The sequence below is a fragment of the Papio anubis genome, chromosome 2 (genome assembly GCF_008728515.1).
Source record: "Papio anubis isolate 15944 chromosome 2, Panubis1.0, whole genome shotgun sequence".
NCBI lineage: Eukaryota > Metazoa > Chordata > Mammalia > Primates > Cercopithecidae > Papio > Papio anubis.
Window position 1 is genome coordinate 101,479,251 of NC_044977.1, and position 55,730 is coordinate 101,534,980.

Below are 55,730 nucleotides of genomic sequence, written 5' to 3' on the forward strand. Positions count from 1 at the left end.
AGTACAAGTAGCCCCAGCAAACTGAGGTAGTGCAATTGTCAAAGCTGTCGTGCATGGTGAACTAGGATGGCATATGGAGGGAAGGAATGCCCTGGTGGGTGGAATGTACCAGGCCTGTGTGAACTATCAAGTAGTCATCATAAAGACAATGGAATTGGATGGCCATTGCCTGGGAGCTACTAAAGCACTGGAGAAAGTGTCAGGTGTGAAAGCCAGAGGGCCTCCTAGGCAGCATATGGAGAGACTCAAATACTGCATCCAGGGAGCAGAAAAGGCTGGGTGGTCAGGGTAAACAAGGAGACCTGTATGCAGGCCATTGCAACAGCCTAGGCAAGGAATGTAGCTGGCTCGGCCCTGAATGCTAACAGCAGCACTGGGGAAAAGTGGTCGGATCCTGGCTACATTTTGAAGATGAAGCCAACATAATTTGCTATGGCATTTGTATTGGTTTCCATTGCTATTGTAACACAGGATGCAAAGTTACTGGTTTAAAACAACATAAATTTATTCCTTTACCATTTTGGAGGTAGGAAATCTGAAAATAGTCTTATGGGGCTAAAAGGGAGTAGCAGGACTAGTTCCTTCTCGAGGCTCTGAGGGGAGAATTCCTCCAACTGTTCTAGCTTCTAGAGGCCACCTGCATTCCTTAGCATGTGCCCACTTTCTCCATTTTCAAAGCACATCTCTCCAACCCTGCTTCGATCCTCACATCTCTTTTTTCTGACTATCATGCTTCTGCCTCCTGTGGTACAATTAGTCTGCCTGGATAACCCATCTCTATCTCAAAATCCTTAATTTAACCATATCTGCAAAGTCCCTTTTGCTGTGTAAGATAACAAACATATTCACAGGTTCCAGGGTTTGGATGTAGACAGCTTTAGGGAGACATTATTTAGCCCATACATGGTTGGAGATGGGGGTGCAAGAAAGGGAGGAGCCAAGAATGACCTGAATGCTTCGGGGCCTGAGCAATTGGGGAATGCGTGGCCACTAACCTAGATGGGGGAGACACAGGGCTCAGAGATTCACTCCATTCTTCTTTGGAAGCTGAGTCCTGCCACTTCCCCCCAAAGGCTTCTCTGTGTTAAACAATAATTTTCAGAAAAAGGTAAAATCATGACTCTTATACAGATGTAAAAATTAGCACATGTTGAAGAATTTACTTCACTTATATGATCTAAGAAAAGCAGGCAGGTGTTATAACCAGTTTAAAGGAAAGCTCAAAACAGCACAAATTTATATGGAGTAAAGGAATGTTAAGATAAATTGCAAATGGGATCAAAACTGAGTTTTCCACAGTGAGGAGGAAGTCATTTAAAATCACTACCAGACAGTACAGCATTTATATACCAGTTATAACTCTTACAAAGAGTTTCAAAATAGCTCAGACAATGTACAGACCTAGAATCTTATAACGCAGGAAGGTGTGCTACAGATGGTGCATTGTTTTCTATTGAAATACAAAGATTTTTTCCTACACTTGATTTTTCTGACAGAAGTACTCCATGTATAAGTCCTGGCAAGGACAGATTGAGTTTCTGGCAGGCAAGGAACAAGAAGGAGGGTTTGATGTCTCCAGGCAAGATCTAACAAAAGACTGGCAGAAAAAACAACAACAACAACAACAACAACACATTTTAACATGAACATTTGGTATTATACTCATTACAAAACTTTTTAACTAGTCTTTATTTATAGAGAAGGTGTTATGGACTCATAGTTTGTGACCACCCAAAGCTCATATGTTGAAACCCGAATGCCACCCACCCCCCAGCCCCTCCAAGTGATGGTATTAGGAGGTAGAGCCCTCAGGAACTAATTAGGTTTATATGAGGTCATGAAGGGTGGGGCCCCATGATGGGATTAGTGGCCTCATAAGAAGAGGAAGAGAGACCACAGCTCACTCCCTGCATGCACACAAAGACGAGGTTCTGTGAGCACACAGTGAGATGGTGGCCACTATTACCAGGAACTAAATCTGTCAGCACCTTGATCTTGCACTTCCCAGCCTCTAGAACTGTGAGAACTAAATGTCTGCTGTTTTAGCCACCCAGTCTATGGTATTTTGTTATGACAACTCTAGCAGACTAATGCAGAAGCTATTAATCTGTTTTTGGTCCAATCAACGTATAATCAGCCACTTGGTGACATTTAGCATTCTACTTAAGTGCGATTAAACCAGACTAAATGTAAACCAGCATAACTTATCTACCCTTCTGGCCATTATCACTTTGAAAACCAGAAAGCATTCTTTTTGTTCAGCCGTTCTACAGCATACACCAGCCCTTCGTTGTTTGTGGCTAAATTGGAAGTACAATGATTTATATAAATAAGGTAGGGGACAAAAAATAATTTTCCCTCTACCCTTCTTTTTCTTTTTTTTTTTGAGATGGAGTCTTGCTCTGTCGCCCAGGCTGGAGTGAGTGAAGTGGGGTGATCTTGGCTCACTGCAACCTTCACCTCCCACGTTCAAGCAATTCTCCTGCCTCAACCTCCTGAGTAGCTGGGATTACAGGCACCCGCCACCACACCTGGGTAGTTTTTGTATTTTTAGTACAGACAGGGTTTCGCCATGTTGGTCAGGCTAGTCTCGAACTCTTGACCTCAGGTGATCCACCTGCCTCAGCCTCCCAAAGTGCTGGGATTACAGGCATGAGTTACCGTGCCTGACCCCCTCTACCCTTCCTAGTTGGTGCGGGACCCTCTGTAACAACAGACAGATTAACAAGAGAAAAACAAAGAGAAATGTATTAACATGTATATTTTATATATATATGGAAAATACTCAGGGAAAGATTAATTCTCAAACAAGTGGCTTAGAATTTCAATTATGTAGCATCTTCAACAAGGAACAATACATTCTTAGAGAAGTGTCAAGACAAAAGAAAAAGACCTTGAGTCTCCCGGTGGAGAAAATTGTGGGAAAGCAAATATATGGGAAATTCGTGGTAGATAAGGGCTAGTCAGTGAAGTCTGTTATGTCCACTCCTCTGGTGCCACCTTCAGGCTGATGAGGGCCTAAAGTTGTCGTCGGTCTTTGTTCTTCCTGATAGAGGAGGAAGAACTCCTTTGTAAAGTTATATCCTGTTTTTAGGCAAATGGGGGGGGGAGGGGCAAAGAGCTTTTCTTGTGTCTGCCTCTTCTCAATTACCTTCAGTTCAAAATAATCCTTATGCCAGTGTAGCATATTTTAGGGTGGAGTATTCTGCTTCCCTTTAGTAGTACATTTGGCAATGCAGTCTCCTCTATGGTCTCTTTCCCTCCACCTCTTCTAATCCGATTAACATGCATGAGAGGGAGAAAGAGACAATAAGCAAACCCTCTGCTATTCAGCAACTTTGGCAGGGCAGGAAGATAAAATCCAGTAACAGATAGAAAATCTTTTCCAGTCTCCCGTACTCTTATTGGCAAAAGGAAAGTGTGTTGGGAGAAAACACTTTTTCTTTACCTATTTATGTTCAGAGTCTACAGATTAACCAACCACAGACAGATTAACAGGGAAAAAAGATGAAGTTTATTTATTCAAAGGAGTCTTCAGATAAATATGGCTGTCTAAACAGCCCAGAATAGGGGTTTATATACCCACTTAACAAGGAGAAAGGGAGGTGGAGAGAGGACTGCCATGGAAGAACAAATGGAAGGTATGAAGTTTCAGGTAACATTTGTTTAAGCAATTACTCATTATGGTGACAATGATTAGTCTCTTCTCTGGCTGTAAACTTCCTAGAGAGGGGATTTATGGCAGCGGTGTTTAGGAGGTCCTGCTTAAGTCAGCAAAGTTTAGGCACTTTTTGTTTATTTGTTTCTGCAGCTGCTGTTTGTTCAGATGTTTTTAGCTTAAAATGATCTTTATGCCACTGAAGTGCATTTCGGATCCCTGCAGGTGCAGAATCATTCTTCATGTAACGTGACTTTTCAGGGTCTCTTCCTGTCTCAGAGATTTTGGTCTAAGCTCCAGAAGGAAGAAAGATACATTCAAGTGCCACACACTCTGAAATGAAGTGGCAACTTGCAGAAAAATGGTGACTGAATTGGTTCTCACTTTTTAGTTTACCACCTGCCACCAGGCTATATTTGGGGAAGCTGGCATGGGCCCAGAGGCAGCCTGAGGTGGCTGATGGTCCATGATACCATCTCCAGAAGCCCTGCCCTAGCTCAGGTCATCACTTCTTATGTCTCACTATGACATCAATACCCCAACTCTTCCTCAAGCGTCTACTCTTTGTGTCTTCCCCCCAACACCCCCACCACCAAGTCGCAAAGCAGCAAAAGAGGTCTGTCTAAAATGCAGTCTGTTTACACTGTTAACCTGTTTAAACCACTCCAAGACTTCCCACTACTCTGGGATAAGATCAAAGTATTTGCCAAGGCTCACAGAGCTCCGTGTGATGCACCTACCCCACCAGTCCACCTCCATCCCCTACTGAGACTGACAGCACTCTCTCCTTCCCTCCCTTTCCTGTCCCCAGAATGCACAATGTTCTCTCTCACTTCAGGGTCTTAGCATCTGCTGTTTCCTCTGCTGGGCTGCTGGGGACATCTTAGCCTCCTCTCCTATCTCACCTATCTGTAACATTTACAGACGGAGGCAAGAGAATAAATGGATCCCTGGCCTCATCCCTCTTTTCCTCTCATCCCTGGTTCTGTTTCGCAACATGAAGTGCATATATGTGAACATCCCAGACTGCAGATCCAAGGTACGTCCATAAACTCCCCTCTCTTTGGCCACCCTCCCAGGCCTAAAGGTGTATGGTTTAGCATAATAGTCTGCCCTCAGTGGAAGAACCTAGAAAAGAGAACCACACAGGCCCTGGAAGTGAGGTGGAATGTTTGAATTGAGAATACTTGGTCCCAGGTACGTTGAGATGGAGAGAGATGTCTTAAAAGGATTTGCCCATGGGGGCTGCCTGGAGGGCCAATAGGAGCCCAGCTGATTTGCATAGATGTTCTCCTAGGACCAGGGGTTGAATGGGAGTTGTCAGGAGAAGGCTGGAAAGTACATCACCTGTGTCAGTAACTGCAGGGGGTATGGGGCATGGACATCCCCAAAGAACCTTCAAAACACCCATGATAGAAAGAGCCACCTGCAGACCAGGCACAGTGGCTCATGCCTGTAATCCCAGCACTTTGGGAGGCCGAGGCAGGTGGATCACAAGGTCAGGAGATCAAGACCATCCTGACTAACACGGTGAAACCCCGTCTCTACTAAAAATATAAAAAATTAGTTGGGCGTGGTGGCGGTCGCCTGTAGTCCCCGCTACTCGGGAGACTGAGGCAGGAGAATGCCGTGAACCCGGGAGGCAGAGCTTGCAGTGAGCCAAGATTGCACCACTGCACTCCAGTCTGGGCGACAGAGCAAGACTCCACCTCAAAAAATAATAATAATAAAAAGAGCCACCTGCCAACTCCAGGAGCAATGCGTTAGGGAAGTCCCAGGCATTCAATCTCTTTCCTGCCCTTTACCTGTCTCCCTGCCCCATCCCTTGAGTTTTGACCTGGAGAGGTCAAAAAAGCTGGAGTACAAGCTGGGCAGGCTGGGGAGATGGACAAGGTGGGTACATGGAAGGCTACCCTGGCTCAGCTTGGAAACCTGGTGAGGAAAGGAAGTGTAGCTGGCTTCCTCACTATTTCTTCCCCTACTCCTCATTCCTCTTTACCCACTCATGATGCCACTCCTGACTCATCTAGAGTTGGGTAAGGAGAAAGAGGAGAGATAGAGTGGCAGAAAAGTGTTGCTGATGCCCTCTGGGTGGGTCAGATGTCCAAATGCTGGCTCTTTCTCTTTTGGGGTGCTCTGGTGGGTGCACTGGAGACACCATCCCACAGGTGCACCATTCCCTGACAAGAACGACACAACCTCCAGCCAATTGCTTATGATGGCTTCCCCACCCACATAGGTCCTTGCCCTGCCAGCATCCGCTCGAGTGGGTTCACAGGAGACCTTGGCAGTTCTCTTCACTCTTGCACCCCAGTCAGCTCGAGGGACTCAGGCCAAGCTCTGCCAATGACTCTCTTGAAGACCCCTATCAGACTTGAGGGGAGGGGAAGAACAACCCTTTCCTTTAAGAAATCCTCGTCTATCTTCACTCTTAGTCCCATGCTTCTCTTTGTGTGGTCTTAATAGCTGTTATCCCATTGGAGAGTCACAATGACTCTGAGGAAAGGGAGGGTATTTGTATATGCAGTATATTGGAGATAAGGTCAAAAAGGACAAGGGCTTGGAGCCTGGGAACCTTGTCACAGCTTCAAGTTTAGGTTAGCCAGCAAATTAGTTTACTTTGATGGCAATCCATTTTCCCACCCAGGCAGTAAATTCCATAATAGCACAGACTGTCCTGTTTACCATACATCCCCAGCTCTTAGCAAAGAGCCCAGCATAGAGTGGGCACTCATAAATATTAATTAATGAATTATCTTTATCTATTGCAGCATAACAAACCACTCTAAAACTTAAATGGCTTAAAATAATGAAAATCATTTCTTTTGCTTACAGTTGGACAAACAGGAACAGCTCATTTCTGCTCAATGTGGTATCAGCTGGGACAACTCATCTTGAGACTGGAATATCTGCTTCCAAGAATATCCACAAGTTGATGCTGGCTGTTGGCTGGGAGCTCAGCCAATGCTGTGGCCTGGGGGCCTTGGCTCCCTCCCACATAATCTCTCCACAGCACACTTAGGCTTCCTCATAGCATGGTGGCTGGGTTCCAATGTCATCAGAGATGGAGGCTGTATTGACTTCTATGACCCAGCCTCAGAAGTCACAAAGTGTCCTGCCACTGAAGTGATAAGTCAGCCTGGATTCAAGGGGATGGCACAAAGACCTCTTTCTCTCAATTAAAAGAGTATCAAAGTCACATTATGTGCATAACATATGAGGTAGGAGATATTGGAGCGACCATCTTCGGAAAATTCATCTAATCTGTCCCATGGATAGGCAAACACTATCACTTCCTGGTGGACCCAGTATTTGAACTCAAGTTCTGCTCAGTACATTTTGTTCTAGGAGGAGGGGATATATGTCACACATTCTAGAAGGACTTCTCTCTAACCTGGAGAAGATAAAGCCTTGGAGTTTAGAGAGTTAATTGACAGTTATGAAGATAATTCACTTATTTGTGCTAACTGCCTCTTCAACTAAATGTAGGCTTCCTAAGAAACTTATGTTATATATATAATTTTATACATTTTTATATTAATATATTAGGTTGTCTATTAGGTATGTACATATACAATAATCTCCAGTGCTTAGCCCAGAGTCTAACACATAGCAGCTGCACAAAGAGTACAACGAAATCTTGTAGAATAAATTAAATACCTGCTTAGTCCCGCTAGGTGAAGTGTGGCTTGATGAGGTGCTGCCACCTTCCGGGAACTGAGGTATTGCCAGCCATTTCAAACGCAGCAGGTCTTTGGCACTAACTACGCACTCCTTGCCCCAAGCCACTCTCAGTTTACAAGACACTCTCCCAGTGGCTGATTTTTTATGTATGTATGTATTTATTTATTTATTTAATTTGAAACAGGGTCTCGCTCTGTCGCCCAGGGTGCAGTGCAGTAGTGCAATCTCAGCTCACTGCAGCCTTGATCTCCTGGGCTCAAGCAATCCTCACGCTTCAGCCTCCACAGTAGCTGGGACCACAGGCATGTGACACCAGGCCCAGCTATTTTTATTTATTTTGTAGAGATGGGGGTCTCGCTTTGTTGCCCAGGCTGGTCTCGAACTCCTGGGCTCAAGTGATCTTCAGTCTCCCAAAGTTCTGGGATTACAGGGGTGAGCCACCTTGCCCGGATCCCTAATGGCGGATTGATTTTTTCTTTTTAACAGGAATTCCGACGCCTGTGTTGATTCCTATTTGACCAATGAGAGCTCTGAGGACCAGCGCTGCTGAACGGAAGCATCCCGCCTGATATCTCTACGGCCTCACCCGGCTCTCCTCAGCCCCGCCGCCTGGCTGTGCCTCCTCACCATCACTGCTCTGCCTAAGTGCTCAGGGGAGGCCTTGCTGAACCAGCAGCCCATCCTGCCTGCTTATCTTACCTCAGTTCTGTGTAGCCCCAGACAGTGGTGCTGTCCTCCCCGCTCAAATATGGTCTTCCCTTAACCTCCTCCATGATCAACTCTTCCCCAGGTTTTCTCCCTCCCTCTCTGGCTGCTGCTTCTCTAAAGTCCGCCTTTCTCCCACATCTGACCCTAAGCCCGCTTCTCTTCACAGACCCCTGCGAATGCTGCTCCTCTCACAGCCTCAATCCCCATCTGCACACAAACACCTGCCAGCCCAGTCTTCTCTCTTGAGCTCCACATCTGATTGCCTGGTCCCCAGAAAGCTAGCACTGACTGGGACAGCCCGACATTTAATGCGTACCTTGTCCAAAGTCAGTCTGTGGTCTCCCCACACCCCCAACCACCCTGCCCCTTCTCCCACTCCCACTGCCCCTACTTATGCATCCCCCCACTCACTTATCCAGACAACCGGGTATCAGCCCAGAGTTTTCCCTTCCTCACCTCCAGGGTCACTAGATGGTTTCAGAAGTAACATCAAACAGTACACCAAGCAGTTTGGCATATTTTAGCTCTTTTAGGTTCTGTCGACTCTGACTCCTGGGCAGCCCTCAGATAGTCCCTCCTCTCCCTCATCTGCTACCATCAGATCCTCATCACATGGAACCTGGACTGCTGGGACAGATTCCGTGCCCTGTCTCCTCCCCTGTGGCCGGACTCTAACCGACTCTACACTCCAACTTGCCCCTGATTAAAACCCTTCAGAATGGAACCCAAACTCCATGCCTGCCATTCAGTTTTCACAACTTGGCTCCATGCTGTCCAAGACCACGCTCCACCTCTGCCCACACATCCTGCCTTCAAGGCACACTGCACACGTCACACCATCCAAGCCTCTGTGCCTTTGCCCACTCTCTTCGCTTTGCCCAGAACCTCCTTCCCTCATCTTCTCACGTCCAAAGTGTCTCATCCCCACTGTACAGACAAAGAAACAAATTCATTGTATTATTTTTATTTTTTTGAGACAGAGTCTTGCTCTTTCACCCAGGCTGGAGTGCATTGGTATGATCTCAGCTCACTGAAACCTCCACCTCCCCGGCTCAAGCGATTCTCCTGCCTCAGCCTCCCAAGTAGCTGGGATTACAGGTGCCCGCCACCATGCCCAGCTAATTTTTGTATTTTTCGTAGAGATAGGGTTTCACCATGTTGGCCAGGCTAGTCTCAAACTCTTGACCTCAGGTGATCTGCCCGCCTCTGCCTCTCAAAGTGCTGGGATTATAGGCATGAGCCACTGCACCTGGCCAGAAATACCTGGCCAGAAACACCTGGCCAGAAATACCTGGCCAGAAACACCTGGCCAGAAACAGGCTCAGAGAGCTGACACAGTTGCCCAAGGTTGTACAGCTGGGAAGTAGTGGAGCTGGGGTCCCAAAGGAAGACTGCCTGAAACCAGCTCTTTTCAATGCTCTGCAGGGTCCATACTTTATTCCAAGCCTTGGCTTCCGCATGTGTAAAAGGGGGAAATAAAAAAACAAAGGGGTCTTCCTGTTCCCACTTTGCCTGATCAGGATTTCTTCATTCTGAGATGCTCTGAAGTTCCCTGGTGACCTGGGGGCACAGAGCACAGCTGCCTCAGGCCCCTAGCCAGCCACTGAGTGGACAGTGCTCAGGTCAGACCCTCCTCAGGGACTGCCTGTGTGACCTGTGAGTGCTTTCCACTAAGAACACTATGACCAGTGGGCGGCGTGGCCTTCTGCCTGCCCTCAAGTTCTCCAGTTCCCAGTCTGTGTTCCTTATCTACTTCTGTGTAGCGAAATATCACAAAATTATCAGTTTAAAAGGATGTTTCCACTCGCAGTTCGGAAGCTCAGAGGTCCTATAGACATGGCTGGGTTCTCCGCTCAAGGTTTCCAAGGCTGAACCTGGGCTGAGTTCTCATCTGGAAACTGAAGAGAAGTCTTCCAGGCTCGTTCATGTGGAGGAAAGGATTCAATTCCCCGAGTTTCCAGGACTGAGGTTCCTGCTTTCTTGAGGCTGTTAGCCTTTCCTGGCTCCTTGCAGCCACCCACAGTCCTTCTCATGTGATCTCTACAAGTTCAAGTCAACAATGGTGCTGCAAATTCCCCTCATGCTTCAAATCTCTCTTCGCATTTCTCTTCTGCCACCAGCTTGGGAACTTTTGAGGGGCCATCTTTAGAAGTCTGATCAGACCCTCATTCATCAGGCATTTGCTATCTGCTCCACACCTAACCTGTACTCAGCAGTGCTGGGGGGCACAAATGAACAAAATTTGACTGCATGGCCTCTGGGACTCCTGTCTCAATACCCCTCTATTCATCCTGTGCTTAACCAGATTTTCCACCTACCTGTCCATACTTAGGCCATACCTGTTACCTAAATGCTGTTCCCCACTGTATTCATTGGCCAAAGCTGCTGTAACAAAATACCACAGACTGGATGGCTTTTAAACAGACATTTCTGTTCTCACAGTTCTGGAGGCTGAAAGTCCAAGATCAAGGTGTCAGCAGGGTTGGTTTCTGGTGAGGTCTCTCTCCCCGGCCTGCAGACAGCCGCCTTCTCACTGTGTTCCCACATTGCCCTCACTTTGTGCATGTACATCCCTGGTGTTTCTTCCTCTTCTTATAAGGACACCGATAGGCAACAGCCACACTTTTATGACTTCATTTAACCTTAATTACCTCTTTAAAGGGCCTATCTCCAAATAAAGTCACATTTCAAGGTAGTGGGGCTTCCACATATGAATTGGGGGAGGGGAAGAGAATTTAGTCCACAATACCTACCATCTCCACCCATCAAGTATCTCATCTGGGGGGCTCAGTTCACAGGCTGCCTTTTGCATAAAACCACCCTAGATGGAGTTTGTGTCTCACTGGGCTCCCCAACACCCAGTTGGTACTTCTGTTCCCACCATGTCAGTTTCCCACTAGACTGGGAGGTTCTAGGGAAGGCTCCACAGCTGACAAGCTGGTGTGTCCTGGGAATCCTCCAGCAGAGGTCTGCTCCCAGTAGGGCATCAATAAGTGTTGGGGAGGAACAGAGGAGCAGGGGATGCTAACAAGGTCAAGCAACAGGGCATCCAACTCCAGGAGAACTGACGAAGGCTGCCAACCACACATCTTCCTCGCGAAAAGTGTTCTGGGTCCCCAAGACTATGTGCTGCATGGCTGATGACAGTTCTGCAAGCCCAAGGACTAGGGGGCAGCCATCTCTCAGCCTTCTGCAGCCCCACCCAGGCAGAGTTGGACCAGGTCCTTAGAGAGACTTAGGCCTGTCTCATCCCCCATTACATCCCTCCTCACAACGTATCCCTGTGTGCTATATGTGCCATCCTGATCAAGGGCTCAGGAAACCTGAGTTCTAGTCCTTGATGTGCCTCTCGCTTATTGTGTCACTTTAACATTTCAACGTAACTTCTCTGAGCCTTTGTTTCCTCACCTGTAAAATGGGCACACAAATAACTTTCTCATAGGACTTCTGTGAGGATTGCATGAGGTCAAGCACATACAAAAGGAGCTCAGAACACTGGAACTGGATATTAAAGGAGTGGGGGTTTTAAACATTGGCAGTTCTGGGAAAGGTGTTCTAAGCCAAGGAAAGTAAACTAAATGTTAGTACTTTTACCTTCCCTGTGGCTGTTAACCATAAATAAATCCCTTTCCTTTGCTGGGCCTTAGGTTTTTCAATTGGAAAATAGGACTTTGGATTCAATCTTTCCCTGTCACTGAGATTTTTGACCTGGACAGGACTTTAAATACCATTGACTGTTAACTTATACATTTCACAGATGGGGAAAATGAAGAGGGGTTGTCAGGGCAGTAGCGGGGTTAGGAGTGAGGACTCCTGACTTCCAGGCCAGCGCTTGCCCCAGCACCTTTCGGCCTCTCCCAGTGTGCAGAGCCAGCCAGACCTGATACACGCTGACTACCTGCCTTAAACACCTCACTGGGATTAACCCTCCACATCTGTGCTGTCCAATATAGTCGCCACTCGCCACATTATATGGCGAGTGGCGCTTGAATTATAACAAGGGTAACAAAATGCAACATGCACAAATGGCTTCTTTAGTTTTATTTAATTCACTCAAATTTTAAAACTGATAATTAAGTTACTAGAAAATTTTAAGTGTGCTTGAACAACTTGAGAATCTACTTTTCAGCAATACAGTTTAGTAAATATAGATCACGTGGTTTTTCTCATTGTTGTTATTGTTGTTTGAGACAGGGTCTCGCTGTCACCCAGACTGGAGTATAGCGGTGCCATCTCGGCTCACTACAGCCTTGACCTCCCAGGCTCAAGTGATCCTCCCACCTCAGCCTCCTAAGGACCTGTGATTACAAGTGTGTGCCACCACTCCTGGCTAATTTTTGTAGAGACAGAGTTTTGCCACATTGTCCAGGCTGGTCTCAAACTCTGTGCTCAAGAGATCCACCAACCTAGACCTCACAAAGTGCTGGGATTACAAGCGTGCACCACCATGCCTGGCCAGATAAAGTGTTTCTGATGAAAATTTAGTTTCTGAAGTAAGATATACTATAAATGTAAAATATACACTGGATTTCAAAGATAATTCCAAATATCTTATTAATAATTTTACATTAATTTATGTGCAAATGATAATTTGGAAATCTAGGTCAAATAAAATATTAAAATTCATTTCATCTCTTTTTTTTTACTTTTTAAAATGTGGTTACTAGAAAATTTTAAATGACTTACATGGCTCTCTCTCACACTATTTGGCTTATATTATTTAGACAAATTGCATTATTTTTCTACCCAATAGCACTGGCCCAAATCTTCAAAGCAACCCCATGACATGGGTCTGTTATTATCACCCTCATCTCACAGACAGGGGAACCTAACGTAGCATATGCTGCCCATGCCCCATACTACCTTGCCCCACTTGGGGTCACCTGTAACTTCCATAGATAGTTCCTATAAGAACTTCCTACTTCAAATACTTGCATCTTCTCTCTGCCTGAGGAGCAAGCAAGAAGTACAGGGGAAGAGAAAATAGATAGCACTTCCTGAAACAGCACCCAGTCAATGGGAGGTGAGGGTTGGTAGAAAATACCCCACTGTCTTAGTCCATTTTCTGTTGCTTATAACAGAATACCTGAAACTGGGTCATTTATGAAGAAAAGAAATTCACTTCCGGCCGGGCACGGTGGCTCACCCCTGTAATCCCAGTACTTTGGGAGGGGGAGGCTGGTGGATCACTTGAGGCCAGGAGTTTGAGACCAGCCTGGCCAACATGGTGAAATCCCATCTCTACTGAAAAAAATAGAAAACTTAGCCAGGCATGGTGGACTGCACCTGTAATCCCAGCTACTTGGGAGGCTGAGGCAGGAGAATTGCTTGAACCTGGGAGGTGGAAGCTCAGAGGCTGCAGTGAGCCAAGATCATGCCACTGCACTCCAGCCTGGGTGACAGAGCGAGACTCAATAAAAGAAAAAAAGAAAAGAAAAGAGGAAGAAAAGAAAAGGCATTTGACAAAATTTGACTGCTTAAGCTGTCAATAAACTAGGAATAGAAGGAAGGTACATCCTAACTAGGAATAGAAGGAAGGAACATCAACATACTAATAGCTGTATATGAAGAGCCCACAGCTAACTTCATACTCATAAGTGAAAAACTGAAAACTTTTCCTCTAAATTCAGTAACAAGGCAGGTACGCTCCCTCTCACCACTTCTATATTGAGTAGACATAGTACCGAAGTCCTAGCCAGAACAATTAGGCAAGAAAAAGAATAAAAGTTAATCAAATCAGAAAAGTAAAACTGTCCCTATTTACAGATTCTTATATATAGAAAACTCTTAAAGACTCCATTTTAAAAACTGTTAGAACTAATGATAAAAACTCAGTAAAGTCGTGGGATACAAAATCAACATATGAAAATCAGTTGTGTTTCTATACTCTAACGATGGACTACCTGAAAAGGAAATTAGGAGATTAAGCCCCACTTGTTTACAGAGGCAACCCGCTTTCATCCCTTCCTTTACTCACTTCTCTACCCTCACTACATTCCTGGGATCCTCTCCCAGTTAAATCACTTGCACTCAAATGCTTGTCTCAGATTCCGCTCTTGGAAGAACCTAAATACAGACATTAAGGTACAGAGAGCTGAAAGACTCTCAGAGGTCAAATAAATAGTAAGAGACAGACTGGCAATTTGATCTGAGGCCATCTGACACCAGCTCCCACTCTCTCAAACACCATGCTCTGTTTCCTCTCACACGGTAGCCATGATATTGCCATGGCAGGAGGGTGGAGACTCTCCCCTCAACTCTGCTGACCCCAGAGCAAAAAAATCCCTTCTCTGGCTTCAGATGATTCTTCTCTGGTATCAAGAGGCTGAGCAGACCCCTCCCCTGCAGGCTTGGAACAGAGCCAGCCTGGCTGCCCAAGCTGTCCCCCCGGCACTAGTGCCTGCTTCCCAGCCAGCAGGAAGCCAGGACTGCCAGCCATTGCCAGGGTAGCCAGGAGTTGCACAGCTATTAAGTGTCACGGGTAGGATTCAGCCTCAAGCAGTCTGGCTCCTATCATTCTTGAATCCCATCTCTCCTGAAACTTGAAGTGAGTCAACTGCCAGCTACTTATCAGCTCCTTCATGATTTATGTGTGAATTTCTGCCCAAACCCAACTTCGATGGACCCCACTTGGAGGGAGGGGCTGGTAGGAGACGATACCTTGGACCCTAAGAACCAGTAGGCTCCGAAAGAGAGGATTGCGATAGCTGGAAGGGAACCACCCTTCCCTCACACACCCTCCGCAAGCACCTCTCTGCCTGTTGACAAAGATCAGCTGTTCAACCTCAGTATATTTATTCATTTCCAGCCTCATTCCCAAAATGATTTGAGAGAGCTTAAAGAAATAGAGGCACAGTATCTCCACTGTTAAAGTAAGTTAAAACGGAGCTCAGACCTGAAGTATCCCTGAGCAGGTAAAACAAGTTATGTCTCGTTAACCTTGCTTGATTTGCAGACATAATGCAAAACTGGAGCCCGCCCTTCCTTCCTTCCTTCCTTCCTTCTTTTCTTTTTTCTTTTCTTTTCTTTTTTTTTTTTTTTTTTGAGACAGGATCTCACTTTGCCACCTAGCCTGGAATGCAGTGGCACAATCACGGCTCACTGCAGCCTCCACCTCTCTGGCTTAAGCGATTCTCCCACTTCAGACTCCCTAGTAACTGGGACAACAAGTGCACGCCACCACACTCAGCTAATATTTTCTTTTATTTTTTGTAGAGACGAGGTCTTGTTATGTTGCCCAAGCTGGTCTCCAGCTCCTGGGCTCAAGTGATCCTCCCACCTCAGCCTCCCAAAGTGCTCAGATAACAGGTGTGAGTCACCATGCCAGCCCTTGAGCTATTTCTTGTAAATGCTTCTATTAAAGAAAAATAAAACTTAAGTGCAACTAATGAGAAGCAGCTAGCACAAATAATTATATAACCAGGGACTTTCCAATGGGATAGACCAAATAAGACAACTGTATAACTGTAATCAATCAAATATTATCTTTGCTTTATTTCTGTATCTGTCTTATAAAAAGCTCCCGCTTGTGTTCCCTCAGTAGAGCTCCCAAGCCACTTCTGGTTTGGGACTGCCTGGTTCAAAAATTGTTGTTTGCACACATAAACTCTTAAAAAATTTATTATGCCTCAGTTTACCTTCTTAATGCCACTAAAGATACTCCAGTAAATAATGCCTAGTTTACTACCTTGACAGCCTCATAATTAATACCATGATGATGTGATATCATTAGATCATTACACATAGAGTGACTAGCTTGTCCTGGCTTTGTTAGAACTCTTCCAGTTTTAAAACTGAAAGTCCCTTGTCTTGCAAAACTCCTCAGAGACAGACAACAAAAAGTTAATCACCCTCATTACAGAGAATTTGGACCATAAAGTCTACTTGCTAGTTTAAAAACTTAGCTCTGAGTTTCCTAGCAGCCAAGGCAAAGAGAAACACCATATGTTATAAAAATTGTTTATTTTATTGACAATTCTCCTTCCAGAAAAAATTATTTACTTATTTATTTTAACATCTATAACAGCACTATCTGGTAGAACTTTCTGCAATAATGGAAACATTCTGCACTATTCAATATAATAGTTTCAGGTCGGGCACGGTGGCTCATGCCTATAATCCCAGCACTTTGGGAGGCCGAGGCAGGCGGAACAGCTGAGGTCAGGAGTCTGAGACCAGCGTGGGCAACATGATGAAACCCCAACTCTACTAAAAATACAAAAATTAGCTGGGCACAGTGGCACACACCTGTAATCCCAGCTACTCGGGTGGCTAAGGCAGGAGAATCACTTGAACCCGGGAGGCAGAAGGTGCAGTGAGCCAAGATCGCGCCACTGCACTCCAGCCTGGGCAACAGAGCGAAACTCCGTCTCGAAAACAAACAAACAAACAAAATCAATATAATAGTTGCTAGCCACTTGTCTCTATGGAGCACTTCAAATATGGCTAGTGTAGTGAAATAACTGAGTTTTAATTTTATTTCATTTTAATGTACTTAAATTTAAATAGCCTCATTTGGCTAGTGGCGACTGTATTGGACAGCACAGCTGTACTAGATACAAAGAAACCAAGTGCTCAGGAAGAGCCTCTTTCCTAATACTGAGGCCTGAGGAATTTCTCCCATGGTTATCACAGGAGGTGAATACAGAAGTTAGTTCCACCTAGGGGCTTTTCTTTTTTGTGTTATATACAGTATAATAGCTGGCTCTTCTAAAGCATAGGCTATGTGCTAAGTGCTCTCAAGCGCCTTTTTTTTTTTTTTTTTTTTTTTTGAGACAGAGTCTCGCTCTATCACCGAGGCTGGAGTACAGGGGTGCGATCCCAGCTCACTGCATCTTCTGCCTCCCAGGTTCAATTTTCCTGCCTCAGCCTCCCAAGTAGTTGGGATTACAGGCGTGTGCCACCATGCCCAGCTATTTTTGTATATTTTTAGTAGAGACAGGGTTTCACCATGTTGGTCAGGCTGGTCTCAAACTCCTGACCTCAAGTGATCCACCAGCCTCAGCCTGCCAAAGTGTGCTGAGATTACAGGTGTGAGCCACCGTGCCTGGCTGGAGGCACTCTTTTCATATAATAATTCCTTCAATTCTCAAAACTAACCTAGAAAGTAGGAACTTTCAGCATCCACAGGGAGAAAGCTCCTCCTGGGAGAAATTCCGAGAGACCTAAGGCTGCACCTTCCCTGAAACACTGGTACATTGGTCTCCCTGCCCTTCCTGGAGAGAGCCAGGAGCCTGCGGGACAGGTAGAGGGCTAGAAAAGAGCAGGGGAAGAGACAAGAGGGAGGGAGACCAGGAAGAGGGGTTCCCAGATGTCCTCACCCCCGTCCCAGCTGCCACTGCAGGACTGACGTTGACTACATGGAAAAAGTGAGCAATGTCTGGCATCATCCCCTGGTACCAGAGGGCATTTGGGAAGTCAGAAGGAAGACCTCATGTGCCAGGCCACAGAATGCACCTGCATACCCACAGGCATGGAGCCTGGGCCAGGCCCACCTAGGACAAAACACCTCTTTCAGGTTTTCTGTGGATGGTCCCCTGATATCCTTCACCACACTGGTCTGACTGCCAGGATCTCTTGGGCCTGCTGGGCCCCTCAGACCCTGGTAAGCAAAGGAGGAGGCAGGTGTGACCCCCCTCCCCGCTGCCACTCCATCTGTGACTGGGAAGCTGATGACTCCAGGGTCAGAAATAACCCCACGGTCAGCTCCCTGCATGCCGCCCTTCCCCTCCCCTCCGTTCCCAGAAAGCCTGGGCCCTGAGTCAGAGGGAAGAGTCGAGAAGAGAGAAAGGACTCAGATAATCTGGGATGAAAACCACGGAGTCCTGCTGTGGAATTCATTCATTGGGAGGCCGAGGCAGGCAGATCACCTGAGGTCGGGAGTTCAAGACCAGCCTGGCCAACATGGTGAAACCCCATCTCTACTAAAAATACAAAAATTAACCGGATGTGGTGGCGCAAAGGAGGAGCTGGACCTGGCCAATCTCGGCCCAGTGAAGAGCTGTGCCTCGTCATTCAGATGTCTTCCCCCCAAATCCAGCTTTATCAGGGCCGTGTTAACCTGTCCTGTGGGGCACGGGGAGGAATGGATAAGAAAGAAGGAACTCTTTAGTGCAGAAGGGAATGGGGAAGAAAAAGAGCTGAGCTTCACACTCAGAGGTATTCAGGCTCAGAACAGAGGAGGAGAGGCCCAGCCTGCCCTCAGGAGACCTCCAGTCTCCTGGCACAGTGGGTGGAGACACGTCAGGAAGAGTCAGAGGCAGGACCAGAGTAGAGTGATGGGGGCTCACAAGACGGGGGCAAGCTGTCCAAGGTGTCAGATGCCCCTTCTTATTCACTCTCTCAAAATAGTCTGGGACACCCCCAACCCCACAACCCAGCTGAGTCACTGACCCCAATCCCCAGATCAGACTTTGGATGAATGAAGCTTCTCCCCCTCTGTTTCCCCTCCCCAGCCCAAAGGACATGTAATTGATTCCCCAGGATGGAAGAGTGACTTCCACAAGACCTAAAAATAACCAAACCACTTAATACTCTGAACATAGCCTCTCCCGCCCGCCCCCACCACGGCCCACCCACTAGCCAGCAAGATAAAGGCAGCTGCTGGGGCTGGCAGGGGACAGAGACCCGGAGCCAGGGCAGCAAGAAGGTGTCTGTTGGAGCCAGCAGAACAGAACCAATTTGAACAAGAACCTCGAGAGGAACGACGAACCCTGAGACCACAGCTGCTACAGACCCCAAACACCCCATCAGCCAAGAGAGACCCTCGGTGAGTAACCTACCTCTCTGTCCTTCCACAGCAGGGCTGGCGTTCACAGCTGGGATCCCCTGCCCTCCTGGAATGGACGTATTAGGGGTGGCTCTGAGTGGGGGAAGGAGATTGAGGGGCATGCATGGGAGGAGGTGAGTGGAAGTCTCAGATATAAAGAACCCACAAAGGAGGTAAAGACAGTGTGAGCCCCATGGGAGCTCTCAGAGTGGCTGCCACAGGCCTGAAGCTAGCAGAAAGGACAGGGTCCTGCCAGGCTGGCATGATCCAGTAAGGCCTGGAGTTGTGATTTTTAAAATACAGGTATGGAATGCCTCAGGCTTCGGGGCTTCCTCCCAGGGAAGCCTCAGGCAGGTCCAGGGTCTGGAGGAAGGAGGAACAGAAGAGAGGCAGGAGCAGGGGCCGTAGGTAGGCCTGAGTGTGCATTGCTAGAACAAGCCCCATGCCTAGTTGCTGTGGATGACACTCTCGGCATATCTGGCCCAGGGATAGCTCCCAGGGGCTGGCCGGAGCCCAGCTCCCTATGTATCATAGCCTAAAATCTGGGGTGGAATTTGGACTCTGCCTATGGTCTTGCCCAGTGGGAAAGCCCCCAGGGCAGATCTGGGGCGCTCAGGGGAGGGAGACCGGATCTGAAATTGCCCAGATGTAAAGACATATGGAGCCAGCTGGGCCGAGGAGGAGGTAACCTGAGGACAGCAGTGGGACCATCCTGAGAGGTTGGCCCAGCCCTAGGAGACCAAGGTTTAGGACAATTCTTGGGGTCACCCCACCTAAGTCTGGTCCCAGTTATGAATTCTGTCCTGACTCTACACTTGCCCCAGGAGTCTCAAGCCAGGCAAGGATGGTGGTGGGAAGGCCAGGAGTCAGGAGGCATGCTTCAGGCTTTGCTACTGCCTTGCTGAGCCCCCTTGGACAGCTCCTTTCCCCTCTTTGGCCCTCTGTTTCCCTATTTGAACAATAAGGGGTTTAGATTGAGTGATCTCTGAGGGTCCTTAGGCCTGACATCCCTGGACTCCATGATAATAACTGCCTGTGGCCTTAGCAGAGATTCTGGAAATTCCCGGGGGTGGGGGTGGGGTGAAGCTGATGGTCTGCCCATGCCATCTGCTCAGGTCACCCTGCTGGTGACAGGATGGAGTGGAGGTAGAGACAGGCACAGGTTTGCCTTGGGCAGGGGATCCTCGTTGGAGCTCAGAAATGAAAGAAAACCACGCAGAGCTTTGATGAGACTCAGGTTACAGGTTTCAGAGCTCACACTCCCCAAAGGTTCTGATGTCTTTGATGGACATGCCAGGGTGGGCATGGGGTCAGCAGGTCTCGGTTTCCTCTCTCCTCCTTCTGAGGTAGCCATAGGGAGGAAGTCCTGCCCCACTTGCTGCCAGTACTTCCCTCCAGCGCAGACTCCTTTGGCCAGGGAAGGTGTCCAGGTTCTAGCACCTGGTTGGACTGCAGCCCAGGGGCCTAACACCAGCCCAGGAGGCAGGATAGGGGAGCCCAGGGTAACGAAGGAGAGGAGGTGAGCCAGGGGCACTGAGGATCCCCACTGGCTGGGCCTCAGCCTCCCTCTGAGCCCAAGGCTGCTGTTCTGAGGCCAGAACCTCAGCTATATTTAGCACCCTGTGTGGTGCAGAGCAGTGGGTCAGGGGCAGCGGGAGGGGGCACATGCTTCCCATTCTTTCCCTACTGGCCTCTGGGGACTGTTAGTACACCTGTCACAAGACAGATAAGACATACATGGACAGAGACCAGAGAAGGGCTTGAGGGGTGGGAGGCCATTGAGGGGCGGGGGTGGAGCCGGGGATAGGCTGAGCTGGGGTGGCCATGAGGCCTGCAGGGGTAGGGCTTAGCCTGAAGCCCCCCTGAGTCCAAGCCCCTGAAGCTGTGCTTGCTTGCTTAGAGAGCGGTCTCCAGGGGCAAGGGGCAGAGCTGTCTCTGCAGAAAGGACCCTGGTCCCATGGTCCTCTCCCTGGTAGGTGTCACCCTCATATCCTCCGAGGGGTGCCTGCTGGGGAATAGATTGGTCCTATGGCCAATAAAAAAGCTTTACACCTCCTACCCTCTTATGTCTTGGGCCCATGCCCTAAATGGAGTCTAGGGACCCCAAGCCAGCACTGCCTTCCACTTATTCACCAAGATCTGACTCTGGGCCTAAGTTCCCTCGTCTTTATTTATAAATGGTCGTGCTAAAAGACCTTTGAGATCCCCCTAGCTCAGACATTCTCAGTCTTGGAGTATAGTGCAGAAAACCCTGACCAGAGATTCAGAATTTGGATCTGGCCTAACCACGAGATATCTGATGAGCAGCTTCCCAGCCCTGATCCTCAACTGCTTCCACTCTAGCATGGGCTGTTGGCCTCCGCTTGCCTCCTTGGGCCTGGGAAAGGTTGGAGTGCGTTGACAGCCAAGAGATAAAAGTTAGGCAGCACTCCAGGTCAACATGGCAAGTCTGCCCTCTGGTGTTCTGCAAAGGAATCTCGTCTCCATGGGAAATCAGTCACCAGGTTAGAGACCTGTCCCTCCAAGGCTGGGACTCCAAAAGTCAGGATTCCCCCAGGCCACTCTCCTGGGAGTCTTCTAGAGCAACACTGATTTTTAACAAAGGAAGGCGAGGATGGGGCCTGTCCAGTTTGCCCACTGGGGGTTTAGGCATCCCTTATGGAGCTAAAGGAAAGAGTGTCATGTCCAGTTGTCCCATGGTTGCTCCCTAGCAACCCAGGAGATGTAGGGAAAGCAGGAACCCACTGTGATTAATGGGTCCATATGTCCTAAGTTCAAGACCTGTTGCCCACAACAGGCAGCAAAGTGAAACCCAGGCCAGGCACATAAAGAGAGGCAAGGAGTCTCTAAGTGTAAGTCACCGAGAGCTACTCTGACCCTGAGCCCTGTTTACTGCCATTTCTCCCAGCATCCAGCCTCTACCCTGCTGAACATCTAGATCTAAGGTCCCCCATCCCATCCTCATCTCTGCCCCTTCTTCTCAGAAGGATGGCCGACGCCCAGACACAGGTGGCCCCCACACCAACCATGAGGATGGCAACTGCAGAGGACCTGCCCCTCCCTCCACCCCCAGCCCTGGATGACCTGCCACTGCCACCACCCAAGGAGTCCTTCTCCAAGTTCCACCAGCAGCGGCAAGCTAGTGAACTCCGCCGCCTCTACAGGCACATCCACCCTGAGCTCCGCAAGAATCTGGCCGAGGCTGTGGCCGAGGATCTGGCCGAGGTCCTGGGCTCTGAGGAACCCACTGAGGGTGACGTTCAGTGCATGCGATGGATCTTTGAGAACTGGCGACTGGATGCCATTGGAGATCACGAGAGGCCAGCTGCCAAGGAGCCTGTGCCGGGTGGTGACGTCCAGGCCACCTCCCGCAAGTTTGAGGAAGGCTCCTTTGCCAACAGCACAGACCAGGAGCCAACCAGGCCCCAGCCAAGTGGAGGGGACGTTCGTGCAGCCCGCTGGCTATTTGAGACAAAGCCACTGGATGAGCTGACAGGGCAGGCCAAGGAACTGGAGGCCACTGTGAGGGAACCTGCAGCCAGCGGAGATGTGCAGGGTACCAGGATGCTCTTTGAGACACGGCCGCTGGACCGCCTGGGCTCCCGCCCCTCCCTGCAGGAGCAGAGCCCCTTGGAACTGCGCTCAGAGATCCAGGAGCTGAAGGGTGATGTGAAAAAGACAGTGAAGCTCTTCCAAACGGAGCCCCTGTGTGCCATCCAGGATGCAGAGGGTGCCATCCATGAGGTCAAGGCCGCATGCCGGGAGGAGATCCAAAGCAACGCGGTGAGGTCTGCCCGCTGGCTCTTTGAGACCCGGCCTCTGGACGCCATCAACCAGGACCCCAGCCAGGTGCGGGTGATCCGGGGGATTTCCCTGGAGGAGGGGTCCCGGCCCGATGTCAGTGCAACTCGCTGGATCTTTGAGACACAGCCCCTGGATGCCATCCGGGAGATCTTAGTAGATGAAAAGGACTTCCAGCCATCCCCAGACCTTATCCCACCTGGTCCAGATGTTCAGCAGCAGCGGCATCTGTTTGAGACCCGAGCGCTGGACACTCTGAAGGGGGATGAGGAGGCTGGAGCAGAGGCCCCACCCAAAGAGGAAGTGGTCCCTGGTGATGTCCGCTCCACCCTGTGGCTATTTGAAACAAAGCCCCTGGATGCTTTCAGAGACAAGGTCCAAGTGGGTCACCTACAGCGAGTGGATCCCCAGGACGGTGAGGGGCATCTATCCAGTGACAACTCCTCAGCACTGCCCTTCTCTCAGAGTGCCCCCCAGAGGGATGGGCTAAAGGGGGACGTGAAGACTTTTAAGAACCTTTTTGAGACCCTTCCCTTGGACAGCATTGGACAGGGTGAGGTTCTGGCCCATGGGAGTCCAAGCAGAGAAGAAGGAACTGATTCTGCTGGGCAGACCCAGGGCATAGGGTCCCCAGTGTATGCCATGCAGGACAGCAAGGGCCGCCTCCATGCCCTGACCTCTGTTAGCAGAGAGCAGATAGTCGGAGGTGATGTCCAAGGCTACAGGTGGATGTTTGAGACACAGCCCCTAGCCCAGCTCGGCCGAAGCCCCAGTACCATCGACGTGGTGCGGGGCATCACCCGGCAGGAAGTGGTGGCTGGGGATGTTGGCACTGCTCGGTGGCTTTTTGAGACCCAGCCCCTGGAGATGATCCACCAACGGGAGCAGCAGGAACGACAGAAAGAAGAGGGGAAGAGTCAGGGAGACCCCCAGCCTGCGGCACCCTCCAAAGGCGATGTGCAGACCATCCGGTGGTTGTTCGAGACTTGCCCAATGAGTGAGTTGGCCGAAAAGCAGGGGTCAGAGGTCACAGATCCCACAGCCAAGGCTGAGGCACAGTCCTGCACCTGGATGTTCAAGCCCCAACCCGTGGACAGGCCAGTGGGCTCCAGGGAGCAGCACCTGCAGGTTAGCCAGGTCCCGGCTGGGGAAAGACAGACAGACAGACATGTCTTTGAGACCGAGCCTCTTCAGGCCTCAGGTCGTCCCTGCGGAAGAGGGCCTGTGAGATACTGCAGCCGTGTGGAGATCCCTTCAGGGCAGGTGTCTCGTCAGAAGGAGGTTTTCCAGGCCCTGGAGGCAGGCAAGAAGGAAGAACAGCAGCCCCGGGTAATCGCTGGGTCCATCCCTGCGGGTTCTGTCCACAAGTTCACTTGGCTTTTTGAGAATTGCCCCATGGGCTCCCTGGCAGCTGAGAGCATCCGAGGGGGCAACCTCCTGGAAGAGCAGCCCATGAGCCCCTCAGGCAACAGGATGCAAGAGAGCCAGGAGACTGCAGCTGAGGGGACCCTGCGGACTCTGCATGCCACACCTGGCATCCTGCACCATGGAGGCATCCTCATGGAGGCCCGAGGGCCAGGGGAGCTCTGTCTTGCCAAGTATGTGCTCTCGGGCACAGGGCAGGGACTCCCCTATATACGAAAGGAGGAGCTGGTGTCAGGTGAACTTCCCAGGATCATCCGCCAAGTCCTGCGCCGGCCAGATGTGGACCAGCAGGGGCTGCTGGTGCAGGAAGACCCAACTGGCCAGCTCCAACTCAAGCCGCTGAGGCTGCCAACTCCAGGCAGCAGTGGGAGTATTGAAGACATGGACCCCGAGCTCCAGCAGCTGCTGGCTTGTGGTCTCAGGGCCTCGGTGGCAAGAACTGGGCTGGTGATGCAGGAGACAGAGCAGGGCCTGGTCGCACTGACTGCCTATTCTCTGCAGCCTCGGCTAACTAGCAAGGCCTCCGAGAGGAGCAGCGTGCAGCTGTTGGCCAGCTGCATAGACAAAGGAGACCTGAGTGGCCTGCACAGTCTGCGGTGGGAGCCCCCGGCTGACCCGAGTCCAGTGCCAGCCAGCGAGGGGGGCCAGAGCCTGCCCCCAGCTGAGAGCATCATCCATGTTCCCCCACTGGACCCCAGCATGGGGATGGGGCATCTGAGAGCCTCAGGGCAAGCTATCCCTTGCCCTCCTCAGTCCATTGGAAAGGCAGTCCCTCTGGCTGGGGAAGCTGCAGCACCAGCCCAGTTGCAAAACACAGAAAAGCAGGAAGACAGTCACTCTGGACAGAAAGGGGTGGCAGTCTTGGGAAAGTCAGAAGGAGCCACTACTACCTCTCCGGGGCCTGGGGCCCCAGACCTCCTGGCCGCCATGCAGAGTCTGCGTATGGCAACAGCTGAAGCCCAGAGCCTGCACCAGCAAGTTCTGAATAAGCACAAGCAGGGCCCCACCCCCACAGCCACTTCCAACCCCATCCAGGACGGTCTTCGGAAAGCTGGGGCTACCCAAAGCAACATCAGGCCTGGGGGTGGAATTGATCCCCGGATCCCAGCAGCCCCCAGAAAGGTCAGTGGGGAAGAGCAAGCACTACCCAGAGGGCTGCCTGGGGGGTGGGTGACAATTCAGGACGGCATCTACACCGCTCATCCCGTGAGGACCTTTGACCCACCAGGGGGTGTCCAGCCTTCTGAGAGGGAACCCCAGTCAAGGCGCAGGGAGACTGCCCTCTCAGTCCAGGCTTCCCGCCCACTCCAGGGAGGCCCAGGTCAGAGTACTGGGCCAGGGCGGGAGGAGCCTGGGGGCCGCGCACAGATGGCCTGGGGGCCTCCAGGGAAGTTGATGGCAGAAGTCTGCCCAGGGGACCTCCAAGCTGCAGAGACCACCCTGAAGACTGCCCCTCTAGGCAGCCACAATCTGGCCTCTGGGCCCCAAGCTGCAGGTGCCAGCCCGCACCCCCATAATGCCTTTGTTCCTCCTCCTCCTACTCTCCCAGCTGCTGTGACAGGACCTGACTTTCCAGCCGGAGCCCGCCATGACGAGGACTCCATCCAGCAGGCCTCTGAGCCCCTGAAGGACCCCCTTCTACACCCCCACAGCAGCCCTGCTGGCCAGAAAACCCCTGGAGGGTCACAGACAAAGACCTCAAAACTGGAGCCCACCATGCCCCCAAAGAAGAAGCCGCAGCTGCCCCCTAAACCTGCACACCTAACCCAGAGCCACCCTCCTCAGAGGCTGCCCAAGCCCTTGCCTGTATCTCCCAGCTTTTCCTCAGAGGTGGGGCAAAGGGAACACCAACGAGGTGAGACAGATGCAGCCATCCCTCAGCCAGTCAAGGTTCCCACCACTGTAGGCCAGGGCCACATACCTCTGGCCAGATGCCCCAGTGGACATAGCCAGCCCAGTCCCCAACATGGCTTCAGCACCACGGCACCCAGGCCCACCAACAATCAGCCTACAGGCAGCAATGCCCAGAGCTCTGAGCCCCCCGAGCTCAATGCCCTCAACCGTGATCCCACCTCACTGCAGTGGGGCCCCAGCACCTCAGGAGAGCAGCCCATGGAAGGTTCCCACCAAAGGGCCCCTGAGAGCCCTGAGAGTCTGCAAAGAAACCAGAAAGAGCTCCAGGGCCTCCTGAACCAGGTGCAAGCCCTTGAGAAGGAGGCCGCAAGCAGTGTGGATGTGCAGGCCCTGCGGAGGCTGTTTGAGGCTGTGCCCCAGCTGGGAGGGGCTGCTCCTCAGGCTCCTGCTGCCCACCAAAAACCTGAGGCCTCAGTGGAGCAGGCATTTGGGGAACTGACACGGGTCAGCACGGAGGTCGCTCGACTGAAGGAACAGACCTTGGCAAGGCTGCTGGACATTGAAGAGGCTGTGCACAAGGCACTCAGCTCCATGTCTAGCCTCCAGCCTGAGGCCAGCGCCAGTGGCCACTTCCAGGGACCTCCAAAAGACCACAGTGCCCACAAGATCAGTGTCACAGTCAGCAGTAGTGCCAGGCCCAGTGGCTCAGGCCAGGAGGTCGGGGGTCAAACTGCAGTCGAGAACCAAACCAAGGCTGGATGCCACACTGAGGCCCAGAGTCAAGTCAAGATCAGAAATCACACAGAGGCCAGAGGTCACGCAGCCTCAACTGCCCCTTCCACCAGGAGGCAGGAGACATCAAGAGAAGATTTGTGCCTCCCTCGGGTCTTACCTTCCAGTCGAGATTCGCCCTCCTCCCCAACATTTATCTCCATCCAGTCAGCCACAAGGAAGCCTCTAGAGACTTCTAGCTTTAAGGGTAACCCTGATATCTCAGTGAAAAGCACACAAGCGGCTCAGGACATAGGCCAGGCCCTGCTCCACCAGAAAGGTGTCCAAGACAAGGCTGGGAAGAAGGACATCACCCAGTGCTCTGTGCAACCTGAGCCTGCCCCTCCCTCAGCAAGTCCCCTGCCCAGAGGGCGGCAAAAGAGTGTTCTGGAGCTACAGACTGGGCCAGGGAGCTCACAGCACTATGGAGCCATGAGAACCGTGACTGAGCAGTATGAGGAGGTGGACCAGTTTGGGAACACAGTCCTCATGTCTTCCACCACAGTCACCGAGCAGGCAGAGCCACCCAGGAGTCCAGGCTCCCACCTCGGGCTCCACGCCTCCCCCTTGCTGAGGCAGTTCCTGCACAGCCCAGCTGGGTTCAGCAGTGACCTGACAGAAGCTGAGATGGTGCAGGTGTCCTGCAGCTACTCCCAGCCAGCTACCCAGTGAGGCCCACCGCCTCCCACCACACCTGCCACCTGTTCCTGGCCTCCACTGCCCCAGGACTGAGGTGGGTGCCTGCCTCCTGCACACTGGAGCAAGGACCAAGAGGAAAGGGCATCTTCAGAGGATTACTGTGGGTCATTTCCCTTTCATCACTTCTTTCAGTAGGCCCAGTTCTTCCCAATGGAAAAAGAAAGGTCTGGAAGAGGCCCACTGAGTAGCACAGGCGTAGGGGTAGGACGGGGGCTCCCAGCTACGTCCTTGTGGAGGATGTAATATGTACAGACACACACATGTTTCTCACACAGGCCTGGCCCATGCATGGACATGTGTGAATCTGCACACCACTGCCTGAGTTGGAGTCCCCCAGAGTGTCCCTCTACCCAGAGTTTTAATTTTTTTTTTATTAGTCTGAATGCTCCCAGCCATCTGCTCCTTAATCTCTGGAGAGGAACAGAGCCAACTGGACACAGCGTTGGTCTCTGTTTGGAATCACTGTGAGGTCTCCAGAAGGACCTGGCCGCCAGCCCCTTCATCACCATCTCCATCATTCAGCTGGTCATTTGGTGGTCCAAAGGTCACACAAAGAGTCAGCAATCAGCATATCCCTAGAAGCCAAATGCACTGCCTTTCTCTGTCCCCACAACTGTCCCCCACTCTGCACCCCAAATGGGAAGCATACGGTCTGAATAAATCCAAGTTTTATTCTCTATTCTGTGCATGTCTGACTGTGTGTACATCTGTTCCAGTCTGTGTTCCCACTGCAGGGGGAGAAAACAGCCACAACCTCCAGGTGCCTCGTCTTCCTAGCAACAGTAGTGTGGGAAGGCTCTAAAAGCCACCCCTTCTCCTCCATCTTGGCTGGCAACCAGAAATGCCCTGCCCACACTTCTAGTCTCCTTGCCCCTATCCCCATTACACACACACACACACACACACACACACACACACACACACAGTGCTGCCCTCTCTATCTCGATCTCCCCTCCTGGATGTTCTTGAACACCATCCTGGAGGGGTTCTTAGAATCCTGCCCCAGAGTTGGAGAGCAGCCCATTCAGGCCTGGGAAGCGGGAGGAACTCATGCCAGGAGAATTCCTCTGCCCAAGATGTCTGGGTCACTTCTGCCTGTTCAGCCCAGGTGTCGTGTGCCAAGCAGGGGTTCCTGGGAAATGGAGTGCACAGATCCTGGCCTAGAAAGTCAGGATGTTTTGGTGAAGGGCCCTTTTCAAGTTGTCTTTCAAAAATCACTAAGCATCTTCTGTGTTCCAGGCCTGTTCTAGGCAATGGGGATACAGAGGTGAGGTCCAATGAGGTCCCGCTTTCACGGAACTTTTTAGAATGAGGAGACAGAGACAATATATAAGAAAAATTAGATCAGGAATAGGGTGATGCATCTGACTAGGCCACTCTCCCATTTTGGGATAAAAGTCTTAAAATATGGTCATGCAACAATGGCAGGTGATTGCCTTAGACTGCGGCATGGCCAAGGCAGGGCTCTCTAAGGAAAAAACACCTCAGCTGAGATCTAAATGACAAAGAGCAACTATGTGCAAATCGGGGGAGGAAGCATGCTAGGTAGAGGGAACATCACTTGCAAAGACCCCGAGGTGGAATAAATTTAGTTCCTGGATTTCCTGGATACCCAGGCGTTTGAAACTAGGTTTGCCTTACACCAAGTTTATGTGGAAAGTTACTCACACTTTGCTTCAATGGAAGAGACAGGCCCTATCCTACCCCTAACCCAGGGCCTAACCCTCCACAACCCTCACAGGCCCCTCATTGCCTGCTCAGCCAATATGCGTAGGGTTCTCCTGGGACAACACAGCTCTGATCTGGAAGGAGCCTGTGCCCTGTGGGAGACTGTGCTGTGTCGAGAATAATCAAGGTACCAAATCCACCTGCTTGGGCCTGGTACACAAATCTTGTTGATCCCCTGCCTTCTGCGGGATCTCACTTGATTACAGGGCCCAGCAGCCTATATAGGCAATGACCTTGAGCAGTCGGATAAATAACTCCCACATGCTTAGCGTTCCAATAATGGAACGCTAGAAAGTATAAAGAGCTTGAAGCTATGCCTGGCATCTGGAACTCAAAGACATTCACTTTAAGTATTATCGTAATTTAAAAAAAAAATACATATCTTCTTTCTTACCTCCAGGGGTATCCCTGTCTCGTTCATCTTGGTACCTCTTTACCACAAGTGCCTAGAAGGCACTCCATAAATGTCAAATAAATGAATGCATAAATGAATGAAATGATTGAGGAAATCTGCCGATTCATCCAAGTAACTTTTATTGAGCACCTCATTCATGCCAGGCTCTGTTCAGGGTGCTGACAACAGAGATGAACAAGGCAGAATTTCTGCCTCAGCTTATGGAACTTCGGTTTCAAGAGGGAAGACAATATAGGTAGAAGCAGACAAGATAATTTTAGAGGGGAGAAATACTGTGAAGGAAATAAAACACAAAGTCCAAGAGGGAAATGTTGGCAGTTCCTTCAACTTGGGTGGTCAGGGAAGGCGTCTCAGCAGAGGTGACCCGAATGACAGAAGACTCAGTCCAGTTGGTTGGAGATGGCGGCCTGAGGGGAAGAGTGGGGAGAGGTGGCTGGGCCTGTGGTGCGCGCCGGCGGCGGCGTGCACAGAGAGAAGCGGCTTTTCGGCGAGGCCGCTCCGGGCGCCCTGCACACCTGCGGCCACGCGTGCCGCCGAGGAAGGGAGGGGGCGGGCGGGGCTGAAGGCGCACCCCGCGGGAGGCGGAGCGCGTGGCGCCAAGACCCCGCCCCCGGAGCCCGCAGGGCGTGTTCCCACCGGCCGTCGCCGAGGCGACGATGAGAGCTAAGGGGCCGCCGAGTTCAGAACGTTCGGGCGGCGGCGGCTGTTGCTGGGAGACGTCCCGCAGGAGCGCAGCCAGGGACTGGCTCTGCACTGCAGACGACGGACGCCAGGACGCGCCATCCTGGCCAGCCCTCTCGCTGAGGCTCCCTTCGGACTCCAGACGGATAGCGGGTTCCCGTCCTCACCCATGTGTAGATCCTGCTCGAGACCTGCAGGACTGGGCGCCTCCTCCCTCGCTGGTACTCTCTGTCATTGCCTCTGTGTCCGGAATTTGTCCACCAGTCCCCATCTTCACTGCCATCACCATGTCTCAAGCCATCGTGCATCCTCCCTTCCCTGGGGGATGAGGCACTGCCACAGCCTCCCCAGTGATCCTCCTCCCTTTGCCCTGTGTGTCCTTACACTCTGTCCTCCACCAGGCAGCTGGAACTCTTATTAATAAGAGTTTACCAGATCCAGGCACTCCTGCATAATACCCTCCACCGGCTCCCCAGCTCACTCAGTCTTAAACCCAAACTCCTCTCAGTGACCTGTAGGACCAGAATGACTTGCCTCTCTGCCTTCCTTTCCAACTTCGTTGGCCCCACTCTCCTCCTCACCCACATCACCCTAGTCACACTGTCTTTCTTGCCCTTCTCAGAACATACCAAGCTGATTCCTGCCTCCAGACCTTTGTACTTAATGAACCCTCTGGCTGAAAGTCTCTTCTCCCAGATGGTTAGTGGTTGAGCTCCTTCTCACTCAGGTCTCAGTTCCAATGTCTCTCCAGAAAGACCTTTCTTGATCAGTCCTCCCCGCTTCCCCCATCTAAAGAGGCCCTTGTTTTCACGCTGCTTTATGTTTTCCCGTATTTTCCTCTCACAATATGAAATTATCTTGCTCACTTATTCCCTTGTTTCTTAGTGTTCTAGATATTATTTCTGCATAGCAAACCACCCCAAACAGGAATTTGGGACAGAGCACAGTTGGCATGGCTTGTTTCTGTGCCACAATGTTTGGGACGTCAGCAGGGATGTCAGCCAGAACACACACGTGTGGCCTCTCCATGTGGCCTGGGCTTCCCCACAACATGGCAATCTCTGGGTTGTCGAACTTCCTAAGTTGTAGTTCAGGGCTCCAAAGACATGTCCCATCTAACAAGGCAGAAGCTGTATCGCCTCTTATGACCTAGTCTCAGAAGTCATGAAAAATCACATCTGTACATCCCGTTGGTTACAAGTGAGTCACAAGTCTGCCCAGATTGAAAGGAAGGGGGTATTAGACATCACCTTTTGGTAGGCGAGAGGCAAAATTCTAGAACATGCATACGTCTTTGGAAAGTGACATCTCCACAGTCAGTCTTCCCCCCACTGAAGTAGCATTTCCATGAAGAACCACATCTCATTTGATTTTTATTGCATCCCCAGTGCTAGAATGGTGCCAGAACACATAGTAAGTGCTAAATTCATGTTTTAGAGTGAATACATGAAGGATTATCTTTCAAGAGGTCATTCAAGCCCAGCTCTTCTCCCTGCAAGTGTATTTCCTGTCCCAGCCCTTGATTTTGGCCTGATCTGCTCTGGAGAAAGCCCAGTGTTCATATTTGAGGGTGGGAGTCAAGACTATTATGGGGGTGGAGATGTGCACATAAAAACAGTTATTGGGGATTAAGAAGTAGGTAGCCAATGAGTTTCTGGGACAGTTTTCTACTGAAAGGGTATTGAAAACTTAGTCTGCTTTTCCCCATTCTTTATCCTGGAAATGTCCAAGTGAGGTGGTTTTGTCCTCCAGGCCATAGGGAGCAGGAAAGTGGCCCAGCAAGAATGGAGCTTTGGGGAGGCAGCTCAGGCAGCAGGGGTGGGGTTAGAATGCCTGTTAAGAACAATCGCAGGATCTGGACAAGAGGTGGCCCTGAAGCTGCCCACAAGCCTGTGAAGTTACTGGAAGTCTCCTTGCTTTGTTATTTGTGAAAGACCTTCCATTTGATCTTCCCAAAGTCCTGGAGCACATACAGCTTCTCCTCCTGTCTTCCTGTTTTCCAAGAGGGCTGGCAGCATCTGCCATTCACCGAAGCCAGAGAAGATAGCCCAGGCTTCTCCCTGCATTACCGGCTCATATCAGTGGGCTTTGGCTTCCCAAGTACGTCTTCCCTTTGCCCCCTGCTTCATTTCTACGTTGATCTGTGAGCTCCAACATCCAACTGTACCGCAGCAACAGCCTCCTCATTTCTCTCCCCACCACCAGTGCCACCCCCAAACCATCAGTCCTCCAAGCCAGCCTTGCAGCAGCTTCTCACCACCTCTGTCACCTTAAAATCCACGCTTCTTAGGTCATTCAAGGCCCTTCCTGTGCAGCTGTTACTGTGTTTATGGCCTCCTCCGGGAGGGGAGAATTCTATCTTCTAGATCCTTTCATGTTCTTTCCAGGCTGTGTCACATCGCCCTGATTTTACCCAGGGCCAACTCACCCATCCGGCACAGGGGGCAACAGTGCCTAGGGTCCACAATACTTTTAGAAACTCATGACAATGTTTTAACTTCTTTTACTATCAGAAGGGAAAAACAAACTTTCAGGCCGAAGACATTGTTTGAATATATAACATTAACCTATTCGGCTTTATACCACCACAGTCGTAAAATATACTTAAAAATTTTTTTTTATGGAAAAGGAGCCCATTAAGGCAAAAGTACTTAGGGTCCACAAAAATCATAATGGGGCTCTGGTTTTGGTTATGCTGTCCCTCCCCGCAACCTGTGGCAGAGCTGCCTAGTTAGATGCCCAGCTAACTTCCGAAGAAAACTCTAGCAGAGGCTCTGCTTGGGAACCCTCAGGAACCACTCCCTGGTCCCAAATCACGCGCTATGAGGACTGAGGTCCGCGCCCCAACCCCCACCTGCGTCCCGGAAGGCAGGCGCGCGGGTGCCCTGCTGCGGGCCAAGGGGGCGGTACTCGGATTTCGCTGGCTGCAGCTGGCCCGCCCGCCTGCCAGCTCCACCCGACCTAATCGGAAGGAGGAAGCGGGCCCTGAGCTGTTCTCTCTCTTCTTCCTCAAAAGCTCCGCCCACCACCCCCCCCCCCCCCCCCCCCCCCCCCCCCCCCCCCGCCGCATTACGTTTCTTACGAAAAAGTGCTGCTGAGAATTCCCAGAAAGTCCCGGATATGAAGTCACTCGCGTGAGGTCACCAAGCCTGGTTCCAAGAATCAGAAGCTTGTGGGGGAGAAAGGAAAGCGCAGAAAAAGAAGGAGCAGCGCTCGGAGTCGTGGCCGCGGCCAGGGTTGAGAGGCCGGCTAGCTCGGCAGGGTCCCAGGAGTCTCCAATCAGGCCTTGGCCGGTGTGATCCCTGGAAAAGTTCCAAAGGAAACTAGGCTTCACTACCATATTAGAGAAATGCCGACTGAACACAGAAATACCGATCCCTATTGACCAAGATCAAAAAGTCTGATACTGCATGGTGTTGGAGCAGATGGGGAAACAGCAGTGTTTATCCACTGTTGTCAGGGAGAGAGAACTGGCTGGGTCTGCCAGTTTGGAGAACAACTTGGAAATATGATCAGAATTTTAAATGAGCATACCTTTTGACCTAACAATCACACATCTAGGGACTTATCCTACTGAGAAATACAAGGATAAATGCTTGTGCTATGTTAGCAGCACATCGTTTCAGCTGCATAGTTTGAAATACTGAAGGTCAGAACCCACCTAGATGTCCATCATAGGAAATTAATCTAAAAAATGCCGTGGAATACTATGTGCTGTGAACAAGAATGAGGCAGCTGTTTATGAGCCAGCTCTGTGTTCCCCATTATGGTCTCTGTGTGTGTGTGTGTGTGTGTGTGTGTCAGAGTGTTGTTCTGCCGCCTGGGCAGGAGTGAAGTGGTGCAATCACAGCTCACTGCACCCTTGACCTCCTGGGCTTAAGTGATCCTCCCACCTCAACCTTCAAAGTAGCTGGGACCACAGGTGCACGCCACCATGCCTAGATAATATTTTTCAATTTTTTGTAGAGATGGGGGTCTCACTATGTTGCCCAAGCAGGTCTTGAACTCCTGGGCTCAAGAGATCCACCCCCCTCAGCCTCCCAAAGTGCTGGGATTACAGGTGTGAGTCACCACACCTGGCCTGGTCATTTCTTAAAGGTATATATTCATTCAACAGACATGTATTGAGCACCTATAAAGTGCATGGCACATTGCAGATACTGGAAATAAAACAGAGAACAAAACAGCTTATGGGGATGGGGGAAAACAAGTAAAATGCATCAAGTCGTGATAAGTGCTATGGAGGAGACTCAGTCAGAGCAAGGGGTACAGAAAATGTCAGGGTTGTGCCATGTTAGAGTGGGTGGTCAGGGAAGGCCCCTGGGACAAGTTGATTTCAGAGCAGAGACCAGAATGATGGGAAAGAACGTCACCTCTCCGCCCGGTGTAGGGCCTAGCCTGTGCACAAGACTTTACTTGGACACGAAGACCAGCCAGGAGACCAGCGAAGCTGAAGAGGAGTGGGCAGGGTCACAGTGGTGGGAGGAACGGTCTTGAAGGAGGGGACAAGGAAGATCAGATAGGACTTCCTAGGCTTTTGTGAGGATTTTGGCTTTCATAGCCATTGGAGGTTGTTGCACAAAGAGGTGACGTGACTCGACTTAGGTTTTAAAGGATCCCTCTGGCTGCTGAGGGGAGACTACTACAGAGGGGCAAGGGTAGAATCCGGGAGCCCAGGAAGGAGGCTGCTGCAACCATGGGAGATACAGCGGGGCTGGAGCAGGGTGGTAGGAGATGTCACCCAATGATCTGCTTCTGGGTGAATTCTGATAGTAGAGCTGATAGGATTTGCTGATAGTCCCAGATCTAAGTATGAGAGAAAGAGGTGTGTGTAACTATAAGTATGGAGTTATCTTTCATCAGGAGAGGGAAGCTGGTGGGAGGAGCAAGATTTTGGGGAACCGAGGTGAAGAATCAGTCTGAACTGCTCACATGGATTGGGAATTCCGGTGTGATGGAAACATGAGAGCTGTTTGGAATTTGTAGCAGAGAGGGTTCCAGGGAGAGACAGCTGGCACCCTGGAATTGAGAAATTTGAGGAGAGTTTAATAAAAGGAACCTTTAGAAAAGAGTAGCAGGATGTAGAGAAACCAGGAGGGTGGTGTAGGCCCCCAGGGCTAGTAAGAGTGGGTCCTTAACCATCCATAGTTCTGAAGGAGTGAGAAGAGGGAGTTGCTGGAACCTGGGGACAAAGATAACTGAAAGATAGCTGAGTGGAGAAGACAACATCCAAATTCATGTGATTTCATCGAAAGAAGGGAATTTATCTTTTTTTTTTTTTTTTTTGAGATGGAGTCTTGCTCTGTCGCCCAGGCTGGGGTGTGGTGGCACAATCTCAGCTCACTGCAACCTCTGCCTCCCAGGTTCAAGTGATTCTCCTGCCTCAGCCTCCCGAGTAGCTGGGATTACAGGTGTGCACCACCACACCTGGCTAATTTTTGTATTTTTAGTAGAGACAGCAAGCCAGTCTTGAACTCCTGACCTCAGGTGATCCACCCGCCTTGGCCTCCCCAAAGTGCTGGGATTACAGGTGTGAGCCACCACACCAGCCTGGGATTTATCTTTTAGTAGACAAGTTTGTATGTTGCCAACTGACAGGAGCTGAGGCCTTTGGTGGAAAAATGCAGCCACTCCATGGCAACCCTACAGGGAGAACAAATACCCTGACCTCACTCTCCACCCCACCTCCAAAGGCCGTGGGAAGCCAGAGGGCAAGGGAGCCCATGGATGCAGCACATACGGGTCAGTCCCCAGCCCAGAGCAGAGAGTAAAAGGATTGCAAGTGGGTCTGGAGTGGCGCATGGAGGCCAGGGACGCAGTAGCCAGCAGTGAAGGTGATCCGTAAAGCCACAAGGCTGGAGAAGGGATCTCTTAGGAAGTGAAGCAGATAGAAAAGTGGACCCAGGTCACTGTGCTGGGACCCTCCAATATTTAGAGATTGAGAGATAAAATAGAGCCAGGAAAGGACCCTCCAAAGGAGCAGTCAGTAAGACAGGAGAACAGAGAGCCATGCCTGAGGCCAAGGGAAACAAGTGTGTCTAGGAGGGGGAAGGGAGGGAGGGCTGAGATAAAGACTCCAGAGAGGTCTAGTAGGATGAGGGTGTGTGTGTGTGTGTAAATAATGTAGATAGCATATTTCTGGAAAGTAACAAAAACTATTAATGGCGGCTCTAGCGGAGACACCTAAGGGTAAACAGAAGAAAGGAGACCTAACTTTTCATTTTTTTCAATTTTTGATGTTCTCAATCATGTATATGTATGAATTTTATCAAAGGAAAGAAAATAGGACTTTTTAAAAAGGCTCTCCCACCGCAAGAAAGATATAATTTTATAGAAAAAGCAGATCCAGGCCGGGCACAGTAGCTCATGCCTATAATCCCAGCACTTTGGGAGGCCAAGGTGGGTGGATCACTTGAGGTCAGGAGTTCGAGACCAGCCTGACCAATATGGTGAAACTCCATCTGTACTAAAAAATACAAAAATTAGCCCGGCATTGTGGCAGGCACCTGTAATCCCAGCTACTTAGGAGTCTGAGGCAGGAGAATCCCTTGAACCCGGGAGGCGGAAGTTGCAGTGAGCTGAGATCGCACCATTGCACTCCAGCCTGGGCGACAGAGCAAGACTCCATCTCAAAAAATAAAAAAATAAAATTAAAATAAAAATAAGAAAGCAGATCCACAGTTTTTAAAAATCAATTGAAAGACAGGCTTGGAAGAAAACAAACAACCCCATCAAAAAGTGGGCAAAGGACATGAATAGGCACTTTTCAAAAGAAGACAAACATGTGGCCAACAAGTATATTAAAAAAAAAAAACCTCAATAGCACTAATCATTAAAGAAATACAAATCAAAACCACAATGAGATACCATTTCACACCAGTCAGAATGGTGATTATTAAAAGATAAAAAAATAACAGATGCTGGTGAGGTTGCGGAGAAAAGGGAATGCTTAACACTGTTGGTGACAGTGTAAATTACTTCAGCCATTGTGGAAAGCAGAGTGCCAATTCCTCAAAGACATAAAAACAGAGGTACCATTCAACCCAGCAATCCCATTACTGAGTATATACCCAAAAGAATATGAATCATTCTATCATAAAGACATATGCATGCCTCTGTTCATTGCAGCACTGTTCACAATAGCAAAAACATGGGATCAACCTAAATGCCCATCAATGACAGATAGCATAAAGAAAATGTGGTACATATGCACGATGGAATACTATGCAGCCGTAAAAAAGAATGAGATCATGCCTTTTGCAGGAACATGGATGAAGTTGGAGGCTATTATCCTCAGCAAACTAATGCAAGAACAGAAAACCAAATACCACATGATCTCAGGAGTTCAAGACCAGCTAAATGATGGACATGGACACACAGAGGAGAACAGTGAAGGGTGGGAGGAAGGAGAGAATCAGGAAAAATAACTAGTGGCTACTAAGCTTAGTACGTGGATGATGAAATAATCTGTTCAACAAACTCTTGTGACACAAATTTATCTATATAACAAACCTGCAAATGTACCCCTGACCCTAAAATAAAAGTTAAAAAAAAAAAAAAAAGAAAGAAAGGCAGGCTTGGGGATAACCCTGGAATTTGAGAAAGAGAGTTGATAGAGTCTGGGACAGGCAGGGCTGAGAAGAGAATGGCTGGAAGCATCTTCTCCACGTGTCAGTCCAGCCAATGGCTTTAGGAGCAGTGACCTCTGACATCTGGTTTAAATTATGTCCTGCTATGTGCTTCATGACCTGCCCCTCACTCCACTTCTTCCAACTCAAGACTTCAAGAAAGCTTAATTCGTCACGTCTTAGTATCTTTTAAATAATTTTACATGTCATGCTTTAAGTATTTTCAGTCTTGTATATCAAAAATAAATCCCCCTCCTTAGATGAAATCACACAAGCTTGGCTGATGTCATCTTGGAAGGCAGATTCCTCCTAGTTCTCTTTCTGAAGAAGCTAACCCTTAGACAAGGTATTTCTTCCTTGCAGAGCACAGAATCCTTTGGATAGAAAGCTTTCTTTCTTTTTTTTTGTTTTAGTTAAGAATCAGTTCCAAATTTGTGGGAATTATTTGAGGATTGTGCTCTGATTCTTATCACTATTGCAGGTCCCAAGGAGGATGGGGTCCTCGTTAAAGACTCCGGTGGAACCAGTTCCTCAGGAGCCTCAGGCCAACTTTAGGAGGATTCTCACCAATAGATGGAGGGATGAGATTGGGGGAGGGAAGCGGTAAGAGATAGCTTTGGGAAATTGCATCCTCTCCTTTCCTAGGGCTGCTTCCTTGGGTTGGGAGTCAGGGACTCCCAATCTAACAGACTTGAGACTTTTCTGACATAAGAGCTCTCCCAAAAGGGAAGGGCCAACAGAGGAAAGGGAGCCATCAGCCCAGGTCATCTCCCCTCTTGGAGCCTGACTGTGGCTGGCTAAGTTCAGTCAGAGCTCCACTTTCTTCTCCATTGCTCAAACTTCTCAGTATAGCCTGTGCCTTTGAGTCTCCCTACCTCTGTCCTGATAAAAAGAAAACTCCATGAGAGCAAGGAGTTTGTGTGTTTCATTTTCTGCTAATGATCAATGACTAGAATACTGTCTGGCACTCAGGTGAGTACACAGGATGAATGAATGCCCAAAATGCCTTTTCTGCAGCTCAGACTACATTTTAAGAGAAACTCCCTAGACCAGCTTCTCCATCACCCCCTCAGAAATCTTCCAACCATCCATTTTTATAACCCCATATACATAGGTCCTGGGGTTGGCAGTCTCTACTCAGTGGTGTACCGTAGCCTCAGAGAGGTGATTGTGCACGTTTCTACCCAATTTCACTTTCTGTGCCAGTAGCTTGAAATCAGCCATCATGGAATAATTTATACCACAGAAATTAGAAAAACTATAGATCATGACTTCCTTCCTCCCCCAACCCCTGCCCCAACGCAGAGAATTGGTTGCTAATCATTTACCAGCACCCTACTGCCTCCAGTCCTGTTTTGCCACTTACAAGCACTGTGATTCTGTCAAGTCACTTAATTGCTCTGAGCTTCAGTTCTCCATAAGGTAGACACCCCATAATATCTACCTATAGAATTGTTGGGAGGATTAAATGTGATTATAACCCTGTAATGTGTTTAGCACACTGGCTTGTAATAGATACTCAATATACTTTAGTATGGTTCCAGTTATCTATTGCTGCATAACCAATTGACAAATGTAGTGACTGAATACATTTATTTTGCTAATAAATCTGTAATTTGGGCAGAACTTGATGAGACTAACTCATAACTGGAAAGACATGAAGGCTAGAGATGAGAATCATCTGAAACTATGTTCACTTACAAATCTGGCAGTTGATGCTGGCTGTCAGCTGGGGCCATTGGCCAGGACACCTACATGTGAGGTGTGTGCCGGGTAGCCCAGGCTTCCTCACAATATGGTGGCTGAGTTTCAAAGGCGAGTATTCAAGAAAAAGCTAGGTAGAAGCTATATCACCATTTCTAACTTAGCCTTAGAAATCACACACTATCACTTCTTTCACATTCTATTTATTAGAAGCAAGTCACTAAGTCTGGACCATTTTCTTTCTTTTTATTGAGATGGAGTCTTGCTGTGTCGCCCAGGCTGGAGTGTGATGGTACGATCTTGGTTCACTGCAACCTCTGCCTCCTGGGTTCAAGTTATTCTCCTGCCTCAGCCTCCCAAGTAGCTGGGATTATAGGCGCCTGCCACCATGCCTGGCTAATTTTTGCATTTTTAGTAGAGACAGGGTTTCACCCTGTTGGTCAAACTGGTCTTGAACTCCTGACCTTGTGGTCCGCCTGCCTCAGCCTCCCAGTGGTGGGATTACAGGTGTGAGCCACTGTGCCCAGCTGCCTGGCCCATTTTCAAGGAGAGGTATGTTAGATTTCCATTTTGATAAGAAGAACATGTGGCCAGGCGCAGTGGCTCATGCCTATAATCTCAGCACTTTGGAAGGCCGAGGCGGTTGGATCACTTGAGGTCAGGAGTTCAAAACCAGCCTGGGCAACATGGTGACCATCTCCACTAAAAACACAAAATTTGTTGGGCATGGTGATGCACGCCTGTAATCTCAGCTACTTGGGAGACTGAGGCAGGAGAATCACTTCAACCCAGGAGGTGGAGGTTGCAGTGAGGCGAGATTGTGCAACCGCACTCCAGCCTGGCAAAAAAAGACTCCATTGCAAAAAAAAAAAAAAAAAAAGAGCATGAAAGAATGTGTAGGCATGTTTTTAAACCATCACAGCCATTATTATTGTTGTTGGCTTTAGTATACTCTAGCCTGTAGTATGGGAACTATCCCACTTCTTAGCCTATGCACTCTCCGCGGGAGGGCAGGAATGCATTAGATTCTTTAAGGTTCATCTCCTGAACCCTCCATCATTCTGCATGTGAGCCTAGGGCCCTGCAGGATTCAGTAACTGTTATATAAATGAATTTCCTCTTTCAAGAGCTGGCCCTGGACATTTATGCTCCAGTTCCTTAGGATGACATCCCAGTTGGCCCCATAAGAACTAAGGTGAGGGCCAGGTGTGGTGGTTCATGCTTGTAATCCCAGCACTTTGAGAGGCCAAGACAGGTGGATCATCTGAGGTCAGGAGTTCGAGACCAGCCTAGCCAACATGATGAAACCCTGTCTCTACTAAAAATACAAAAATTAGCCAGGCATGGTGGCAGGCACCTGTAGTCCCAGCTACTCGGGAGGTTGAGGCAGGAGAATCGCTTGAACCCGGGAAGCAGAGGTTGCAGTGAGCTGAGATTGTGCCATTGCACTCCAGCCTGGGTGACAGGGTGAGACTCTGTCTCAAAAAACAAATAAACAAACAAAAACAAAACCTGAGGTGAGGGATCTGGATAGGACACAGCTAGGAGAACAGTTGATTTTACCAGCAGGGCCATGATTCTAACAAACCCTACTTACCTTGGGGTAGTGGATGATTGAGAGGGTAAGCTTATGGTTTAAACTCCCTCCAAAGCTTCTTCTGAAGTTGGAATGGCAAGATTGTTGTCTGGGAGTCAGGTAATGGGTTCATGATATAACCTCTTTCTTGGCCTTAGTCTGTCAACTGGAAATAAGAAAAGGTCCATAGGTTAGACATTTCTAATAGATTATTTAGAAAACTAGGTTAGAAGCCAATTTCTTCTTCTGGAAATGGTTGACAGGGTCACAAGCTTCTCTCATAGGAAATAGGAAAAGATGAAGCACAGAGAAAAATGACGTGTTCTGTGGGACATGAATCCATCTCAGTTTCTTTTTCTTCCTTTTTTTTTTTTTTTTCAGACAGAGTTTCGCTCTTGTTGTCCAGGCTGGAGTGCAGTGGTGCAATCTTGGCTCACTACAACCTCTGCCTCCTGGGTCCTAGCAATTCTCCTGCCTCAGCCTCCCGAGTAGCTGGGATTACAGGCATGCCCCACCATGCCCGGCTAATTTTTGTATTTTTAATAGAGATGGGGTTTCACCATGTTGGCCAGGCTGGTCTCGAACTCCTGACCTCAGTTGATTCACCTTCCTTGGCCTCCCAAAGTGCTGGGATTATAGGTGTGAGCCACCATACCCAACCCCCTCTCAGTTCCTTTGAGATCCACAGAGCCAGGATCTAATCCCAGAGAGAAGCATGAGTGTGTACACAGATGATCTCCTATTTACTATGGTTCCACTTACAATTTTTCTACTTCACTGTGGTGTGAAAGCTATACACATTTAGTAGAAACCGTACTTCAAGTACCCATATAACTATTCTATTTTTCACTTTCAGTATTCAATAAATTACATGACATATGCAACACTTCATCATAAAATAGTCTTAAAAGTGTTAGATGATTTTGCCCAGCTGTAGGCTAGTATAAATGTTCTGAACACATTTAAAATAGGAGAGGCTAAGCTATGTTGTTTAGTAGGTTAGGTGTATTAAATGCATTTTTGACTTAGGATATTTTCTACTTATGATGGGTTTATCAGGACTTAACTCCATCATAAGTCGAAGAGATCTCTATGTGGGATGTTTGTGTGGGGACTTCTTTAGGAAAGATCCAGGAAGGAACGGCCCAGAAAACCCTTCATTTCAATGGTGAGGGCAGAAGCAGAAGCAGAAGCAGAAAAACACAAGAGCTGGGAAAGCGAGGTGAAAGGGGCTCAGGGGAGACAGGAGGTACAGAGTGGTCAGGCCCAGCCCTCCACTGGCTGGAGACTCCTTCCAGCCTTGGTTTCCTTTTCTCTTATTCCCCTCCTGCCCCAGCTTATACCAGGAGCCCCCTGTCCTCAGTGGGTCTTCCAGGTAAGTCTAAGAAGGGCTGAGGCCCCTGTGTGTCATGCCTGGTTGGGGGAGTTCAGGTCATACCTCCAGAGCAGCCCCCAAGGGCATCAGGATGTCAGTCTATGCTGGTTCCATCACAGGGAACACCAGGGCCACTGGGTCTGTCCCTCACCATAGAGTAACCCTAGGCACTTCAGGGCCCTGACTCTGGGCCACAATCTGCTCACTGATGAAATAAGCAGAGTTGTCTAGAATAGTTTTTCCTAAGGTGTGTTTCATGAATCTCAGAGCCGGCAGGGTTATTTCAAAGAAAAAACTGCCTCGAGCTCATTTCCCTCAGAAGCAAACCCAGAGACAAAGATTTGAGTGTTTCACTTGGATCCCAGGAAGCACTCACGGAAAGAAAGGAAGGTGGGCAGGGAAGGGAAGGAAACCAACACAGGGTGTGTTGATGAGTAAATTACCGGGGTGGGCAACTGCAGCTCAATCTCCCTGGGACCTCTGGGATGCTGTCTGGAACACCCCTCAGTGTCTACCCTAACCCATTGTCAGCTAAGGGCTGTATTCAGGGTGCACTTCCAGCCTGCCCTGTGTGCCTATGGAGCATGGTCCTGTGACCAGAAACATCACTCAGGCAGAGAGTCACCTGTGTTTGCAGTGAGAAACCATCAGGAGGTGTGAGAACTATGAGGACCAAGGGGATAAAAGCAGGGCATGGCAGAGGTTGCTACACATACAAGAAATTTTGTTCACATACATTTCATAAATGTGAGATCAATGATAATTTCCATAGAAATCTCATTACCTTTGTAATAATTATCACGGTCTTGTAGCATGCACCTGTGCCATCAGAGCTGAATTAAGCAGTTTAGCTCAGCTCGTATTTAGTAAAGAGAATACCATTAGCTGTAGTCGAACTTGCTAAAACATTTTCATACTGTTTTCATGGTATTGTTTATGTTTGTTATATTTCCATTTTATTGTTACTATTATTGTTATTATATTATGTCATATAATAATGGCAGTATGGTCCCAAATCATAAAGATAGATCCATCATTCAAAAAAGGTTCATTAAATAATAAAAGAAGTATTATTGAAAATAGTAACAAAAATACTGCAATATAAAGAGTGATTATGTATATTTGGGCAGATGAGTGGCTGAATCAGATTATTTTATACAAGTAGGAAAAATAAAGTATGAATCAGAAATAAGGGTATGGGAATGAATATCCAAAAATAGGATTTTGTTAGCTGGTAATGCATTTCCTCTTGAGGCATCGTCTGTTGTGAAACTTGTCAGATAGTGGCATGATGCCCAGTGAGGCCTCTGCATCATATTTGTTTGCATCAGACCCTGTAAACTAGTTAGAAGACCAATCAAGCTTTTCCTGAATATGAGTAAAATAAAGTCTAGCGTGATAGGGATGCATTTTCTCACTAAAGACAGAGAAAAGATTGAAACCACAGAGGCATCATAAAACTTGTCCAATTTATAGTGAAAATCAACACAATTCACACCATGGCTTTTAAATTGAGTCATAGGCTACTAGGGAATATGATGATTAGAGAAAAAGCAGAGCAGGCTCTTGATGAAATTACTGGATTAAACAACACTTTTGGATGTCACAGAAAATCAATGGCACACAGTGTGAAAGAGCAATTGCTGTCCTGAGTGAGTACTAGCAGACAATTGGCTTCATTGTTGAATAAAACCACTTGTGGTAAGCCTCATTCATTGTTAAGAATTCATCCCATCCGTTCCTTCTTGATGACAAATCCCTGATTTTGATCCATGCACCAAAGTCTCCAGTCTCAAGCAATTAATTACAAGTGGTTTAAATCAGGCATGATCAACCCATTTCCCACTTTTCCAGTCTTCCTTGCTACTATAGGAGACCATGAAACCCCGTTCTGATCAATGAAATATGATGGGAAGTCTGCTGAGGGTACTTCTTGAAAATTTTTCTCTCCCTCCTTCTTCCTAAGTTGACCATGCCTGGGGCTGGGCAACCATCTTGCAAGTATGAAGCAACCAGTACAAGGTAAAGGCTGAAATAATTCTAGGCACATTAGCACTGCCATTACTGAGCCACTGAATGCCACTACTTCAAGACTTCCTGCTATAGTATAGAAGTCAACCCCTCTATGTTTAAAGCCACTGTAACTTGTTTTCCATCACTGATAGTTGCAAACTTTGCTAATGGGTACACCACGGTGTGTGGAGTATGAGTCAGCTCTTCACATATTTTCAAGACACATGAGGGAAATGTACTTGTTAACTTTTTATGCTGTTTATCACCGAATTCCTTTGCAAGATTAGATGAATGAGCTTCTGGCTCCCAGTTGGGTTCGTCAATGGCAATCCCCAGCAGGAAATGGAGAAGGAAGAGAGTGAGATCAGGGCACTTAATCCCCTGGTTTCCTGCCTGTGAGTCAACATGGGTTGGATGCATCCTTCAACAGGAGGCCACTGGTCCTCCCAAGACAGCCCACTCCATCGGTTCTCTCCCTTCTAATGACACTTTCCACCCATTTTTTCTTCAAGCCTGTTGGTGGTAACAGTTTTGCTACTGCTTATCCAGTTTATTGTACCATCTCTTGGCATATGTCTACACCTGCAGGACTGTAAATAGTCCCCTTGTAAACAAGCCTTCCTAAAATCAGGCTTCCTAAAACAAGTCTTTTTTTTTTTTTTTTTTTTTTTTTAAGTGAAAACAAGTTTATTAAGAAAGTAAAGGAATAAAAGAATGGCTACTCCATAGGCACAGCAGCCTCATCCTGGCTTTAAGTGTGCTATTATCTTTCGGTATACTGACTGACCAACCAGCATCAATTCACAGATTAAAAAAAAAACAAAAACAAAAACAAAAAAACTTGCAGCTGAATATCAACCATACACCACTGTATTCACAAAGACCAGCTGTCAGGCAACAATCTGGCTCCTAATCTCGATATATATAGAAACAAATAGCAAGAAGAGTCAATGCTTTCAATTCATGGCCTCTCCTATTATGTCTTCTCAGAATACTGTGTAGAGAAATGGACAGTAAGTCAAAGACACTGTTGAACAAAGTATGCTGGCTGCTGAAGGAAAGATATTCACATGAGGTTTTGAAAGAAGAGAGGAGATACAGCATCCCTTTGTGGTACTGATAGCTCTTTGATGTAGGTGGCTAGTTCAAGCAGCATCTCAGTGGCACATTCAGTATCTTGATTACCCTGAACTTCTGGCTTCTGGGAAGGCTATCAACCTCTTTCATACTGAGAAATAGACATAAAGATGTTGAAGACAGAACTATGGTGCCAAAGCTTAGCCTTTGAGAATATAACTCTTTTCCTACATCCAAATGTTTTCTTCTCTTGGCAGAGAAATAAATCAAGATAAAAGCAACCACTAGAAATATTAAAAACAGACTTATAAACCTTCAAATAATCAGAGAAAATACAAACATATGTGCACACACACGTACATACCAAAAAAGACAAAAATACACATAGTAAAACATAGAAAACATAAGCAGTATTAAATAGAAAACAAGATAAGAAGACACAATTAAGGCGAATATGTCAGTTACATCAGCACATGTAAATGAGATAAAACTACTCATGATAGAAAAATGATTCTCACAATGAATGATAAAAGTGTCTTAAAAAGTGTATGATGTGTGCAAGAGGTGCATCTTTGCCAAAATAGCTCAGAAAGGTTAAAAATAAAATACAAACCGAGGTATACCAGAAAATACTAAGCTGAGGCTGCAATGTTACCATTAGCCAAAGTTAAATTAAATATAAAAATGTGAAACGTGACCAAAAAAAAAAAAAGTTAAACAGGAGCAACAGTGGTATCCACCTGAAGAATCTCGTTTAGGCAGGGTGCAGTGGCTCATGCCTGTAATCCCAGCAGTTTGGGATCGCTTGCATCTAGGAGTTCAAGACCAGCCTGGACAACATAGGGAGACCCCCTGTCTCTACAAAAATTCAAAAATTTGTGGGGCATGGTGGTATGTGCCTGTAGTTCCAGCTAGTCAGGAAGCTGAGGTGGGAGGATCACTTGAGCCAGGGAGGTCAAGGCTGCAGTAAGCTGTGATTATGCCACCATATTCCTGCCTGGGTGACAGAGTGAGACCCTGTCTCAAAAAATAATAATAACAATGAAATAAATAAAACCACAGTAAAACACCACCTTACCCTAGCCAGAATGGCCATTATTAAAAAGCTAAAAAATGACAGATGATGGTGTGGATGTGGTGAGATGGGAATGCTTATACACTGTTGGTGGGAATGTAAATTAGTACAACGTCTATGGAAAACAGTATGGAGATTTCTTAAAGAACTAAATCTACCATTTGATTCGACAGTCCCATTACTGGGTATCCACACAAAGGCAGAGAAGTCATTATATGAAAAAGACACCTGCACATGCATGTTTATAGCAGCACAATTCACAATTGCAAAGATATGATAGAGAAAATGTGGCATATATACCATAGAATACTACCCAGCTATAAAAAAGAATGAAATAATGTCTTTTGCAGCAACTTGGATGAAGCTGGAGGCCATTATTCTAAGTGAAGTAACTCAGGAATGGAAAACCAAATACTGTATATTCTTACTTATAAGTGAGAGCTAAGCTGTGGGTACACGAAGGCATACAGCGTGGTGTAATAAACTTTGGAGACTCAGAAGTCGGGAGTGGAAAAGGGTTGAGAGATATTGGGTACAATGTATACTACTTGGGTGAGAGATGCACTAAAATCTCAGACTTCCCCACTATACAATTCATCCATGAAACCAAAACCCCCTGGTACCCCACAAGCTATTGAAATAAAAAAGTGTATATATAAAGAGAACAAAAAGGCCTGACATTGTGGGCACATCCTATACCCAGGTAAGAGAAGGATCAGACAAAGAACTGTAAGGTGACAGATCAGGTGAAAGGCTCCAGAGGAGAGCTGACTGCACTAACAAACGTTGTGTTTTCAAACATGTTTCAAGTGCACGTCAGGTCATTCAGATGGGACAACAGTTTATACCATAGTAGCCAAATGTAAAAAGAAAAAAGTCATTTCAGGAAAAAGCACCAGGTTGAAGGTGGCGCCTCCAAAGATAATGTCCTCCTGGAAGCTGTGAATGTATGAAAGGAGTTTTGTGGGTGTAATTCTGTTAACAATCTTGATGGCATCATCATGGATTGAGGTAGGCCTTAAATCCAATGATAAGTGTCTTCAGAAGAGAAGAGGATAAAATGTCCACAGAGGAGAAGGCAACATGAAGACAGAGCAGAGCCCAGAGGGATGCGGCCACAAGTCAAGGAATGCTGAGGATGGCCGGCAGCCACCAGAAACTGCAAAAGAGGCAGGGAACAGTTCTCCTTCGGAGTGTCCAGAAGGAAAGAGCAGTGCCAACGCCTTGACTTCGGATTTCTGGCCTCCAGAACTGTGAGAGAAAAAATTTCTATTGTTTTAAGCCAAAAAATAAAAAGCAAGATGAAAGCAGCCATCATGATCATTATCGTTTAACATGGCTGTAGCAGTTCAAGCCAGTGTAATTAGACAAAAAAGAGAAATGTGATGTAAATACTGGAAAGAGGAAGCAAATTTATATGTAGATGATGTGATTGGAAAATGCACAACTATTAGAGAGACAGTAATTCCGGATGCCTTGGGCGCGGTGGCTCACGCCTGTAATCCTAGCACTTTGGGAAGTTGAGGCAGGTGGATTTCTTGAGCCCAAAAGTTCAAAACCAGCTTGGAAACATGGCAAAACTCTGTCTCTTCAAAAAACACAAAAATTAGCTAGGCATGATGGTGAGCACCTGTGATGCCAGGTACTAGGGATGCTGAGGTGGGAGGATCACTTGAGCCCAGGAGGCAGAGGTTACAGTGAGCCGAGACTGTGCCACTAGGCAACAGAGCAAGGCCCCATCTCAAAAAAAAAAAAAAAAAAAAAAATCAAGATGATGGCAGTTTCCAAGGTTCATATACAAAACCCAATAGTTCTCCTTTACTTTACTTTATATATATATATAAAATATAGATGTATATATATAAAATCTATCAGAAATATATAATAGAAAGAAATTACAGTTACAATGGCAATCAAAAAGATAAAATATTTAGAAAAATATTTAAAAGACATATAAGGGCCTTTACAAAGATAATATTAAAATTATACAGCAGGCTGGACAAAGTGCTCCCAGAACTTTGGGAGGCCAAAGCGGGAGGATGGCTTGAGCTCAGGAATTCAAGAACAGCCTGGGCAACATAGCGAGGCCTCACCACTACTAAAAATAAACAAAATTAGCCAAATGTGATGGTGCACGCCAGTAGTCCCAGCTACTTGGGAATCTAAAGTAAGAGGATTGCTTGAGCCCAGGAGTTTGAGTCTGCAGTGAGCTATGACCCACCACTGTACTGCAGCCTGGGCAACAAAGTGAGATCCCGTCTCTAAAATTAAAAATAAATAAAATAATACAGAGAACATTCTATTCTGGGCTTTTGTTTTTTGTTTCATTTTATTTTGTTTTGTTTCATTTTGTTTTGTTTTGAGACAGAGTCTCACTCTGTCTCCCAGGCCGGAGTGCAGTGGCATGATAACGGCTCACTGCAGCCTCAACCTTCTGGACTCAAGCGATCCTCCCACCTCAGCCTCCTGAGTAGCTGCCTGAGTAGCTGTAACTACAGGCACATGCCACCACACCCCACAAAGTTTTGAATTTTGGTAGAGACAGGTTCTCCCTATGTTGTCTAGGCTGGTCTCAAACTCCTGGATGAATGTGATCCTCCCACCTTGGCCTCCCAAAGTGCTGGGATTACAGGTGTGAGCCACTGTACCCAGACTATTCTGTGCTTCTTTTTTTTTTTTTTCTTTTGAGACAGAGTCTTCCTCTTGTCACCCAGGCTGGAGTGCAGTGGTGTGATTTCAGTTCACTGCAACCTCTGCCTCCGAGGTTCAAGCGGTTCTCCTGCCTCAGCCTCCCAAGTAGCTGGGATTACAGGAACCCACCACCATGCCTGGCTAACTTTTTTTTTTTTTTTAGATGCAATCTCACTCTCGTCCCCCAGGCTGGAGTGCAATGGCGCAATCTTGGCTCACTGCAACCTCTGCCCCCTGGGTTCAAGCGATTCTCCTGCCTCAGCCTCCTGAGTAGCTGGGATTACAGGGGCCTGCCACCATACCCAGCTAATTTTTGTATTTTTAGTAGAGACGGGGTTTCACCATGTTGGCCAGGCTGGTCTCGAACTCCTGACCTCAGGCGATCTGCCTGCCTCAGCCTCCCAAAGTGCTGGGATTACAGGTATGAGCCACTGTGCCCGGCCTATTCTGTGCTTTTGAATAGAAAGACTCAATATTATAAAAATGTCAGTGCTGGCTGGGCACAGTGGGTTATTCCTGTAATCCCAGAACTTAGGGAGGATCACTTGAGGACAGGAATTTGAGACCAGCCTGAGCAACACAGTGAGACCTCAACTCCATATTTACAAAATTTAAAAATAAAAAAATGTCAGTGCTTTCTCAATTAATCCATTTATTTACTGTGACTCTAATCAAAATACCCATCAGATTTGCTCATTAGGTGAGGAACTTGTCAAAAATTATACGACAACCAAATGAGGAAATAAATAAGAGCCAGGAAAGCCCTGAAAAAGAAAAGCAACGAGATGAGGCTAGACCTATCAGATGATAAAAAAATATTATGAAATTATAATTTGTAAAGAAATTTGGTACCCAAAGGTGAAATAGATAACTCAGTAAACCAGAATAGAAAATCAGAAATAGATCCCAACACATATCAGAATTCAGTTTATGTTGAAGGTGACATTAATTAGTAGAGAAAGGTGGTAGTAAAATTAACTACCCATTTGAGGGAAAATATAATGGGAACACTATTCCCTAAATCAAAATAAATTACAGATGGATAAAGGATATATATTAAAAATAAAACCATAAGACCATAGATAAAAAATAAGTAAATGTATTTATAATATTATGATAGAGAATTCAGCAAATTAAATCCAGGATCCCTAAAGTAAACATTTGTGAAATGTGGCTATATAAAAATTTAGGCTCACGCATGTAATACTGACACTTCGAGAGGCTGAGGTGGGAAGATTGCTTGAGCCAAGGAGTTTAAGACCAGCCTAGGCAATATAGCAAGACCTGGTCTCTACAAGCAATTAAAAAAAAAAAATGAGTTGGGTGTGGTGGTATGCATCTGTGGTCCCAGCTACCTGGGAGGCTGAGGTGGGAGGATTGCTTGAACCCTAGAGATTGAGAATGCAGTGAGCTGAGATTGTGCCACTGTATTCCAGTCAGCCTGGGTGACAAAGCGAGACTCTGTCTCAAAAAAAGAAACCAAAAAACAAACAAACAAACAAAAAAAGACTTCTGTACGGTAAATCATTCTATAAAGCAAGGTGAGAGACAAACCAATAGTAAGTACTACTGTGTGACAGACAGACAAGCTTACCTCCTTCATCCTCAAAGACATAAAGCAACTCAATACAAAATGAGTAAGGAATATAAACCAGCAGTTTACAGAGAAATAGCAATGGCTTTTAAAAGCCTCAACTTCACTCGTAAAAAGAAAAATGCCGATTGAAATAGTAAGATTTATTTCTCCTATCAGATTGGCAGAGATTCACAGTTTGTTAGCACCCAGTGCCAGGGAGGGTGTTGGGAAACACTCACCCTCAGACATTATTGGTTGAGAGTGAAATTGATGCAATTTTTGGGATGGTGATTTGGCAATGTCTTTCAAATTCCTTTGACCCAGAACTCAACTGCTTGGATTTTTAACCTACAGATCTATGCACAGAAGTCTTCCAATTTAGATAAATAAGAAATGTTCAAGAAATGTGCTTTAAGACAGTCTCCTTTCCTCATTTTTGCTTTCCAATGCAATGCTCAGTGGGCCTCAAAATTTGATGTGCATAAGAATCAATTGGAGGGCTTGTTAAAACCTAGGTTGCTGGGCCCCACTTGCAGAATTTCTGATTCAGTAGGTCTAGGAAAGACCCAAGAATCTGCGTTTCTAACAGCTTCTCCAGTGATGCTGATGCTGATGGTCAGGAGTTAGAACTTGAGAACAATTGCCTTAGCCTGTTGAGAGGGCCAGGGTGGGTCTCCAACCAAGAAGAAAGCCTAGAGAGGGGAGTTCCTTTGAGGAGGAGGAAGAGCAAAAGGCAAGGTGGAGAGGAGCAGAATTCCCCTCAGGACTATGGAGAGGAGGAGGTCGTTGGGGTGGGGTTGTCCAGAGAGGAATGTTTGAGCCCCCTAAGGAGCCAGGACCTTAGCCCCTATTTGCAGCCTCATCAAAGAGTCTTCCCTTCCCTCTGCACAACCAAGGATGGCTCAGAAACAGCAGGGCCCATCGTCTATGCTCAGTGGATCCACGGGCTTGGAGAAGGAGAATATTAGCCACAAGCAGACAGTATGGACTGAAAATCAGACAGCTAGGTCATCCTAGACAGGTGAAGGCATCCCCAGTCTTCACATAGACCTCAGAGGGGTGGGGTTGGGATGGCACACAGGAGAGTGTCTCTGCTGACTGAAGGGGAAGCTCCCCTTGAGACTCAGCTGCTCGGATTTGATTGTAGGGGGCAGATTTCTTTTTAACAAATCATGTTGGAAAAAGTAGATATTCATATGCAAAATAATGAAGTTGGACCCTTTCCTTATTATCATACAAAATGTATAAATGGATTAAAGACCTAAACATAAGAGCTAAAACTATGAAACTCTTAGATGAAAAATAACTTGAAGCTCCTTGCACTTGAGAGTCATGAATGGAATAAAATTCTTACCCATCTGCGACAAAATAAGAAATATATTTGGTCTTCGTCCCTACGTTCTTGCTCAGAGTTTCTTTGGAATTTCCTGAGTGATAGGATTTATCCTTCAGGAGCCCCTTACAGTTACACCTGAGTCTATGCTATTATAATAAAGTTATTAAGGGTGGGGCCCTTAGCCTCAGAATGAGGTTGGTCACCAGAAAGACCAAGGGATTAGAAGGCTAGAACTTTCGACTCTACCCATCAACCTCCGGGAGGGGGAAGGGGTCTAGAGATTAATCTCTACAGAAACTCCTGAATGATAAGATGGAATGAGCTCCCAGGCTGGTGAATGCGTCCACATACCAAGAGGGAAGCACACCCCAGGGCTCCAGACACTTCTGAACCTTACCATCTGTTTCTTGTCGTCTGGCTCTTCGTTTGTATTCTTTATAATAAACTGGTAAGTAAAGCACCTCCCTGAGTTCTGTGAGCCATTTCAGCAAATTGTTGAACCTTAGGAGGGGGCTGTGGGAACTCCAGCTATAGGTGGTTGGTCAGAAGTACAATAGGCTTGGAACTTGTGACTAGGGTCTGAGATGAATGGTCAGTCTTGTGGGACTGAGCCCTCAAGCTGTGGGGTCTGCACTAATGCTGGGAAGTTAGTGTTCAAGTTGAATTGTTGAACACCCAGCTGGTGTCTGGAGAATCAGATAATTGGCTGTAGGTGTTGGAAAACTCTCCAGACCATCACGCCAATTTAGATGAAGAGAAACCAAACAGCTGAACCTGACCTGTGGACCCCAGATATACCTCACTGGTCTAGAGATAGATTATTGGTGAAAGGCTGAAAACACTGGCTCCTTTTTCACAGTAATGGCACTATGATTGTCATTAACTTCTCCCCTATTTAACAAAAAAAAAAATCAGGGTAAAACTTAAAGTGAACAAATCTTTAGTAAGGAACTTGAATCTTTACATATGTATATACCTGTCCAACTGCTACACAGATCAAGATATAGAACATCTCTAGCACCCCAGAAGGCTCTTGTGCCCCTTCCCAGTCAATATCCCCAATGCAACATTATCTATCACTGTGCTTTAATTCACCTGTTTTAACATTTAATATAAATAAGTGGAATTATAGTTACTCCTCTTTTAAAGGTCGCCCCTCCCAGTACTGACACAATGGCAATTAAATTTCAATCTGAGTTTTCGCGGGGACATTCAGACCATAGTATTGTATGAAGCAATAACTTGTTATTTTTCATTGTTGTGTAATATCCCATTATATGATAACAATTAATTTTCACTTACCTATTAGTGGAATTTGCATTGTTTTCAGTTATGGGCTGAAAACATACATAAAACCGCTATAACATTCTTTTAAATGTCTCTTGGTGTGTATAAGCGCCTTGTTTCTCCTGGGTATATACTGAATAGTGGAATTATTTCCAATTGTTTCCAATTATAACCCTCATTAACTCAAGTGCCCAAACCTGCCCAGTTCCCTGATTGTGTCAATTCACCCCCTCATCAACAATGTACGATGGACCAGGTGTGGTGGCTCATGCCTGAAATCCCACCACTTTGGGAAGGCAAGGCGGGCAGATCACTTGAAGTTAGGAATTTGAAACCAGCCTGGCCAACATGGTGAAACCCTGTCTCTACTAAAACTACAAAAATTAGCTGGGCATGGTGGCATGTGCCTGTAGTCCCAGCTACTCGGGAGGCTGAGGCAGGAAAATTGCTTGAACCCGGAAGGCGGAGGATGCAGTGACCTGAGATCATGCCACTACACTCCAGCCTGAACAATTTACAACGGATCTGGTCAATTCTCAATTTTGTCATATTTAATATTGTTAGTTCCTTTGATATTAGCTTTACTAATGGGAATAAAGCATTAATTTTTAATTTTAAAAAATTTTGTTTAAAACTTGTGATAATTTTTATTTACCTAAAATTGGTGGTTCATGGATGCTGAATGTTGGAGAAACTGTTAGGACTCTTCCAAGTATTCAGAAATTCCTTGAGGATGTGTGAGTGTGTTTCTGCCTATATATATGCCATAACCACAGATGGATACTGCTGCAGACCCCACCCTTATTGCTTTGGAACAGACCTTTCTTTTCCCCATGAATAAGAAGAGTTTACTTGGGATCCCAGAGGGAGATGTTTCCCATCATCAGCAACATCTGGGGAACATCTGGCGAGTCCATCCCAGGATAGGGAGATGCTTTTCTGGAGAACACACATCACTTATTTGATTCTTTTTATTCTCCTGTATTTTCCCTTGTTCTCTTTTTCTCTTCCATTAGACTCCCCACTCTAAGCACCACTCCAGCCCTCACCAGCCAACTTCCTAGCCTGATTTCTATCTCGTCTGGTTTCCCCAGTATACAACCCAATAGGATGCAAACATAGGCAGCATGAGAGACCCTCATTAATTCTAGTGCCCAACCCTGCCCAGTTCCCCGATAAGTAGGCAGCATCTTCTAGAAACTGAGTCAAGGAATGTTGAAGCTGGTGAGGGTTCTCTTGTCCAATGCCTCCCTTCTACAGATTGAAAAGCTAAAGGCCAGAGAGAGAGGGGAAGGGAGAGTCAGGGACAGAAACCAAACTAGAACATCACTTCTGGGTATCATGGAAACCCCTCTTCTGCTGGAAACTTGGCCTGGAGATTAGAAGCAGGCAGGAAGGCAGGCAGTGGAAAGGATTCCTTGGGACCAGCAACGTCTGCAGCCAGCAGCCACAGTGAAAGCACAGCTGAGGTCTGAGGTGGGTGGTGGAGGATGGGTGGCCTGGGGGGTTACCCCTTAAAGCCCTGAGAGTGGAGTCACCTCTAGCAACAGACGCCCAGCTTTGTAGCCTTTAAGCTCCTTCCTGCGCATTCTCAGCTACACCATAGCTTCAGTGTCCTAGCTGTGTATCCATCCACTGCCACCTCCAGCCCTGCCCTCTCCTTGAGCCCTAGCAACTTTACCCATTTACTAGGCACATGTTTAGTTTACTCAACAAGTTCTTATCAAGCGTTGCAGGTAGAGCAGTGATCAAGTCCAACATTGCTCCTGCCCTCCCACTGCTCACAGACAACACACAAGGAAATGCACAAGGAAACCACACAACTAAGTGGGTGCAAGGCAGGTGCGAGGTGGGATCAGCATCCTTGAAAGTTTAAAACAGGACATACTCTGAGAACTGACCACTGGCCAACAGGGCTGGAGAGCAGTCATCAGGGGTGTGAGGTGGAAATGTACAGGTAAGGCTGGGACAGAATCATACCTCATGTGTAAAATAAAACCGAATGCAGAAGGACTAATGTTACAAGCACATGAACTGGCCAGGCGCGGTGGCTCACACCTGTAATTCCAGCACTTTGGGAGGCCGAGGAGGCCGGATCACCTGAGGTCAAGAGTTCGAGACCAGCCTTGCCAACATGGTGAAACCCTATCTCTACTAAAAATACAAAAAAACTAGCCAGAGGTGGTGGCGCATGCCTGTA

At 47.7% G+C, this 55,730-nt stretch overlaps 1 protein-coding gene across 6 annotated transcripts; it reads left to right on the forward strand.

Moving 5' to 3' along the window:
- Positions 1 to 18,650: 18,650 nt before the first annotated feature.
- XIRP1 (xin actin binding repeat containing 1) lies at positions 18,651 to 28,047 on the forward strand. 6 transcript variants are annotated; one of them, XM_017955578.3, is made up of 3 exons: positions 18,651 to 18,818; positions 21,727 to 25,166; positions 25,594 to 28,047. In XM_017955578.3, exons 2-3 carry the CDS (start codon positions 21,807 to 21,809, stop codon positions 25,600 to 25,602), a joined length of 3,369 nt encoding a protein of 1,122 aa, XP_017811067.2. In that variant the 5' UTR covers positions 18,651 to 18,818; positions 21,727 to 21,806; the 3' UTR covers positions 25,603 to 28,047. The 6 variants fall into 6 exon arrangements, with proteins under 6 accessions (XP_017811067.2, XP_017811066.2, XP_003894698.3 ...); XM_017955577.3 differs by having other exon boundaries at positions 21,803 to 25,166; XM_003894649.5 differs by having other exon boundaries at positions 21,727 to 28,047.
- The last annotated feature ends 27,683 nt before the right edge of the window (positions 28,048 to 55,730 follow it).

Excerpts from the sequence above, each read along its gene's own strand:
- XIRP1 (XM_003894649.5), top strand. The coding sequence starts at position 21,807 with ATGGCCGACGCCCAGACACAGGTGGCCCCCACACCAACCATGAGGATG.